Source organism: Artibeus jamaicensis, unplaced genomic scaffold (assembly GCF_021234435.1).
Source record: "Artibeus jamaicensis isolate MK-2021 breed Jamaican fruit bat unplaced genomic scaffold, CSHL_Jam_final contig_465, whole genome shotgun sequence".
Lineage (NCBI taxonomy): Eukaryota > Metazoa > Chordata > Mammalia > Chiroptera > Phyllostomidae > Artibeus > Artibeus jamaicensis.
In genome coordinates this window covers 3,295,058-3,361,203 of record NW_026521843.1, presented here as the reverse complement: position 1 = coordinate 3,361,203, position 66,146 = coordinate 3,295,058, and the positions used below count along the sequence as shown (strand labels likewise).

Sequence of the window (66,146 nt, the reverse complement as noted above, 5' to 3'; positions counted from 1 at the left end):
CTTAGAGAGCAACCTGGGTGCTTTAAATGAGGCCGAGCCAGGGCTAGGGCTTCCTAATGGCAACATCTGCCTTGCGAGGCAGCATTTGATTGCCCTCTGATGCTCAAACGCGGAGAAGCGGGCTCTCCGTGGTCTGGCGTCCCTGTGCATGTGCTCCGTTTTCACGTGTCTTTAGTGGACTCGCTGTGAACGAGCCCATTGGTGGAGGCTTCGTCCCTTCCCCACCGTGCTGGCCTGCCCCACCCGGGGGTCCGCGGTCTCAGGTGAGGCTTGAAGAGCATCTGGGATGCAATCCGGGCGGTCCCTGGTTTTGAATGGAGGCAGAAGCAGCAATGTCAAGGTGGGTGGCACCCTCTGGCTGGCTCACATTCTTTTCCTGTGGCCTCACTGTAGATCCATCATTCAGTGAAGGCTCCACAGTTGCAACATGGCTGCCAGAAAGCCCGTGGCCCCGCGCACTGGCCTTAACCTCCAGTAAACTCCCATCGCCTGTGGCCCGCGGAGCAGGGTGGAGCCAGGACGTCCTTTCAACAAAACACCCCAGACCTGGGAGCTGGGGAGCCAGGGCTCTGCTCGCATGTTTTCCTCTTTGAAGAAAACGTTACTAGTGGTGAAATGTCCTCATTGTAAAATAATGTCCATTTAAAATCGCTGAGTTGTTATCCTCACTTTACAGAGAAAACCAGCGAAGAGGGATTTAAATCATTCGCCCCAAGTTGACGTTTCATTGTGGCAATCCTTCCCCAGCAGAGAGTTTCCTTTTCCTGGAATTCGAGTATTTTTTGACTCACCTTTGGATTTGTTTTGAGTTCCTCCTGTTGGTGATAATTGGAAAGGGAAAAGCTGGTGGTTGGAGGAGAGGAAGGGACAGATCAGGAGAACTTTGTGACAGCACCAGGGCAGAAAAGAAGTGGAAGTAGCTTTTCACGAGGGCGGGGGACAGCTGTGAGCTAGGTCCGAGGCGAGCATGGGCTGCACATCAGCTGTACTCCTTCCGTCGGGGTCGGAGGTGGACGCGGACTGCCCACTCAGGTATCCTTCAGCCTTTTACAGAAGCTCCTTGAGGTGCACCCAGAACTCCAGTGACTCTGCTCTGAGGCCGCCCTGTGGGGATGGGCAGGGGCAGATGCTGAGACTGGAAATCAGAGGACTTTTAACATGTGGATAGAGGACCGGGCAAAGCACACACACACACACACACACACACACACACACACACACACAAGTGCTCGTTAGTAAGTCTCTGATCCATCACAAAGCAGAAGGGACGTACAGGCAGCCCCCTGAAAAGGCCCAGGAGAGAGGTCTGAGACGTTTCTGACCAGCCATGCACGCGGGGAGTTTAACACACCTCATTACTGCAGATTAGACGTGTACGGGGCCATAGATACATGTCCCCTTTGGCATGTTGCCTGTTGTGAATTCTGTTTTTCAAATATGGTCTCATGCTTCTGAACCTCAAAATCTAGCCCCCCAGCCTCTGTGTGTGCACACCCATGGCTGAACCATGGCCTGGTGTGCAAGCGCTGGCCCTGGAGGCTGTGCACAGCAGCACCCTTGCCGTCGGACCCTGGAGGAGCTGGGGGGGTCGGGGTCAAAGTGAGGAAGGAGAGGAAACCCAGGGTCGCAGAGGGAGAATATGCGATCTCTTGAGAAGAGGGAGGGCATTTCTGACTGAGCCTACCACATGGGCAAAGGCCCTGCGGTTGAGATGTCCTGGCTCAATTGGGAGCCCCCCGCCTGAGACTGAGGGAACAGGGGTACAGGAAGCGACCTCCCAGGCCGAGCCCTTGGCTGTTGTCGGTGGCAGAAGGATTTTGAGCCTCACGGTGCTATTAGCTCTGTTTGTGGAAAATCCCTGGCAGGACACATGCCTGGGAAGGAGAGAGCTCTTGCCACCCACCAGGAGGGAGGTGACAAGGGCCTGAGCTGGGCTGTGACGATGCCTACGGAGGACTGGAGACCTGCCAAAGAAGCACCTGGTGGTGGAACTGTCAGGGTGAGTGACGGATGAGACGTTGGGGGTGACAGCTAGAGAGGGCCTGGGATTTACAGCTTGGGTGATTAGGCAAATGGTGCTGTAATGAGGGGTGTAGAGGACAAACAGGTTTGGGGTGGAGGTTTGGGGGTGTGGTGAGGGTGCACTGCAGTCATAAAGGCTAAGGTTTTCTTCTTCCTCAAAGGTTCAGGCCTTCAAGAGGCTGCAAGCTGGTGAAGACCACTGATGCCGGGGGACTAGATCGCCTGGGATCAGAGGGGCTTGGTGTCTATTTATAAAGTGACACATTGCGGGGCCATTCAGAGGATTACAAGAGGCGATTTGTGTCCAGGGCTTGGAGGGGCGCCCGGCACACTGTGTAGGTACCTGGGGAGGCGACAGGTACACCAGGGGCGAACATCATGCCCATTTCCCCCTCTGCTTTAAAAGCTCTCCGATGTGATCATCACAGCAACATTTGGAAGGCAGACGAATGAGTTCATTCATTAAATAGCGATCATCACCCTGCAGTAACTGATAGGAAAAGTAGGGAGGTTTTTGTCATTTTCCCCTTTTTATCGCCACTGCCGTCATCAAAGACAGCTTTGAACACCTGCTGGATGTAGGGCTCTACACGGGGGCCATGGGAAGCAGCCCAGCCCCCGAGGCTTGCTGCAAGTTAGGACAACAGGACACAGACAGAGGCCGTCCACGGGAAACACGAAACTGGGGCGGGCGTGAACGCCGGGGAATTGACAGACTGCAGGGGAAGCTGGGCGCCCCACCCTCCGTGCGTGCGGGTGGGTGTGGGGGGTGCCCTGCGGTAAAGGGCATGCTCTGAGGCCGCCCCGCCCACTCAGATCCCCAAGCCTTGGTGGGGAGGGGCGGCCAGGGGAGTCCCTGTGCAGTGTTGAGGAGCATTGCCCTGGTCCTGGTGCTGACGAGGCAGGTCCCTGGAGAAAGTCTGTGACAGACAGAGGGGAGTAGGACGGGGGGGGGGGGGGGACACATGCAAACAGTGTTTCAGCAGGACTGACGGCACCGTGGGGAGTGGAGAGGAGGCCCCGGCCCTTGCCCCGGGCCCTGCGAGGGAGGCTGCCCGAGGACAAGGGGGCCCCACGCACAGGACACCTTCCCAGGGAGACTTTTATTCTGGTGTGAATTTCTAAGGAAAGTTAAAAATAAGTGAACATATTTCATAGTGTTTTTTTAACTTCTACTATGGTTCAGAACACATTTTTCCTCTTGTTCACCTTGGGAGTTTTAAAACTCAGAGACCACCTTTTTCATTGTAGGTAATGTTTAACCGGATCACCTGATCTGAATTAACGTGGAGGACAATGGTGATAAAAGGCAATTACACCGAAGTGATATTTTTTTTTAACTTAAAATTCCTTTGGGAATACCTGTGAGTCACCCAGTTCAGTGCAAATATCCATAAAACCCGCACTAATTGTTCCAGAAGGAAATAAGTGTCGCAGAAGGGCTCGAGGCCAAGGGAGCTGAAATACCAGGTTCTTAATTCACAAAGTCAATAAAAGGGCTCTTTTGTGAGCTCTTCTCAAGCCCTAGCGAATTACCAGGTAACTCTGGCACCGAAATCACTTTACACTTAAATACTCTGCAAGGACCCCAAACACGGGGAACACCAACCACGAGGGTCTTGAAAGCATTTTGTGAGAGGCTTCATCCGGTGTGAACTTACTCAGTTTTCAAGGTGCAGAGGCATTTTAAATGCAAAATGTCACCTGGCTACCTACTCGAGGTAAAAATACACACTTTTCGCTCTTGGCGGAACACGAGGGTTCGCCCAGTGTTTACAGCCGCATTTTGCAAATTCTATTCGAGGTTTTCCTTAAGACTCTGACAGAATGCTCCTTCACTCCTTCAAGCAGTATGTTTCTCCCTGTAACTATGCATGGGGTTGAATTAATACTGATCCCCCCCCCCCCCCGCCCTGGCTTTGTGCTGCTGGAAGAAAACAAACAAACAAACAAACAAACAAGCAAACAGACAAACAGACAACAAAGAACTATAGGCACACTCCCAGCCCTGGGCTCGCCTCCCTTCTTTGGGTGTGAAAAGGCTCCAGTTCTGAGAAGCAAGGACAAGCCTGCACCCCCTCCCCCCACCCCTACAGGGAGATAAGGCACCTATGCCTCTTCGCCTACTAACTCACCAGCGCTACATCCCATAATCGCGCTGCCTGGCCTGATGGGAAAGGGGCCAGGGCTGGTAGGTAGAGGATACTCCCTTTGCTTTTAAATCTAACACAGAATCCCAAACTGCCTTAAAAAAAAGCTGCATTTTTTTAAAGGATATAGAGAAAGGGGGAAAAAAAACCAATCAACAAAACTACGTTTAAAATGTATGAGCTATCCCTGTAGATTAATGAAGCATTTGGCCAATGTTCTGTATTGTGGGAAAAGACTCTCGTTCATTTACTAATTTGTTTTAATTTAAAAAATGTTAAAGCTCATGTTTTAACCCTACTGTGACTCAACTTTGGGTGGCTACAGTTGTAGAGTTTATCTGGCTATATCAAATGAGAACGCCCATACAACGCTCTGTACAAGATAGGGGCGCAATAAACGCTTCACAGCTGTGTTTCGTACGTTTGGATGATCCAAATTTGATACTGAGACCACTGACACCGTGCTATTCAACTCAAATTTCTACACAGACACACTACATTTTCACGACTATGTGCTTAGACTAATCGCTGAAAGACAATTTAAGGACTTTTTTTTTTCTTCCCCAGAAGTATCAGACCCTCTGCCCCTAGGTATGATTTCGCACTGTTACAATAGTTACTTGGTCTGGGACCGCGTGAACTCTCACTCGGTTTTATTTCCCTTTAGGGTGGTCTCCTAAATGGTGAAATTATGTTTCTGTGCGGTAGTGCGGTATTTAATTTAAAAAAAAATTAAATGTTCCTAAAGTAGGTTCCACCCAAATCGACACATACCACAAGTTATTCTAGTGGAAAATAATGTATGATCTCACCCGAAAGGAAATGACATTTGTGACCCCCGCCCGCCACCTTGACGCCTCTTAGGGACCTGGCTGCCGGGAGCCGCGTGCCCGCCGGCGGTGTCTGGCCCTTCCGCCTGCGGCCTGCGCGTATGTGCGGCACTCAGCCGCTCGGCTCCTATCGGGATTGGGTGCGACTCTAGCTCCCCCGAGGCTTCAACCGTCTTTATCGCCAGTTTAGAGTCCCAGTGGCGTCCACCCCCATGTCAGACCGCGTCCCTACCGACTGAAGTAGCGCCCGGGGCGGGATAGTCTGCTGCCACCCCTGTCTGCGCCCGAGCACTGGCGCCGCAGCGCGACCCCGCGGGCACCCGCGCAGCCCAGCCTCCGCCAAGGCTGCCGCTCCACCCTGGCGGTCTGTTCGTGTCGCATGTTTTAAGTTTCCAATGGCTTGGAAAGGTCACCACAAGGCCGCCCCATCGCGTACCCCTTACTTTTCTGATTTTTCGTTGCACTTCGTTCCAAGCACTTCGTATTTGATTCCGGTGGGTCCCCGCCCGATCACGGGATCCTCAGAGGCAGGGGTCTAGTTCACGGCCTATCTCCGGCGCGTCTGCGGTGTCGGATCGGGTCGGAACGCAGACGCGGATCAGTTAGCGTGTGCTGCGTGAGTAGGCCAACGGAAGGAAAATGCCTGCTTTCCTAATAGCCCCTGCGGGCATTATAAGCCTCCAAAATCTTTGCCGGTCAGGCACGTGGGACGTCATGGCTCTTTCGGTCTGCGTTTCTTTAATTTGGGTGAGATGGAGTCTCTTAAGTTTTTTTTTGCTTGGGCTTTGTATTTCCTCTTTTCCAAAAGCTATCTTTTCCTATCTCTTGCTCAGCCTGTGATTTTCCTATCGCTTTTAAAGAGCTACTGATCCATCATGGAAATTATTCCTTCGTCCACCAAATGATACATGTCCTTTTCCAGTTTCTCATCTACCTTTGACTTCGTAGTCACAGTATCAATCTTTTCCTTTTGGCTTTGGGTTTTCAGGAATGCCTAAGAAGTCCCTCTCTGCTGTAAGATCATCAAAGCGTTCATACCTGCTCTCTTGTGATACTTGTGAAAGATTATAGTGTTTTGATCTTTGAGTCATCTGGGACTTACTTTGGGGCATAAAGAGCAAGAAGTGATCTAGTTTAAAAAGAAAACTTAGGTCTACATTACAATGAGCACAGATTACAATGAACACAAATTTAGATAAATTTACCACTTATATAACACTGTTGTTTTAATTTTCTCAAAGAATATTTATAATTTAAAAAATGCATTCAAAGCTCGTTTGTTTTCCAATATACATTTTATAAGCACAATCTCCATATGTAATATATGTTGCATGTCTCTCTACACATGGGTATATATGCAAAAAATTCTATTTTCCATAATTCTCTGGAATGCTGTATTACAATTTGACAGTACTGTTACTAATAAAATATTTTCCCAAGAAAGTTTCTATTTTATTTTTCTCATTTTCTCACTTTCCTGGATCTTGAAGATTTCTTTTTTGCTTTACTGTATTTTGTTTTAAAAAGTCTCTTTTCAATTAAGCTCACTTCTTCATGGAGGAAGTAGGCATTTATTCTTAGCAGGAAGGAGAAGAGATTTAGTATAAACTGATAACTCAGAGAAAAGTTTGATTCTTCATAGGTTGTCACGTGTTTACAATAGCTGGAAGGGAAGAAAAAAAAGGAAGATGTTAGGTTTAAGTGGCCCCCTAGAAGAGTATGGTCTCTCCTTTGAACAGCTCTCAAATAACTGGACAAGTACACATATTTAGGCTAAACATAGTAATCTGAGCTGAAAGGAAACTTAGAATAATTTGGTAAAAATCCCTAATTTTACAAAGGAGAAAGCTTTAGCCTGGCCCCTGGTCACCACGCAGGAGACAGACACAAAGGCGGTACTGGAGCCGGGTCTCACAGCCCCCGGCCCGGAGGCCCCGCCCCGGGCCCGGAGGCCCCGCCCCTCGGGCGAACCCCACCTCTCGCCATGACGCAGGCAAACAGAGGCACACCGGCAGAGCTTCTGGACCTATTTTTAAAGCCAACAAAAGAAAACAAATACTCCCCAACCCTCACCCAAAATAAGACACCCGATTTGACCCTGTATCACATTCCAATCCTATATATACTATAGGAAGAAGAGTTTAGAAAGCAGTTTCATTTCTCGTAAAGCAGAACCTGAATCTAATCAAATCTCTATCACCAAATCCCTACTTCTAATTGTCAGTCTGTGACTGACTCTAACTACACCGAGTAGAGGCAATCCACTGGATAGAGGAACTTTAAACGGTTTACGGCCCTGTGATATCAAACTGGAGGGTTTGGGAGATTGTATAGAACACAAGGCCTGGGTGACTCAACAAGTAAATTGCAAGTGGAAAAAAGGAGATAAAGGAGGAATTTATGAACTCAGCCCCAGACAATGTATGGATCTCATTTGGATTCCGAGTTATTTTAAAGAATATACAACAATCAGGAAAACCTAAAAAGTGACTGCATGTTAGGTAATATTAAGGAATTCTTATTAGGATCTTTTTGTGTGTCTAACTAATGGCATTATGGTTTGGCTTTAAAAATATTTTGCTGTTGGGAATTCACTTCCAAACAGTCCGGGGGTGGGGGGGGGGGCCTGGGGCGTGGGCCTGAGTCCGGCCACTGGTGCGGGAAGCCCAGCCTGGCTGACGATCGCTGGGGCTGAGTGACAGGAGCCTCCTGTTCCCTCTACTTTGGAATAAACTTGACATTTCCCATAGTAAAAAGTTAAAAAAACAAGCAGGCAACAGACAGAGAACACAGACTTTTAGATATGATTTCTGTAACAATGTGGCCCTGAATTCCTGAATTTTTCTATTTGCTCTATAAAACCCTGCTGCCCCTCGGTTCTGAGGACGGCTAACCCCTTGTCTGCAAAGCAGGAAGGGGGGGGGGAGTGTGATGGGTAAGAGGGACTTCACACAGCACACAGCAAGGCTCCGAAATGCACACCTCCCTTACACTCCTTTAAAACTGACTTTTGGTTTTCACTTTCAGTCCTGAAGCGACTTTTATAACACACAACCAGGCCAATGCCCTACTATGTTCAGCAGCAGGAAACCGAAAAGCCTCGGTGGTCTGTCCAAGGACCGACCTAACAGAGATGACACACAAGCTACTGAGCCGGGAACCCCACAAACACGGTGGTCTCTTGCTTTTCTTCTCTTCTAATTTCAGCAATTTTAAGAGAGTTCCTTGCACAGCAAGGGTAGCAGTGCTGCCCCTCTGCCTGGAGACCACATGGGAAGCCCTGCTGCCACAGCACAAAGGTGAGGAGAGGTTCACAAACTGTCCACCGCAGTGGGCCTTCCATTTCGGGGCCGCGTCACTCATGACACCGTGTGAAGATTACGCTGTTCACCATAAGCTCAGAAAGCTACTCCTGAGTTATGGGGAGGTTTCTACCACCTACTACTCTGCCAGGAGTAGAGCGTGGGCCAAGCGACCTTCCTTGACCGAAGGATGCGCTGTGAATGTGTTTGGCCAACGCCGCAGGTGGGATGCGGCGTGAATACTGCAGGTAGCAGGGTAAGCGCAGGCCTGCGATTCAGGCGGGGGCGGTGCCGGGCACAACTGTCCTCAGGAGAAGGCCGATGCGTGCGAAGGGAACCGTCCAAAGTCCGCACCACATGCAAATAAACAGCCCCGGGGACACAGGTGAGTGTTCGGTGGTCTCGAGTGTGTTCCAATTGGGCGCCCAACATATTTGAGTATTGTTTATTGTTTTTTTACTATAGTTTAAAACATCAGTTAAGTATAAATCCTCAAATTTTCAAATCGCCTTTCTGTGGGCCACCCCAAGCCCCCCCCCTCCCATGAAGAAAACCTGGAAGACCCTGCTGAGTCCCATCCTGTGGGAGGACAGGTGCTCGGCCTCCCCTCTCAGGGGCTTGAGGCTGGACTCCCCATCAGCCAGAGCCCACGGCAGGCCTCTGGACCTAACTGTCAGTAACTGGCCTGCGTACAGATGGGGGTAAGGTAGTTACGTTTACGAAGATCATTAGCTCTGCCCCAGATCTGAAGCCTCCTACAGGCTTTCGCTCAGCGCCATGTGAAAGGCACACGGGGGTGAGGTCCTGCTACCTCACAGGGCCGACCATGGACCCAGATGGGGCAGAGACCAGCAGCACAGTCTTGTGCATACTCCACACTGGCCAGGACTACCACGAGGCCTTACAACCCGGGAAAGCTGTGACATGGACCCCCGCAAAGGAACGGGGCCCTCCACCACGGCGCCCGCTTTGGGCTGGGACCTGGCCTTTGGTCGCTGCTGCTGTTGAGTCAGCCCCACTCCTTAACCCGTCCAGACTCGGCTCAGCTCTGCTGAGCAGTTCATCTTAGCACAGGTGCTTCGCTTTATCATCTGCATCTCATTACCTTGATGCACACTCAGGCAGTAAAATGATGTTACAATACAAACTTAGTTCTGATTAAAGTAATCATAACGATCATGGTTATCATTTGCTGAGTATTTACTAGGTGACAGACACCAAATATCTCCTTTAACTCTCATAGGAAACCCATGGTGCGGCTTCCAGTTTTCATTCATTCATTCAACAAATACTTGGTGAGCAGCCGGGCCCTGTTCCAGCCTCTGGGATTTTTCAGTAAGTAAGACTGAGTCCCGGCTAAAGGACCTTAGGTTCCAGTGTGAGAAGGCAAAGATGCAAAATAAATATGAGATACTGTAACACATTCAATAGTGACAAAAGCTATAAGAAACAAGAAAATCGGCAAGGCAGGTAGAGAGTGACGAGGTGCGTTGGGCAGGAGGGGGGATGTTACGAAAGGCCCCTTGGAGGAAGTGAAACTTGAGCGAAACCCGACAGAAGCGAGCCCGTGTGGGTACACAGGGGAGGCACAGCACACGCAAAGGCCCGCATGGGGCGTGCGCACGGCAAACTCAAGGAACCGCTAGGAGGCCGACGCGGACGGGGCAGCGGCACAGGGAGGCCTGGTTGTCAAGGCCAGAGAATCGCAGGGGCTGGTGGGCTCTCCTCCGAAAGAGACGGGAGCCCCTGGAGGCGGGGAGAGGGAGAAAGGGCAGCACGACACCCCGTTTTACAGCGAGCGCGGCGGAGTGGCAGAGCCGGCAAATGCCTTGCCTGCAACCAGCAAGCGGCGGAGCTGGGATCTGAACAGCCGGGAACGTCCATGCACCCTCCGACCTGCCACAGCAAAGGGCTCCCAGACGAGTGTGGTGTCAGCATGGGAACGAGATCAGTGAAGAGAGACTTCTCACAACAAGGAGAGTCTTGGTACTCTAACACCTCCCCCGGCTTTCCTGGGATGTTGTCGACACACAGGTTTTCCGTGTACAGTGTGACGAATCGATGCGTTCACAGACTGTGAAATGTTTATCACAACGAGACGTCTCCATCCCTAAAGCTCCTAAACGAGACTCGATATATAATTCCGATTTTCTTGACTATAAGCCCACATTCTCCCATTCCCAACAACCTGGCTGGTTCTCGCTGTAGCCAACTCCTTTAAATTATGCGTGAGTTTTTTTTAATTAGAAAAGACCACTACTGAGGGGCACCCCGGGGCGTCGGCCCCGTTTCCCGCCCTCCGACGTCCGCCCGTGGCGTGTACCTTTTACAGAACTTCTGTGTGCTCAGCCAGTACAGGGCGTTCCTGGTCGTCAGCGACTGTGACCGGCCCCTCTTCTCCAGGGCCCCCTGGAGGCTGTGTCCGTGGAAACAAGGCCCATCCGCGTCTCCCGTCCAGTTGAACTGAAAACTCGAAGGGCTTTTTTTGGCGACAGTTGGTGTCGAGTCAGCCAATGCACTAAACTGCTTTTGCAGACTGACCACCATTTCTGGAAACGGAGGCGGCAGGGAGGCATGAAATAAAACCTGATGCTAAACTCTGACAGCTAGCTAAACGAGAGAAAACGCAACTCACCCCTTCTTTTAAACGCCACCGATCTGTCGATGGAGGAGTGGTAGAGCGGCTTCTCGCTTTTCCACACGTACCTGTAGGAGGCAGAAACACAGTTGGAGCAGGCTGAGAAGAAACTGACCTCAGAGAGAATCTCGGAGAAGTTTCCCTGAAGGGCTGAAACCGCCGAAACACAGGGTGAGAGTTCCGGCTCAGAGCGGCCTGGTGACGCGCCCAGGGAGCGTCCGCCCTGGTGCTGCGCCTGCAGCACCGAAGCAGAGAACAAGCCGGTGGGGCCCTGTGTCCTCCGAGAGCCTCCCGATGCCACGAGTCCCTGAAGAGGCTGGTAACTGCACAGAGAACGTAGCACAGGCTCCCCAGGAAGCTCTCCTGCTGCCTGTTCTCACCGAGTGCAGCCACCGACGAACAGCAGTTTGCCGTGGCCCTTGCCCAGCCTCCCTTTGGCTGAGACGTTAGGTTAGTGGTTCTTCTGATTCTGATAAGCAGACAGTGACCAGGGAGTGCCAGTCTCCTGTCACCAAATGAACACCTGGAAGTCAATTCTGTCACTGGTGGAAAGAGGAAAGACAGGGATTCCGGCATGACCCGGTCCTGACCTGGGGCAGCCCAGCCCGGGGGCCCCACCGCACCGTGGAGATGCTGCGCTGATCTGCGAACACCCCTCTGGAGCAAACCCCAAGAGTCACCTGGGGCTCCTCCCGACGGGGGCCACCAGCCTACAATCGGGCCAAAGGCGGACTGACAGGCGCTATTTCTAGTTCCAAACTACAACGAGAAACGCTGCCAAGAAGACTGCTGCTCTGGAGCCAAGGGCATGCTCAGCGATCATTTTCAGTCCCATTGTCATTAACTCTGAGTTCCCCAAAGCGGGGGATTTTCCGAACATATGGTAAAAAATAAGAACTGCCTCCTCCGTGACCCGAGGGCCCATTCTGATTTCGAGAGGCAGTGCAGCAGCCAAGCCAGAGGGCCTGGCCCTCCCGCCTCCAGTGGCCTGACCTTGCGTGGGTCATGAGTGACAGCCTCTGGGGCTGCTGCACGTCCCCAATGGGTCCACGGGCCCACATCGGAACGGGTCCCACTCTGTCAAACACGGGACTGGCCACATCACACATACTCTCTCTGCTGTCCTTCGTTTTGATTATTGCAGGGATCTTTGTTTTGGGAGAACATTCCCATTAAGTAAAAAAGTTACTTAGAATACAGAGGCTAATATTTCTAGAATAAAGTGTCACAATGCTGAGGAGTTTGTACTGATGAGACCTCAGCCTTCACATGCAGAGTAACGGACTCGGAGATGAGTTGGCGAACCGAACACTGAAAGAGGTGACGTACTTTGCCCTGGCTTCCTGCCATTTTTGCTTTTTCTCATCAAAAGATTTCTTCATGACTTGGTACCATTTTCTGAAATCAAACCATGGCTTATCTGAAAAAAAAAAAAAGAAAGAAAGAAAACTCACAATCATTGGCCAAATTGGTCACATGATAATAATGTACACTGTTCATGAGAACCCTCGTTCACCAACGCAACTGAACGTTTACGTAACAGGTCCCGGAAATTATGGAAGGGCTGTCGCCGGCCTCTGATATGACTCCTGAGAAATCGGTCACTCCCCCCTCCGAGTATCCACTGATACCACGGCCCTAGGCAGGTCCCACCGAAACTGCCTTTGTGTGCGTGTCTCTCCAAGGCCGATTACCTCCTTGGGATAGGAGACACGTGCTGTCTGTCACAACACAGTCGGGCCTCTGCCTCCCAGCCTGCGCCTGGCCTGGAACCCGGCTCACATGCTCCCACATGTCGACGTGTGGGACAGCATGAAGGAAGGAACAAATGATTAAGAAATGTTGCCCTGGCTGGTGTGGCTCAGTGGATTGAGCACAGGCTGGGAACCAAAGGGTCACCAGTTCGATTCCCAGTCGGGGCACACGCCTGGGCTGCAGGCCACACCCCCAGTAGGGGGCATGTGAGAGGCAACCACACATGGATGTTTCTCTCCCTCTCTTTCTCCTTCCCTTCCCTTCTCTCTAAAAATAAATAAATAAAAACTTTTAAAAATTAAAAAAACAAAAGAAACGTGGGAAGCGGCACCACAGTAGCTGAGTCCAGACTTCCAGTTCGGTCAGCTCCTGCTCCTGGTCTTCCCAGCCCTAATCCAAGCCCAGAGCTCCTAGCGGTAGGTGAGCGAGTGCGTTGATGGGACAGGGGTGGGGGTGGGGGGTTCCAGAAGTCCAGGCGAGAGACCGCGGAGTGGCACGCGGTCCGGCAGTCCCGACTCCCTCTCCACGGGAGGCGGAAGAGTGGGGAGAGGACAAGGGAATGAAAGGGAGAGCGGGAAGGAGGCCCAGAGTGAGCAGGCAGAGGGAAGGAGGGCTGCGGGAGGACGGCGGGACGGCTAACTGCCCGTCTCTTCTCTTCCGCGCACCCCCCAGACGCTGGCTCTCCAGCAGAGACGTCCACTGGCCGCAACTCCACGTGCCACACCGTCTACTAGACAACGGGACAGGGGGGCTGTGGCAGGAGCGATCAGTCCTGATCCGGAAGAAGGGGGTTGGGCGTCGGTGTGACGCCAAGGTGTTCCTGTTGCATCGTGAAGCATGAAGACGGATCTGCCAGGACTGGAGAGTGGGGGGCAGGAAGGAAGGAGGACTTCAGGTGGCAGAGCCAGTGTGCCAAAGGTCGGAGGCCTGACAGCCGACGGCAGAGCCGCGAGACCGCCCGCTAAGTGCGTGGTCTAGTGTGGTGAGCGGGTAGGCGCCAGGAGTAACAAAGCAGGCTGGCCCCACGCACAGTGGGGGTCACCGAAGTTTTTCAGTAGCCTGGAAACGCCATTGGGTAAGTGCATGAAAAAATAATCCTGGTACAAGGTATAATTTATATACATGTACGTGTATATGTGTATGTGTATATTTTCAAAGTTTCTTCCCTACATTTATGGCCCCCTTTAATACATTCATTATCTTTACATTTGACTGATAAAAATTTAGGTACCTTCCTTGTTCTCTTCATTATATTTCTCAGCAGCGGCAGACAAAGACCTGGAGATACCGATAAACAAGTCAATGCACTTAGAAGTCACCTACTTGAAGACAGTAAAATTGTGAATTCTTCTCAAAGAGGCATATGTAACACTCCTTGAGACTGGTGGGCTCTTCAACAGAGAAGCGACCGCTGAGACAGGAAGGAGACACCGTAAGTACTGGTGCTCTCTGTTGGTATTTGGGGCGGGTAATAGTTTAAAATTCCTTTATTTTCCAAAATATTCTTCGGGACACACAGTGCCAGGAGCCTAGAGGCACACAGAAAGTGCTAATTCTTTAGGGTTTGTGGGTAACTGAAAACTCAGGAATCAATGGAACGATGAGAAACGTGTATCTACTCAACAAACAGAAATAAAACATGATACAAACCACTGACTGAGGTAGAATGAACTCTGCCAACTAGCTGAGTCAAAAGATTACGTAAGAAGTAATCACTGCTGCCAGTCAGTGTTCTGAGCGTCTCCGCTCTCTACTGAGAAAACACACGGACTCCCTCACTCTGAACAATTAGGTAAAGACGGAACAATTTTTTCCTCATAAAACTGATACACACTTACCATTCTAAATTGTCATCCAATAAAAAGAGCAGTTTCAACACTATTACAATGACAGCCATGGCTTGAATATCATATTTAACGGTGTTTTTCTTTTTAGCTATAGGATCAAATGTCAGAAAATCCACTTCTCCTATTCCAGCCATTTTTACCACCTGGCAGGTGAAGTTGTACATTTCATCTGTTGAAGAAGAAGTGAAACAGTAAAACATGAAAGAAACTCGTTGGCTAACTGGAGTGTACATCCCTAAGACAGTCTGCAGCTGGAAGCACCTACCACGCTAGAACCCAGAGACACGCGTGGTTTTCTACCGCACACCAAAGAACACGGGTGCCGGGACCTTGACAAGGCTGGAGGTACAGCTTTTCCGAGGAATCATGTGCTTGGCAGAGGCTGGGTCTGTGGACGTGCAATCTAAATACTGTGGACTCGGAACCAGAAAACTCAGGGCCGCTACTTAGGGTTCACAATCCCGATTTTTGTGATTCTGGATTAGAGTCACTTAACCTCAGCTTCTTCATTTGTCAAATGAGTTACAGTTGAGGAAATAAGGGTAAATAAGATTCAATAGGATATTATGAGAGAATATACATTGAAAACTCCAATTCCTACACAAATTTCTTTACTCACTAATCTAAGTACTGAACATTCATTCATTTCGAGTAGAAGAGCTATGACTCTGGGTGCAACATCAACTGTACCGTATTCGACTGAATCTCCTGCACGCACCTGGTCACCTCGCTCCGCACACTGCTCCCTCAGTGCACACAGCACAGGGGTTAGAGGGGACCAGGGAGCCAAGTCCCAGACCAGCCCTGAGCCCCGTGTGGGCTGCTCGCCCCATCCGGGCTGCAGCTTTCTTCACCTGAATGGAGCAGGAACCACAGCGGTGCCTACCCACCATGGAGACTCGAGGAATGTCTGCACCTGGAGTGTGCAGATCCGGGCCTTGCCACCTGGGAGCTATTCTGCCGACGGAGCTCCCATCCACCCATGGGTGATACAACTGTCTCACCGCGTGGCTCTTGCCGACCCATGCGGACTTAGCCTGCAGCCTGAACAGACCCCTGCCGGTCCCCTAGCAAGCCCCGTGCTGACCAGCCTCTCCGCTGCACACAGCCACTTCGCCCCGCTGCCCAGAAGACGATTTATTTCCCCGTCGCTCATCCCAAGCTTGGTTGGGTGGCTTCTCAATGGGGACAGAACTCGGCGCAGGAGGCACTGCTTTCCAGGGCAGCCGCCCCGCACAGAAGGCCGGCAGGCTTCCCTGCTCAGCCCCCTTCCCATCGTGGGCGGGCACAGCTCTCTGGCACCCACCCCCGCCACCCAGCTAGGGGTCCGCCTCTCTGTCTCCCTCTTCGACTTGAGGGAGACTTGGTCTTGTTTGTCTTCCTGACTGCAGCGACCTACCTATTTATGGTGAAGAATGAGTAAAATACAAAACAAGTGTCTTCTATATGTTTAAGTAAAAAATTCCACTGATTAAAAAATGCTTTGTTTCCACAGGGATAAAACATATATAACAATTCAAAATAGGCACCAAAGTATTTTTATACATCTACTGAGTTTTAATAACTTAAGTTTTGACTCGGCCTTTACACTTTCCAAAAATGCGTAACGAGTAACTACTGTGTTCTGGGTACGGGGGGAAAAGACACAGCCCCCGCCCTCCAGGGGCTCCCCCTTCATAACATTTAAATAACCAGGTCAGTTCGGTCAGGACTGGGTCGAAGACTGGCTGGCGCTCTGGGGGCTGCCAACAGCCCGCACAGGCTCTGGGGCCGGCTGTGGAGCGGTGGGCACGCCCCCTCATGAGAGGCTGGGGGGGCAGAGGGCTGGGACTTATTATTGTTAGGATTATTTCAACTTCCAGATTCATCGGAATATTCATGGGCTTCATTCAAGTGCAAAACGATCAGGAGATACATTAAGCTCAATTCAACAGCACTTCCGGAGCACAGGTGCCCACTGCGCAGACAGCACCGCTGCGGAGGAGGGAAGGGAAAAGGGCAACGAGGCAGAGCTCCTGCTTCCGACACACGCACACCCGTGAGACACGGACAAGGTTCACTGTGGGACACACGCTGGGGTTTCGTGGATTTCGTACTGGGGCACAGAAGCCAGTCTCTTCGCGGAGCAGGAAAAATGGAAACCACGGTATGGCTGTCATAAATAATGAATGGCATGTCTTGAAAACTGTCTCCTCTATTTCTTTTAAATTAACATCTTGAACTGCTTCTCTTACACAAAAGTATGGAGTAATAAGAAAAAAGCAAGTGGAAGGAATCATGAGAAAGGAAGAGGAGACGGCAGACTGCGGGGTGTGGGGTGCGGGGTGTGGGGTGCGGGGTGGGGGTGCGGGCTCTGGGATGTGAGGGCTGGGCTGCAGCCTGCGCTCCGCCACCGGCCAGTGAGGTGTCGCTGGGCCTTGCTGTGTCTCCTCTGTGCACGGGGGGACACACATGGGAGCACTGTGGGAAGCTCAAGTTCCCCACGAGTGACGCCCGTGCACGACCGTGAAAGCCGCCAGAACCTCTCTGGCGGGCTCACCGGTCCCGGGACGAGCAGAGTAGCAAACGCAGCCGGGGCTCCTTCGAAGCCTTCGAGGGGTCACTGCTTGCTCAGAGGGGCGTGGGTGCCACGCTGGGTGACGCCTTCCCAGCTCCAAAGGCCACATGGACACACAGAGGCTCTGGGGAGGGGCGTGTGTTGCCACAGCGTGTTTACAACTACTCTCAGCTTTCTGGGGACCCTGGGGAGGCTGTGAAAGTGCCAGGGACACTGCAGACAGCGGGGTCTGCACACGCGAAAACACTGACGCCCTGGGGGCGGCCCCGTGATCTCGTGGGTGGTGTGCCAACCAACGTCACATTTCAGAATCGAAATCGAAGGTGCAGGGATGTGCAGAGCTATTGTGTCTGCTGTCCCCCCACTATTAACACCACCTCAGTACAGGACGCGCACAAGACACAGAGGGAGAAGGAAGGAAGGAATGCACTACCACAACTCAGAAGAGCCACTTTAACATTCCGGTGGACCTCCTTTTGTTTTTATGAGCATTCCCATCTGTGTAGCTGCGGTTCTGTTACGTATTTTTGCAATCGGGCTTACTTCACTCTTTGTTGTGACAAACATCTTCCGTGCTCTTCTGAACTCTTCACGAACGTGACTTTTAGAGCTAGGTCCTGTCTCACTGGATGTACCTACCAGCGTGTGCTTAACCGTTTCCTTTCTGTTAGATTTCTAAGTTGATTTTTAAGTTGTTTCTGATTTTTTAGTGTTATAAATTAGGTCAATAACATGTATATCTACATTGTTTTCTATTGATCTGTTTGTGAGAAGTAAAATTTCTGTCCCTCGACTCTTTATAACACTGTTTCCAAAGAGGCACTTACTAAACAGCAGATGAGAGTGATGTCGCTCAGCCTGCTGTGGCACCTCTGATGCTCCCTGTCACTCTCAGGGACAGGCAGGTGGGAGACAGTGCCAAACACCACCCGTGGGCCAGAGAACTCGGCCGCCGCCCTGCCCGCACGGCCCCAGGGCGGCCGCCGCCGCAGCCCAGCCGTTCGGGGTGCACGCTGGAGTCCCTGCCGCGTCTCCCACTGCCTTTATGAGTTCGAGATTTGGGAGTACAGGGGAGAACACAGGAATTTTCTGTACTCGAAAGAACCATCAAGGAAGTACATTTAAAGAAGCAAAATCGAAAACAGCCATTCTGGTCTACGTAGCATGTCAAACGTCGAAACCTGCCTCCCCAAACTCTGGAATCTTAATCAGAGAGAGAGCGACTTCTGAAACATCTGGAGGGGACACACATTCCTTAGCTCAGTAAATACATTTTGAAAGTTTGAAATGTTTCTGTTCCTTAAATTACAGACTTCGTGTTTACATGTGTAAAACTACTACAAAACTACTACATACTTTACATGTAAAAATACTACATATTTGTATTTATTTTATAGTTAAAATTACACTGTACAGTTTTACGTACTGCTTTTCTCACGTGTCTCCTTTTCTATTAAAAATACATTCAATCACATTTTTTATATTGCTTAAGCAATAGTAAAGTCACACAATGTTTGTATTTTCTCTTAAAAATGAAAGTCCTGAACTTCTTACACTTCTAGTTTGGCAAGAAATTCAAGAGCGGCTTCCGCCGGCAGGTGGCCCGGTGGCCCGTGCCCAGCACACGGGGAGCGCGGGCTTCGGGGCTCCCGCCTCGTTCCCCTTCGCCACCTTCTGGGTTCACGTGACCCCACCAGACTGTGACCTCCATCGTGTTGGGGGCTGGGAATAGCATCATGTTTCCCAACAATAAAAATGTTGCCATAAATTAGCTTCTGGGATTTTAAAAAGCTAGAACTCACTGCATAACAATCGCGATTCGTGTGAATGAGGAAGCGCTGCTTTGGGGGTGCATTGCACCGGGGCCGCTGACGCCACACCGGACGTCTGTTCCCTGCTCTCAGCCAACGCAGTGCAAGAACCAAACGCAGGCCCTCACGCACGGCCCTGCCCCCGACACAGAGCCCCTGGATTCCGACCAGCGCCCCCGTTGCTGTGACTGGTCTGAGATGCCCAAGGAAGCTGCACGACTGGGCCCCGCGGCCCCACGGCCTCGCCAGGTGGCCCTGCCAGACCGTGACCTGGGAGGGCTCCACGTTCGGCTCAGTGGGACCAGAGTCGGTAAAAGCTTCCTCAAGACCAACCCCACTCGCTTACCAGGGAGATTGGCTTCCATCAGGTATTTCACACACAGCACGTTTGGGTGGAGATAACAGTCTTCGGTGATGTCTGGGAAACGGGGCAGATCTAAAAACACGGCCACTTCAACCATGTGTTTATAGATATCCTCATACGTAGGCCACGACTGAAATAAAAGAGAGATTCAAGGTAGCAATTTTTTCAACTTAAGTTAGGTTTTAAAATATTTTCTGATTGTAAAGTAATACGTGCTCACTGAATGGAGCGGAAATGTGGAGAAAAGCATGAAAGGGGAAAACACTATCAAGCACCATTACCCCAACTTAGCAGTTTTAAATAGTAATAACACCAAATTAAAAAGCCACTAAAACTCTATTTGGCTCATAAAACTCTTACTGGCCTTACCCACGATACAGTGAAATTGTAACTTCTTGCCAGTCACAGAGGAATCTGGGGAACAGGAAGCTGCGACCCACTCAGAGTCACGATGGCACCCTGACCGCTCCACCGAGGGGCCCCTCGCTCATCTCGAATCACAGCTAACAAACCAAGCTCCTGTTCCACAACAGCCACGTGGGTCTGTGTGACACAGAAGGGCACTTGTGCACCGATGCTCACCGCGGCACCATTCCCAGTAGCCGTGAGGTGACATCTCTCCGCGGGTGCGCAGAGGAGCGAATGCGGTCGGTCCACACGAGTGTTATTCAGCCTCAGAAAGGAAGCAGCTCTGCCAGGCTGCAGGGGCACAGGCCTCGCACCGGGGCGAGGACTCGGTCCGTGGACGGTGGTGGAGGCGGAGGCACCGTGCACGTGTATCGGTCCCACTGAACCGCACGTCTGAATGCGGTGTGGGTGGTAAATGTGAATGTGTTTTATGTTGTGTATAATTTTACCACCACTTAAAAAATTATGGACAGGAACCTAAAAATTACCTAAAGGAGGAAACCTAAATATATTAGAAATGTCATACTTAGAATAATAAAGCTGAAGGCTTAAAAAATTCGACATAAGGCAACCAATCGAAAGGGAAAAGGTATTTGCAAACAATAGCTCCAACAACAAAGGGTTAATATCCAATGCATAAAGAACTGCTACAAATCCACACCAAACAAACAATCCAACGAAATGGGGAGAGGACCTGAACAGACGCTTCTCCCAAGCAGACGTACAAACAGCCAACAGGTACGTGAAAAGATGCTCGACTTCAGTCTGTTAGGGAAACGCAAATCTAAACCACAGCGAGACCCCACCTCGCACCTGTCAGAACGGCCATTACCAGTAAGACAGGGAACAACAGCAAGTGTCTGACAGGCTGCGGAGGAAAAGGAGCCTCACTCGCTGCTCGTGGGGGCGCAGGCTGGTGCGGACGCTGTTCCTCAAAACAGTAAGCAGGTTCCTCAAAATGCGGGGACAGAGTTCCCATGGGACACAGCAGCCCCTCTTCTGGGCATCTGCTCCAGAACACGTCTTCGCAGACACACGCACTGTGCACTGCGGCATCAGTCATGGTGGCCGACACACGGAGGCGGCACGGTGCCCGTGCGTGGAGGGCGGGGCCAAGGTGATGCGGAGCGTCAAGTGCGCGGCAGAGCACCACTCAGCCATCAGAAAGGACGCAGCGTGCTCGGCGAAGTAAGTCGGAGGGAGCTGAGAACCATACGATCTCACTCACGTGTGGGTACAAAACTGAAACTCACAGACACAGACAACAGTGTGACGGTCGCCTGAGGGAGGGGCAGGGAGTGAAGGGAAAGGAGCCGAATCTGGAGACGGAAGAGGATGTGACTGTGGGCGGTGGGCACCCAGTGCAATGTACAGATCATGTGTCATGGAAACGAACACTGGAAACCCATAGGACCTCATCGACCACCGCCACCCCCATAAATTTAATTTAAAAAATGAAAAAACAAAGGAAAATGAAAATTTCAGGATATATAAACTCTACAGACACTTAAAACCTATAATACTGAATAATACCTATCTTACACAAAATATCTTAGCACATTTGGGGGGGGGAACTATTAAACTGTAACTATTAAACATGTAGCACCAGGACGCACTGCCTTCCCCAGAAGACAAGCTACGCCAGAAGAAAGCGTTGCTGCCTGCCGAGTCTCAGAGACACGGATGACAGCTGCCCAACGGTCCTCCTGTAAAACCCAAGGTGTCCCGGTGCCTCGGGTGAGCTGAGGGAGTCTCCGCTGCCCATTTCTGCCCCAGGGGCATCGTCACACAGCTCAGGATGCCACCTCCTCCCTCCGGCATCACTGGAAGCGCTGGCCCAATTGTCCCTCCACTGCTTGGCTGTGGACTAAGCTCCCCACACAGCTGCTCCCACCCCAACCGAGCCGGCTTGGCCCTGTAGCCAACCCCTGGCAGATGGCGAGGGGACAACCTGGTTTCTGAGGCGAAGCCCCCAGGGGAGCGGGGCACTTCGGTCCCACTGCCCTCTGCCCTCAGCCCAGAGAAGGGGGTCAGGCTCTAACCCTGATAGGATTCCAAAACGTGGGTAACTGCCAAACGATCACGACAGGAAACATTTAATCACTGCTCGACGTTCAGAAGCTGCCTTCACGCAGAGAACGACGCCAAGGAAGGGCCTCCCAGCGAATGCTAGGCATGTGCACCACAGCGTCGCCGGGCGTGTAACACCTCTGCTGTGTGGAGTGGAAGGAGGGGCCACCAGGACCGCGTGTCAAACTTCAGCTGCTTAGTAAGGCACGACAGCATCTGCTTAAAACTGGACTTTGGTGATGTGCTCGTGAGTCTAACTCTACTGCCAACGTTTTGTGGAACAAGCCGCAGCGACGGCAGGGAGGAACGGCACCGGGATGAGACAGGCCTGCGCCGCTGACGGTGCCGTCTGGGTCCAAGCCAGTGGCGAGATGCTTGTTCCAAACACATGCTCCGTCCATCTCGGCCGCTGGGTCTAAGCCTGCAGCTGAAACAAGCTCTCTGGGACAGTCTTGTGCAAAAACAAAATAAAATGAAATGAAACGAAAGTAAAATGTGGTGGCTTCCCACCCTTGTTTTCCGTGCGGCTGGAGGAGAGGTACGTTCCTGCCACCAGGCAGCAGTGGTTGCAGGAGGGCGGGGGTGGGACGGGGGGTAGGGGGCACCGAGGGCACCTGCCCTCACCCCCCAGGCAGACCTCAAACGTCAGGTCATTCTTGCTCTGACGGAGGTGGCACAAACAGGCCCAGGGCTCCGTGTGGCCTGCAGAGTAAGAGCAGAGTTTGAAGGCTGGGAGTGGACTGAAACTCGACCCAGCGAGACGTCACCTGAGGTGCTTGGGGAGTGACTGATGGCTCCCAAGGAGGCTTTTCCTTCCCCGAGACAGGGCCTGGTTTCCCAGAAGGTGTACGACTGCCCCAGGTGCAATGATGAGTCACGGAGGCAGAGGGCCAAAGGGCCCCCAGGTGGGCCGGGCCGGTCCAGCCTCGAACCTTCTCTTTTCTCTCGTTGGGAGAGCAGAGCAGAAGGCGGCCTCGGAAAGGCTGTCCAGTTCCTCTACGTCCCTCCTGCTGAGGCTGGGGACGGGGGACAAAATGACTCCTTCTTGAGAGGGTTTGGAAACACTGCTGAGGACCATGGGAGAGTGATGGGTGTGTTACCAGTGATCTGTGTAGAAACTGGTCCGTGGGTTGAGAACACAGAAATAAAGCAAATCAAGGCTGAGAAGACAGAGGTAGCAGAAATCAGCAGAACACATGTATCCCGAACAGAGACGAGCGTGCCCAGGCTCGACGCCGGTTCAAGTGGCAAAGGATCATCCGTACTCTGTGTGGGCTTGGTGTCCCCGAGAGAGACCAGATGCTCAGTTTGTTCTGCCAGGTGAACCACCAGGTTTTAGCCAGAAGAAAACAATGCTCTGAATGTGTACCATACTCCAGAAGCTTGAGTCAAAAATAAAAAAGGAGGCCAAGGCAGATGAAGAAGGTTATTTTTGAATTAAGTTAAAAAAAGAAAAGAAAGGCCATCTGCCTGCAGCTGGGACTCACAACTTGGAAAAGCACTAAAACTTGCGCACCTATCTCCTCCCCCGAGCTTTGCTCTTGGGGCGGGGGGCCTGCCTGGAAGAGCCCGTCGGTCCCTCTGTCTCCCGTGTTCCACGCCCGCTGTTTCAAGGGAGCTGGGTCAGCCTTGCTGTTATAGGCCACTGAAACCCTAACAGACCAACCGAATGGGAAGCAGCCCCCCCCCCCCACCCCGGGGTAAAGGTTCCAGGATCTTTAAAGTGCACGCTCTCCCTCTCTTTGGTTTGTTTTGTAAGCTGTGCTCAACTTTCTGGAGCAACGAAAACCAAATCAGACTAGCACAGAAGAAACACAGTGCCCGCGGCCCACACAGCCAGCCCCCCGGCAGCGTCGCTGCGCCACCTCCCAGAACAATCGCACCTTTTGTCATTTCTCGCGGAGGCAGAGCTGCTGAAGAAGCCAAGCCTCGGCGGGGACAGGTAAGACGTGGACGGAGGGAGGAAAATGCACCCTTTGTTCATGAAAAGCCGTTTCCATTGAAAAGTTTCAACACACTATGGCAGAGTGAATGCACTTTTGTGAGCAAAGGCAAAGCACGCAGTGAAGAAAAGCTGCCTGTCAACTAGACAAACAGTCACCTGAAGACGTCGACACCCTCCCCCTTCTTCTTGAGAAGACCTGGGACGGGCGGGAGGGGATGTGGACTCACAGGCGGGGGAGCTGTGGCTGCAGACCTGTCTACCAGGTACAGTAAGCAGGACACATGGGGGGGACGCACGGGCGGTTTGGTCCCGGCGTTTTTAGAAGATGACGGGGCCATAACAAGTCGTCCAGCGCCCTGAAGACGGAGTGCTCGGGAGAGCATTCCACTGAACTCCACAGACGCTTCCCAGTCTGTCTTCCTCCGTGAGGCAAGGCCTTAAGACAGGCAAGGACAAGCTCCAGTTTCTGTTACACAACAGTAGTGCTGTGATGAACCTGATTACAATGCCCCGTCCCAGGCGGCTCCCTGCCCAGCCACTGAAAGGCCGGGCGCCTCACCCGCACACCTCCTGCTGCTCCGAGGCACGGGCTCCGCTGAGCCGTGGCCGAGGCTCCTTGCACCTGCTGATCCAAACTTGAAATGAGACTTTCCACCACGAAGAACAATTACTGAGGGACAAAAGCAACGTCAGAAGCAATGACGCAGCACCGTACTGTGGTCTTTGTGGAGTCTGCAGGGTATGTGGGGATAAAATGAATTCCACACTCATGAAGCAGTGCCCCTTGCATTTCAGCCCACCAGAATTACCTTCATGGTCGGGAAGCTACCAGGGAGTAACAAAAAACTACCTTTTTACGGTCGGAGTCCACTGGGAGCCTGTGGCACACATGTTACTTTCTGTGAAGTACAGCCTCGGATCGGTCCTGGGGGCAGGACGTTGCCTGAACTCGGTCCGCAGACAGACAGACAGACAGACAGACCTTAGGAATAAACACGGACACGGGCACTGCCGACCAACGCAGACTCGCCCACGGCCCAGGGGACAGTGGTTTGTTTTGGCCCCAGGACGGGAGCTGGGGAAACCCACTGAGTCCCTCAGAGGCCTCTGTTCTCCAAAGTCTGCTGATTGTTGCCAAGCTCTGTTCAAAGGCCACATATCTTTACTGAAGGAGATTCGAAGCTGGTGTCCAGAGGAGCAGATAACCCCCAAGTAGCTTCTCGTTGGGGTCCGAAGGGTTGCACAGCCGTTCTTGCAGCAGATGCACCTTTGCCGTGACTATGACCCGGTTTTCTCTAGAGGAGCCTCCAGCCTGGGTCCCCCTCTCTCCTCCCAGATGCGCAGGTGAAAGGGGACGGGCTGAGTGTGCCGGCAGCCAGGCGGGGCTGGCCTGGGACCAGACTCAATCCCAGACGATCCGAGTTAAGTCGCTGGTTTCGCTCAGCAAATACGAGCTATGATTCTCCTAAGTAAAAGTATCATCAGTCGAACCTCAAAGGTTTTCTGACCAAAGCAATTCAGTACATTGGTAAAGAGTACAAATCAGCTGATGAGATTATCTCACACGCTGGTTTTCATGAGTGATACTAACACACCCATAGTTTGCATTTTTAAATATTCTTGCTCATAAGCAGAAAATACATCTCTCACATACTGACCACTAGAATTTTGATGGAATGCCTGCCTCTTTGTTTTGTTGGCCAGATGCCACCCCTGGCTGGCCTCCTGGCACACTGTGGAATAAACACATCAGAAGCAGCTGGAAGTTCCCTGCTTAGGTGGGAAAACTCCCCAACAGATCAATCTGAGATCTAAAAATACATTTAAACATCTTTTTTTTTTTTGCTATTTCAAATAATTTTAACAATAAACACAGACCGAGTCCTTACCGTGCATAGAGAATTGCACTGGGCTTTATGGATAACAAGGTCCCTTACTTTAACACGGTCCCTACTCCCAAAGAGTAACTGGGGACGCAAGACATTTACAAAGACGTCCATGCACATTAACTGTTACTCCTCTGTGTTAGAGATTCTATTTAGACAGACATCCTCTAGCTGCCTTTACACTCTTGAGAGACACCGAGAGAACACAGGCAGCATTTCTGCAAGCTGCGAGCCACGGCAGTAAACGGGTACCAAGCAACCAACCTGATGTACTCGCAGGAACGTCACCGGCCCCGCTGCGCCTCCCGGGCACGCCTTCTCTACCCCCCCTCAGCACTCCCTCCAGAGCTGACCAGTGTTCCTAATTTTGCTCATCACAAGCTTACTTTTTAAAAGACACTTTCATCATACACATAACTCAGTTCCACTGGTTCCCCGAGGGAAACTGAACAAATATAAAGACACACACCTAGAACTACAGAACCAAACGTCTTTCTCTTTCAGCAGAACATTTAAACAAGGCTCAGATGACTAGTCATAAACATCTCAGCAGCTAAATTTAAAATGACTACTTAATGAATTATATAGATTTAAAAACCAATTATTTTAAGAAACACTTCGATGGGACAGCGTTGGGCAGCGTCAGGAGCGCCTGGACTTCCTGTCTCGTGGGGCATGCGATGCGTTTGGAAACAGGGGAAGGCGGTCACCCTGGAGCCCAGGCCGCTCTGAAGCCAAGAGCTGGGTCAGTCCTCCCCCAGACGAGCGTGGGCTCCCTGGGGGGGGGTGCTCCCCTCCCCACTCCCACCACATCGCCGACGCGGTGGCTGGGGCCCGGAGCGCTGCCTGGAAAAGCAGGTGTGTCCTGTGTCTCTGGCCCTTTTCTTTTTCTTTTTTAAGATTTTATTTATTTATTTTTAGAGAGAGGGGAAGGAAGGGAGAAGGAGAAGAAGAGAAACATTGATGTGTAAGAGAGATATATCGATCAGTTCCCTCTCATGTGTCCCCAGCTGGGGACCTGGGGACCCGGCCCATAACCCAGGCACGTGCCCTGACTGGGAATCAAATGGGTGACCTTTCGGTCCGCAGGCCAGTGCTCAGTCCACTGAGCCACACCAGCCAGGGCCCTGGTTTTAAATCAACGGTCGCTGAGCAACAGGCTAACCTGCGCTCCCGTGACGGCCACCCCTGGGGAAGGCTGCTCGGCCTGCTGCCTGCACCCCAGGCCACACACGTGCACTCGCCGCCCCTGTGCTGCTCCCCAGATCGCTCCCCAGGGGTCCCCTGCTGCATGCTTCCGGGTCCCGGTCACCATCTTTGCCACAGGGCCACCCGCCCCTTGGCTTCGTTTGGAAGCCCCTTTATTGCCTCCACAGCTGCTCCCTGCCCTGCCCCTCGCCCCCTCTTCATTGCTGGGTATGGTCCCTCATATATATTTTTGGTCTCCTTCCAAACTGAGGCCGTGTGGCCATGTGGACCACGTGCGGAGTGGGAACACCAGGCACGTTGCCCAACGGCTCTGTCTCAGCTTCCTCGTCTGTAAAACCAGGGAGACGAGACCACTGTGAACTTCGTGGGGTTGGTATAGACAAAGGAGCTTACGCAGCCTCTGAAATGCCGCCTGACACACACCAAACACTCCCACTGCTGCTGCTTCTTGTTTTCTCCAGGTCAAGTGGGGGCTGCAGCTGTCCGCTCCGTCCTCGCGCTGGCCACGGGTGGGCATGGGCAAGCGCGCTTGGAACCTGTCTGGTCTCTCCGGGACACGAACGCACGGCAACTGTAAGGAAGCCGCACTGGGCACCCACGCCCCACCTAGCTCTGCACTCTGAGTCTGCGAGACCTGCGTCAGCACGAGCAGTTCTGGGGGCGGAGCCACTGCTGGTCTGAAAGTCTAACGGTCTCTACATTGTTCACAGTGACCAGCGTTCTAATTCAATGCAAGATGCTGCTAATATTAACCACTTCAGGTGTAAAATGTTATGGCATGTTGCTTATTTATCTGTGTTCCCAGTCACCCATTGCCTTGTGGCTAATACTTCAAAATTAGCATGTTACATTGTTATATTTTTCTAAGCACCGACTGAAGTGTTTGGAGGAACCTGGGTGACGAGGTGGGACGACGAGCAGGTAGACAGAGCCAAAGACGATACCCCCTGAGCACGAGGCCCACAGTGCGACAGTCCTGAGGCCGGGCCCCAACGGCGTGCCCGTGGCACGCGGTTCTGCCTTTCCAAGGTGTTTGCTTGTACACAGAACTGGGGCAGAGTGAGCCAGAGTTATCGGGCACGGTTAGCAACGACCACAAATTAAACCGCCAACAGTGTAAAGGTTGTGAGCATCAGGAAGGCCTGTGAAAGTAACTTAAGTGGGAAATGGAAGACAATGCTTGACATTCACACAGAGTGAACTGAAAACCCCCTGGTGATGAAAAAGGGAAGATGGGCTCTGAGCACCATGGACAGTGACAGAGCCCCGGGCGGAAGGGACAGGAGCCCCTCTGCAGGGGACATCGGACAGCAGATCTAGACGGAGAAAACGCTGCCAGCGAAGGACTGAAAACAGGGCCTCCTGAAACAAGCTGGGAACTTCCTTCTAGTTTTGCCCAAGCAATACAGTGTACACATATCAGCAACAAGTATTTTTAGAACACTTGAAATTATTTAAAGTCTCTAGATACAACTTTCAAAGTTTAGTCTCAACAATGTACCCCGTGCAAGGCACACACCAGACACTGAGCTGTATTTCCGGGCTAACCTCAAGGGTTAAAAGAAGCCACATAAGGAGAACAAAAAACAGTAACTCTATTGTCCATGAAATTGTGACTAGCAGTCCACATTTGGCCAGAACACAAAGTAGATGCCGTGCTGTGAACTCTGACACCAGGTCCGAAGTCAGACCCGGGCGTCCCCACCCCCCACCCAGGGCTCCTTGGCGGGGGCGGACTGACCTCCACCGCGAAGATCCCCTTGTCGCGCCCGTACAGCTTCATCTCCTCTGGGAAGCGCTGGAACGCGGTCATGTACGGCACGTGGCCCTCCTCTACGAGCCTGCGGGGTGGAAAGAAAGGGCTGCAGTAGGAGGTACGGACCGATTCAGAAAAGTCACGGAAAGAGCTGAACGTGCCGTGTTTCAAAGGGAAGGTGGGACTCCACTGAGTGTCATGGTCCCATTTTTTTTAAAGATTTTTATACATTCATTTTTAGAGAGAGGGGAAGGGAGGGGGACAGAGGAGGAGAGAAACATCACTGTGTGGTTGCCTCTCACATACTCCGCGCCGGGGCCCTGGCCTGCAACCCAGGCCTGTGCCCTGGCCGGGAATCTAACCGGTGACCTTCTGGTCCGCAGGCCAGCACTCAGTCCGCTGAGCCACACCAGCCAGGGCCGGTCACATTTCTAAGGGTGATCCTATCACTCTGTATTGTGTGCAGAGAAACGGCCTCCCTCGTCAGCCATCTGCAGACCTCTCGTTTCCGACTCACTTGTCAGATGGCCCGCTTCTGAGAGGCGTGCGTCCCCGCTGTCAGGGCTCCTCGGGGCTTGCAGGCAGGCCTTGCCTGTCCCCCCGCCACCCCCTCACACGGTGAGCTCTGACTCATCTCCCAGATCACCGCTTCAGGGAGCCCTCCTCTGACCCCTGCTCTCCTTGTGAGGACACTTCCCTGGTCTGCCCTTCCGCCTGCCGCACCTGCATGGTGGATGACCGTCACTAGAACAATTAAGGGGGGGGGGAACCTTGCCCACTGGCTTATCACTCCCTCCCAATGTCTGCTACATGGTAGCTGATGCAATGTTTTTAAGTAAATTATTGTATTTGAAGAAAATAGTACATACATAAAAACAAATATGCATATGTATTTATTCACAATTAACTCATTAATTCGACAAAGTTTACTGAGTACCATGCACCCAGCACTACTCCAGGCTGTGGAGACAGAGTAGTGAACAAGACGGGAGAATGTTCTTGCTCCTGAGTCTACAGTCCAGTGGAAGGAGAAAGATGGCCAACAACGCGAATGTGTTATTGCCGCACACACACACACACTCAGACACCTGCGCTCCCACCAGGACCCACAAAGGCCAGACGGGCGGTGTACGGTGGGGCGGTGTGGGGGCAGAGCAGCATGGGCACACGGCGTGGCGGGGGCGGGCGAAGGCACGAGGAACCTGCCGGGCAGAGGGACGTCTGCACAGCAGGGCTTAGGCACCTGGGGTTTCGACAGTTCTCACCACGGCTGCTCTTCCTCTCTTTTCAGAGTAATTTTTCCTTCTTGAATTTCCTTTTAGAGAAGGCACGTGCGTTCCAGTCACAGTCCTGAACGACCTGTTTCCTGTGGTCAGGACTCTCAGGTGGGGCCTCGCATCCACCACGGAGCTGGCAGAGGGGGGCCCCGGACGAAGGGCCCCCCAACCAACAGACCGCTGCCCCAGCCCTGTCCTCTGGAAACGCTGTCTGTCTTTATAATTTTATTGTATTTTTCAGTTTCAATCTGTGGCAGACTGGAGATTTAACGAGTTGGTTCTCCGAGCAGATAATGTAAGAAGCGCTGCATCAGCATTAAGTCATGTCTCCTTGCAGACACATCCTGAACCCACTCACCTGGTTCCACTGCTGTGCCCAACCCCCAGCCCCAGCCACTGTCTGGGACAGCAGAGACCACCCCGTCTCCCTGACTCCGCCCTGCCGTCCGAGACTGCATTTTCCCACGGTGGCCTGAAGGAAAGATGTCTCTCTGGCTGACCCTTCCCGGGGCTTGCTGTCCCCCAGCCCCCAGAGAGCACGGGTGTCCGCTTGGAGCGACGACTATGTCGTGGAGACAGATACAGATGGTCGCCTGACCTTGTAAATACACTGAAAACCACCGAATTGCATTTTAAAGGGTGAATTTTGTTGTATGCGAATTTCATCTCAATTGAAGAAGCCCAGATGCTGACCTGGCTTGCAAAGACCTATACCTGGCCCCTGCTTCCTCTGCCACATTCGCCCCCACAACCGCCCCTCCCCCCTTGACCACACACAGTCTGCTCTTGCTTCAGGGCAGCAACTGGGACCTCCCGTCCCTGGAAGGCCAACACTTCTGACCCTGGAAGGCCAACACTTCTGACTCGGGGCTGGCTCTGTTCCCATTCAAAGTGCAGCTCAAACTGCTCTCGGGAAGGCCTGCCCCCGGGACCGGTCCAAAGCAGCCGTCCGACTCCAACCTTCCGCACAGTGCCTCACTGTCCGATGGGTTTCTACTGAGCTGTGTATTTGCTCATCAGTTTCCTCCTCTGGTTCTGAACGTCATGAGAGCAGGGGCTTGATCTATGTGGTTCACAACTGTATCTCTAGAATGACAGCTGCGTCGTCCATATTCAATAAAAAGGCGTGGGGCGACCGCGTGCTGGCTGTGCGCTTGTTACTGCCTTTGCAGGGAGGCAGTTTTCAGGGTTAGGAAGAGTTTATCCCGCTGCTGCTGCTGCTCTAGGCCTGGAGCAGGGGAGTGGCGGGCGGGGCCAGGATGAGGTGCTGTGTGGCCGGCTAATCACGGATTATCTGCCATCAACATTCTTTACATAGTTTTCAAAGTTGGGCCGTGGTTCTCAATTTAGCATCTATAGGAACCTCTTGGAGAGCTTTTAAAACAGAGATTACCAGGCCACCACCAGGGCTCGCATTCAGAAGGTTGAAATGGGCCCGAGGACTTGCCCTTCCTGCAAGTCCCCTGGCAGCACCGCTGTCAGGGGTCAGCACTTTGAGAACTGGACCCTGAGCCTCTCCTCTGAGAGACGCAGACAGAGAAAGGGGACGCTCTCTGCTGTTACTCCCAGCAGTTAAGCCTGGTCCCCAACTCCGTGTGCGCACAGAGTGAAACAAGCCCTCCCGCTCACCAGATCCAATCCCCTTGAAGGCCCTAAAGAATTCCCCTCGGAGGGAGGGGAAGGAGGGGGAGAGAAAGCAGCAGAGGTGCAGGATCCTACCCCGACCCTCCAACCACACAGAACATCCTCCCCGGAAGAACTGCAGGTGAACGTTTTTCCCGCATCCTGTTGGATTCCTAGGAGAGCTCTCACATGCTCTCACAGACTGCCCGGTAGGCACTTTATCCGGCACCAAGGGCAGGCTGAGACTGCCGTTCCTGTACGCCCCCTCTGGTTATGGAGAAGAGCGGGCAGAGCAGCACAAGACTGCGGGCCTCGGGCTGGCCTGAGTGGCTGTGGAGTGATCGGGGTGAGGGAGAGACGGAGGGAATGGGGAGGAACCAAAGGGGTTTCGAGAGCAACTTTGTGCGCACGACGGGCACTGGCTGCAGGTGCAGAGGGGGAGGAGCCAAGTGACCCTGAGGTTTCTAAATAGGGCGCAGCCGAGTGCACGGCACTTAAGAAGGACACGCTGGAGAAGGGGTGGGGCCGAGGCGAGAGGGACGATAAGCCCCTTCTAGTCCTGCTGACCTGGACAGGCGTGAAACGCTCGGGGCGTCCAGCGGGCAGCTGCACGGCACACAGGACTGCGTGGGTCTGGCCCCGGGACAAGTCTGGGCTGGAGGCGGTGACCCGGAGCCGTCCCCGTGGAGGCCGTAATTACAGCCTTGGCAGAGGGTGACGTCACTGGGGGGGGCATGCGGAGCGAGACCGGGTTTCTAACTTGACAGTAAAACTCACTGAATCATGGACTATCTGCACAGAGTTAATCACATCTGAGAAAAGCCTTGTTATTTGGTTGATGTGGCCAAATTCAAAGACACTATCATCATTTACTGGAGGCATTCTATTTAATCAAAGGGCCCAGTGCCAGTAATGAGGATGCTGGTGAAGGGGGCGGCGGAGGAGAGGGGACAAAAGGAAGGAAGGAGGAGGAAGACAGTGACGAAAACAACAACCAGGACTGGCACCGGCTTCTGCTCCAAGTGCTTCTCGAGTGGTGATGACTGAAAGCAGTTGCAACCCCACAAGGTGGGTACTGCCACCCCCACTTTACCAGTGAGAACACAGAGGCAGCGAGAAATTTAAGTTAAAACTTACTCGAGGTCGCATAACATCCTAACAGCAGAGACAGGATTCGAACCCGGGAATGTGGCTCTAAATATACGTTCTTTAATTACTCTACACACTGATTAAACCCAAATGTTATTGATTAGAATACATAAAACAAGGGAAAATGAACACATTAATGATTTCCACGCAGGTATTTAATGAGAAATTCTTACGCACAAAGCCATAACTTGCTCAATAACTATAAAACCCTGTAGATTATCTTGAAAAGTGCCAAGTACCCACACAACAGATTCTCCCAATACTTGTGTCTTCAGCTTTATCTTATGGGTGGAGACGGCCTGGCCTGCAGTTCAGCTCTCACCCACAGCAGCGCACGCTCATGTGACCGCGTGAGCGCCATTTGCCGATAGAAAGGTCGTCCGCACACCTTCTCCTTTGGGAATAAAAACACTAATGCTGCTACCTGGACGTCACTTTCCATCTCCAAAACATTTTACTGACAGATGATCGATTCCCCAACACTTGATGTGAGGCCACTACTACTATTTCCACTGTGTAAGTAAGGAAACCAAGGAGGTGAGTTACTTGCCCAGGGAGGACTGCCTTTCAGAATTTGAACGCAGGCTACCCAGTCTTTCCAGTCCCTTCCTCCACTGAAGCCTCTCTGTAGAATTCAAAATATCCAAAATATCCCCAGTTTGCACCGAAAACCAGCAGACACACCCCGAGAGGCACGGCTCACCTCAGGAGCTCCGAGAGGGTGACCGCCTCTCTCTGCCACAGCAACGACAGGGAACAGAGGGCGAGCGTCCCCGGCAGGGACATCTTCACGGTCCCCTTCGCCTTCCGCAGCGAGTACTCGACGCCGTCAAGAGACCCGGAGCAGACGGATGACATATCTTAGGGACAAATGGAGATTTTTAACAGTGCAAGTGATTAGTGTGGACAACAAGAGAAGAAAAAACATAAAATCCCAAGAGACACATTAAACATGTTAAAATCGGGGCGTGATTGAGAAAATCTTACAAAGAGCAATCTGGCCATAAAGCCATGATAGTTTAAGAGGAAACTGGCCAAAAAGGTCATTGTCAGTTGCTTGTGGGAATTGGATGGACTTGGATACTAAAAAGGAATTTGACCTGTTGAAGTTTTGTATAGTGAACACGAACACTTGGTCAAATGGTACAAGGACACACAAGCACAAAGCAGGGCACAGCGTGCGACTCTGTCCCAGGCCCCCTGTCACCTGTCCCCTCTGAGAGGCTCTGCAGACACGAGCCCGGCCACACTGCCTCCCAGGCCCTTCCTCCTCTTTCAACCCTTACGTGTCTCATTCTCCGTGCCCCTGTTCTGGGTCTGGGGGGGGGGTGCGACACTGAAGAGTGTCTCACCTCTCGGACCCGGCATTTGAGTGAGAGCAGTCAGTAAGCCAAAAAATGTACAACTGACAGATGGCGGTGAGTGCTACCCAGAAACAGAGCAGCGTGGGGCAGGCGGGCGGGCAGGCGACGGGAAGGGAAGAGGCAGGCGGCTCTGCACACTCAGAGAGGCCGCTCGGACGGTGAGGCCCGAGCAGCCCGAAGGGTGCAGAGCAAAGTCCCAAGGGGCTTGGGAAGAGCCCCATGTGCATCGGCAGGCGTGACCTTGAAGGGAAGCAAGGAAGCCGGCGGGGTGAGCGCATCTCGGGGCAGGAAAGTGGTCGGCACAGTAGGGGAGGGAGAAGGCAGTGTGCAAGGCTCCGCAGGCCCCGAGGCGGGCTGTGGGTTTCATTCTGGGCCAGTGTGAGGAGAAGGTTCTGGAGACCTTTCAACAGAGGGCACCAGCGCCCATTTCGGGTTCCATGAAGTCCCGTGGCTGCTGGGGGCAGGGTGGCGTCCTGGAGGGTAGAACGAGCACAAGACAGCAGCACCAGGGGAGGGAGCAAGGGCGCCCCGGCCGCAGAGGCCCGGCCGCGAAGGATGGGAGACAGTGAAGGAAGACAAGTGCGCGTCTGCGGTTCGGGCCTGAGGAATGAGCGGAGATGCCGTTCACTGAGATGGGTTGGGCGACGTAAGTCAAGGTATCGGAAGTGTACACGGTGAGTGTAACATGCTGTTAAACACACAAGCAGAAACGCTGAGTAGGCAACTAACTGAGTGTCGAAATCTGTAGTGCAGAGGAAAGGCTGGGCTGGAGAGGGACCGGGAGTGACCCAAGGGACTTTGAGCTTTCTCAGACAAAAACCCTCCAAGTTCAGTGACTCCTCAAGTGCCGTTTCTGAACCCCACAAGCATCTGTCGGTCGCCAAACTGCCCTTGTTCACGAGAGCCCTTGCTGTCCGGCTCCGCCCACCACGCCCCCAGCGCCTTGAAGGCAGGCAGCCTTGCTCGCTAGTGTGTCCTGTGCCCAGAACAGGCCCCAGCGCAGAGCGGGGACCCAATAAATGGTGACAAACAGATCTTGCAGTTGTACTTCTAAGATTTTCATCCGAGTTAAGTGATTTTTAAAGCATGCAAAGATTCAGGGTCGAGGCATGTTGTGACAGCCCTGCTGATAATTTGGAAAAAATTAAACCTAAGTGACAGGGTTAGGAACCTACTATCTCCATAGCATGGAGTGCCACGTAACAGTGTCCACGAGGCTCTGCAGAAATCAGCGGTTCTCAAAGCCTCGTCCCCGGACCAGCTACCTGTGCCAGGTTCCCCGGGGACTGATGCGAGCTGGGCCCGACTGGGTTCTTTTAAAAAATTTTTTTTTAGATAAAGGAGAAGAGAGGGAAAAAGAGAGAGAGAGAAACATCAATGTGCGGTTGCCTCTTGAGTGTCCCCAACTAGGGGCCTGTGCCACAACCCAGGCATGTGCCCTGACCAGGAATCGAACCAGAGATTCTTTGGTTCACAGCCTCAGTCCATTGAGCCACACCAGCCAGAGCGCACCTGTGTTCTAACAGGCCCCACAGGTGATCTGATGGACGCTAAAGTTTGAGGATGACTATTTTCAAAGATATATACAAACACATATTTCCATAAAAATATATAAATATTATGCTGAAATATCTATCAAACCACACACACACACACACACACACACACACACAGCACGAGGACCTCCTGGCCAGGACAGCAGGGCGAGGACACCCAGTGCCCTCTGCTCTGTTTCACTACCACAACTACAAAGGCGATTTTAAAAGATAAAGAGCCAAGAACGAATAATGGAAAAGGAGACAGGAGTGATAAAAGCTGACTATGCCCTGCGCCCTCTAACGAAGGCCCCGGAGCTGGTCAGCCGTGGCTGCCGGGGAACCAGGTGGGGGGGGGGCGAACCGCAGGGGCTGCCTAAGTCTGCTGGGAAGCAGGAGACACTCGGACCCCTCCCTGTCTCCTCTGCGAGAGTCAAAAGGAGGGGTCTCTGGCTCTGGCTGAACAGCTCAGTTGTTTGGCATTGTCTGGTGGGCTGAGGCTGCTGGTAGACCCCCAGTCAGGGCACATACAAGAATCAACCAACGGCCCTGGCGGGTGCAGTTTGGTGGACTGAGCAGCAGCCTGTGAACCAAAGGGTCACGCACTTGATTCCCGGTCAGGGCCTGGGTTGCCGCTGGTCCCCTGCTGGGTCCCCTGGTAGGGACACCCGAGAGCCAACCACACACTGATGTTTCTCTCCCTCTCTTCCCCCCTGTCTAAAAATAAAATATTTTTTAAAAAAGAGTCAACCAGTGAATCCATAATTAAGCACAACAATGAATAGATGTGTTTCTCTCTCTCTTCCCTCCTCCTCTCTCACTAAAATCAATCAATCAACTTTTTAAGTTAGGGTCCCTGGAGTAGGGGTCCTGGGCACAGAACTGCTGTGAGCAGGTGGGCCTTGCGGAAAGCAGGAGTGAGTCTGACCGCGAGTGTTGCGTCCACGCCCACTCCCCTGGGGCCCACTTCTCCCCACCCACTTCCCAGAACAGCAGCTTTGCCCTCCAACCCGAAGACTCCGAGAGAGTTCTCTGGAAAGTCGGATCAGCCCGGGGAGGAGAGCTCAAGGTGGTGATGCTGGAGTTCACAGAGGAAAGAGCCCAGAGAGCCCGCTCTCCTGCAGAGCGGGGCTGACAAGACTCCGCAACGTCTGAATCAACGTTTCAGTCTTGTTCTGAAACCGGGCCAGCCACCTGAGGCTCACTGAACATCTGAAGAAAGTCTCCAATACAGTCACACGTCACTTAAGAAGGACGAGTTCCGAGAAACACATCTTCATGTGACCATCACAGAGTGCGCTGACACGAGCCCAGATGGTAGTCAGCCCACTACACACCTAGTTGTGCCCGGCAGTGGGGGGGGCGGTGAGAAGGAGGCGCCCGCGGAGGGGGAGGAGATGTTGGGAGGAGGGAGAGGGGAGAGAAAGGGAAAGCAAAGATCAAGAGACCCAGAGAGGTTAAGGCTTGAGATGAGAAATAATGAAAGGGAGAGAGAGCAAGAGAAATGCGGGGAAGGGGAGGGAGGGCAGTCCGCGGACAGACTGCGGCACACGTGGGGGCGGGGGGCGCACGTGGGCCTCCCCTCCTCCCGGCCCATCCTCACTTCCACTCCTGGTGTCGGCCTCTGTGGGTGCCGGGCAAGTGAAGAGGGAGCCGGGCCTCCTGCACCGAGACCAGAGCTGGACGCAGAGTCGGTGTCGCAGCTGGGCCCGGCGTTTCTCGTCAACACCACAGACCTTCTGCTTGAGATCCGTTATAATTTTATGGGGCCACCGTGCACGCATGGCCCCCAGTCGCCCAAGTGACCATATTAAAAGCACAGGTCAAAACAAGCACACCAGGAGGGAAGATGTCATTAATATCCTCAGCAAAATGAGAAGATGCTCCAAAACGTGAGGAAGTCAACCAGCAAAGAAGATGAAATGGGATCAGTAACACAAGGAATTTAACAGGAGAGATGACAGAACGGTGGAGAGAGACGGCACAGACAGCCCCAGACCGCTGGGTCACAGGTCCAGGGGTCCCGGTCTAGGCGGTGCAGGCGGGAGGGGCAGGAAGCCTTCTTCCCGAGGAGGAAGCTACGGAACATGGAGGGCTCGGAGAGGGTGTTTCAGACTGAGAGGAAGTGCGGAGACACATGAGTGACTCGTGAGAGTGTAGTAACAAATGAACAGAAAACTAAGAAAACGATTCCCTGCGCTAGATAAACCACAGGGTACACAAAAAGTATAACACAGTAAGGGCTGTGGCTCAGTCCTTATGATAATGTAGGCACTAAATGCTGACCTAGTAAAAATTATAACTATACTGGGAAGCTAGAGGAAGAGAAATGCGAAATCTCATTTTGCATTTCATAAGGACTCAGTGCGGGTCACTAGTGGGAGGGGGCACGTGTGCAGGAGCTGGGACTCCATCATCCACAGAGGGAATTTACTGGCTGACGGCCCAAACCAGGAATCAGGCAAGACACAGAGGGACGGCGGCCATGGGACAGTGACAGGGCATGCCTTGGGGGGACAGGCCATTTAGGGGAAACGGCAGACTGTAATTTTTTGAATTTTTACAACTTTTTATAACAAGCCTTATGAATACACAATATAACACACCTTATAAATATCGTATTTGAATTACATGCATGCAGAATTTTCATTTAAAAATATAAAGAATGAAGAAGTGGTTCACTCTTTAGCAAAAAACAATAATAAAACTCTCTTCCGCCCTGGCTGGTGTAGCTCAGTGGATTGAGCACAGGCCTGCGAACCAAAGGATCACAGTTCGATTCCCAGTCAAGGCACATGCCTGGGTTGCAGGCCAGTTCCCAGCAGGGGACACACGAGAGGCAACCACACATTGATATTTCCCTCCCTCTCTCCTTCCCTTCCCCTCTAAAGATAGAGAAATAAAATCTTTAAAACCAACAAACAGACAAAAAAACTTGCTTCCTTTCTATTGATGCAGCAAAAACTTTCTGGAGTGACCTCCTGCTGATCGCGTTTTCTTCGTGACTCTCTGGATCTTACAGCTTTGTATCAGGAGTTACAGTCATTGTGACTTCTCACGTAAAAACTAAAGTAAAAAGGTTCACAACTTGCTACAGAACAAGCACAGAAACTAAGCCTGGGCAGCCCAGCCACCGATCGTGACGCATTAACAGGGCCTGACGGTTTGCGGGTCACGCTCCCAGGAGCGCGTGGGACCGGGCTTGCCGGCGAGCACGGGGAGGACACTCCGGAGACTCACAGTGCACAGTGACTGTGAGCCCAACTTCTTCACTTCCTTGGACAGAAAAGTAACGTAGCTGTTCTGTGTCACAGTGTGGTCTAGCAAGAAATGCAGCTATGCTGTTCAAAGGAATTTTTATTTTATTTATTTATTTTTAGACAGGGGGAGGGAGGGAGAGGAACATCAATGTGCGGTTGCCTCTCACGTGCCCCCTACCCCCCCAACCAGGGACCTGGCCCACAACTCAGGCACATGTCCTGAACTGGGAATCCAACCGGCGACCCTCTGATTCTCAGGCCGGTGCTCAACCCACTGAGCCACACCAGGCAGGATTTTTAACCTTTGAAGGGCAAGGGGCTTGCAAAGGAGTCCATACAAGAAATGTTTGGTTGAACATTTTCTATAACCACACTGGAGCCAGAGTTTAACAGTCTCTAACCCCAGAGGGCTTGGAAGCCGTCTCCCGAGACTCCATCAGCATGGCCTCCGATGCTGGTGTCCATCGTAAAAGACGCATCTGGCCTTTGAGGTCCGTTTGCCACCATGGTTTTCGGTTTTTAACTGTAGTCTGGGAACAACTGACATCATGAATAAATGCTGTGGGCAGGTCTACACCTCCAACCTTCAGCAGATTCCTTGTCTATTTCAAATCGTGGAATTAAATCAGAAAGTAAGATCACGTACACACGGGTACTACGGTTTTACTGAACTTGCTCTAGCCTGTGCTTAGGAGCCATGCGGACCACCTCTGACTCCCGCCCACCTCACCGTGTGGCTCCAGTCTGTCATTTCTCTGCGGCAACGTCTCCTGGGAAACTCTGGGCCCACACATATGGTGTGTGTGGTCTTCACTGAGTCGGCCTCCTCCCTTCTGGACCCACTTATGGGTCCGCTCCCTTCAAACACCACACAAAAATACTCGTGTGGAGGCAACGTGCCTCCTTAGAAACCACTCCAAGACCTCATTTAATTTACCTCTCCCTTGGCCATATCACTTTGTAAGGCTTTCCTTTCCTTGGAATCTGAGGAGGCTGGACCACATTATTTCTAAGATGCACTGCCAGCTTCCAAACTCTGGGTGGTTTGAGATCCTTTTTACCTGACTGTGATGCTCTGCTGGTGGGCAAAGGCCTCCAGGTGGGGCCATCGGGCTGAGACTCTGCTCCGCTGTCAAAAATGGAAGGGCCGCTGAAGTCGCTCAGCAGCTCAGGCTCACTGTCCCAGCCTGAGTGACTCGGAGTGTCTTCTGAGACCTGTTTGCAAAATGGTATGAACAAAGTCACGGCAGAGGAATTTGAAACTGCAACTCGCTTCCATGAACTTGAACATTCCTCACCAACAGCACCCGGAAACCACTCCAGACGACTGCCATGTCTGCTGGGCCCCTCAGACCCAGAGACCTGCACTCGGGTTGCAGGCTCCAGGAAGGCCCCCCAGCGCTGCCTGGGGGAGGGCTGTGATGGGGGGGGGCCCGGAAACCCAGGCTTCCTTCTCCCTGGAACGACCCCCTCTCTCGCTGGTCTAATACCGAAACACCCACGTCAGTGACGATCCCACGCACACCGCCTGCCCCTCCTCGCCGTGTCTGCCGAGGCCCTTTGCTATGGACCTTTGCTAACCCACGTCTCCTGCCTGGACAGTCCTTCCTGCTCCTCCTGTCCAACTCTCCAGGGGCACTGTCCCCCACCTTCCGACGGCTCTTCTTCAGAGGCGCCCATGCCCTGGCACTCCTGGGGTACTCAGTGCTTAAACACTTGACAAGGGTGTACAATCTCGTACCTTCGTTTAGTTTTTCACACGTGTACTTGGGGTACCAAAAGAAAACAGAATCTATTTATAAAAATGATATATTTATTCTTACATGTTTAAACTTGTACTTTCCATCTGATACAATATACCTATCGAGATATATTTATCACTGCTCAAAACAGTTTTTGAACTCATTAATTTTGATGCCTTTTAGTGTTTCTGTTGTTTTTTGTTTCACCTCTTCCACATTGGCAAAAAGTCCCCTTTGAGGACATTTTTCAACCCAGGGAAATAAAAAAAAGTTGCTCGCAGGAGAGATTGAGTGAATAGGGAGGGTGGGGGATGGGGGTCATGCTGTTTTGGGTCAAAAACTGCTGAACACTCAGTGCACCACTCATAAATGAAACAGGTAAACAAGTTGAAAGAGTCTTCCAAAAAAATTCACTGAAGCCGAACACAGCCTCTCACAACGACGCCAGTTGGTACACGAATACAGCCGGGTTCCTAGAACACTCACCTAGCGGGGGAATCCTGTACTACAAGGAGTTGCCTTCCAGAAGATAATGCTGTCTTTTGGGGGTCCCGCCCCGTATTGTTGAAATGCTGATTAAAGTGTCCCTAAGAAAGGTTGCCTGGTGGCTTCCCTGAAGGCCTTACTAGTTGACATGAACCTGGGAGGACTTGATCACAGAAAAGCAGCTGTGCTCTCAGACATGCAGGCCATGAACCTGGATCTTGGTGAGCAGAGACAAGACTCAGGGTAAGAAGATTCGCCAGAGGCCTGGCTGGTGTGGCTCAGTGAGCAGAGCATCAGCCTGCAAACCAAGAGGTTACCACCTCGATTCCCACTCAAGGCCCAGGCCTGGGTCACAGGCCAGGTTCCCAGTTGCGGGTGTGCAAGAGGCAGCAGATCAGTGTTTCTCTCCCTCTCCTTCTCCTTCCCCTCTCCCTAAATAATAAACAAACTCACAAGAAAATAAACCAGGGTGGAGAGACCACTGTCACGCACACCCCCCCTTTACAGGCAGGCACCTGAGACACAAGGTGCACAGCACAGCGGCAGGAGAACGGACTGGCTGGGAAGAGCAATGCGGGCAGGAGGGAACACCCGCGGGCTGGTGCGGGCACCTGCCGGCACCTGACCACATCCTCCCCGGTGACTCCCCCAGGGGACACCCACGCTCTCGTCTGCAGCCAGTCTCTTCCTCTGTGCCAGCAACGTCCCCCAGGTTATCGCTCACGTGTGCTCTGTCCTATTGTTCCTATCGGCACAGGCATGGCCACGTCCACCACGTGCAAACTACCCTGGACTCCAGCTTGGCTGCGATTTCTTGGTGCAGCCAGAGCTGTGCTTTGCTTTCACCAGCAAAAGGCGACAAGCGCTGTTGTTTGCTGGTCTAGAGCCCACACACAGCAGCTCAGGGTGGGCCTGCCCTTCCTTGTGGCAGAGCGCCCAGGCGGGGGTGTGCAGAGCTGCTGTCCCCACCGCCTCCCCCCGATCTGCCTTACAGACCCACTGCAGCAAGTCTGGGTCCCTCTGTTCCATTCACTGATTTTCACTCTCTTCTTCCTGACCAGGCGGCAGCATTTCTCAAGCCCATCACCCCCCTCTTCTTGAAGCGCTCAGTTCCTTAGTTTCCAGAAGACCCCTGGCTCTCCTACCTGCCTCCTCTTCACCAGCTGCTCCTGACTTCCCTGTCGGTTCCTCTCCTGCCAGGGCCAGGTCTTGGTCTTCCTCTCTGCCTTCACTTCTCCGTCCTGTCACCTGCTCCTGTGGTTGTCAACACCACCCACTGCACTGCTTCCGATTCTACAGGAATGGTGCGTCTCACAAACGACGGCATCACGGGTGGGAAAGCTGCACCGACTCCCGACAGCCTCCGAACGTATACCGGGCCCTGCTCCTGAACTGAAGGCTCGTACGTCCAGAGAGCACGTGAGGTCTCCTCTTGGATTCTAATGGCCTCTTACGCTTCACAGTCCCAAACCGAACCGCTGACCCTCCTGCCCCACCTGACACTTTGGTGAGGGTAACTCCTTCCTCCCAGCTGCTCAGGCCCAAATCCCTAAGAGTCACTGTCGAGGACTCCGCTCTGTCTCTCACACCCTCTGTCCCACCCGTCAGGAAATTCTGGTGGCTCTATGCAGAGGTGATCTAGAATCCTACCCTTCTCACCTCCATGCCAACCACCTGGGCCCAGCGACCGTCACTTCCTGTCTGGAGCTGTGCGTCTCGCACCTGAGTGCACACAGGAAGCCCCTGCAAGCCGGGCTGAAATTTGGACGCTGGCCCGGTACCTCTGGGTCCAGCCCGAAACTCCACACGCCTGTCCGAGGGGCTCTCCTGGCTTCCTTCCTCACTTCCCTGAGACCCCGCACCAGGGTCGCCCTCCCCGCCCACTCACGTCAAACAGCACCCTTTGCTGCCTCGCCATTTTCTACCTTCTTACCCTGATGCACACACTTGCTTATTTGTTTGCTTATTATGTAAGTTTTAAGTAATTTATTTTACCCCAAATCACACAAAAGTAATGGATGGAGTCAGGCCCTGGCCAGGTGGCTCGGATGGTCGGGAGGAACATCACCCCACACACCAAAGTTACGGGTCCGGTCCCTCGGTGGTGCAGGCACGGGAGCCACCGGCCGGTGTTTCTCTCTCCCTGCCCCTCTCTCTAAAATCAATAAACACATCCTCAGGTGGGGATTAACATTTCTTTCTTTTAAAGTACTGCAGCCAGGTTTCAGAAGCAGGTCTCTTACAATTCTTAAAACAGTTGTACCCAAAGCAAGAAAATATTACTGAATATTTGAGAAGACTAAGCTTCTAATTTAAAAGTCCTTGTTCCTTTTCCTTCTAGAGTATAGCTGTACTTTTTGATAGAAATTATATTACCAATTACATATCAGCTTAAAATTTTGATTACTGCTTATTCACCAACAAGATTTCAATGTGATGCTAATATTATTTTACATGGGCATTTACTTACATCAACAAAAGCCTTTTTTAATATCTTAAGTGAACTTACAAATATTGAAGCCTCAGAGAAAACCCCAGGTTCTGACTCAGATTCTCCGCACGCCAGGCAGAGCCCCAGGGCACACCCGTAACCAACACACACTCAGCCACTTCGTTGTCAACGTCAGGTTCCTAACGGGTGGGACGCCTCTGTCTTCCCGTTTTGAAGGCCACCTCAGCACCCCATCGCGCAGCCTGCCCTTGTCGGAGGCGCCTGCCTCCTGACGCTGGCTTTCCCATGAATCCCAGCTGCTTCTCTGAGCTGCCGGGAACTCACTGTCCCACACTTGAAGGGTGTTCCTCCACTAACCCTCCGGTCCCTCACACTTCTGTCGCTGCACCTCTCAGGACTTCCCGTTCTCAAGACTGGCTCCCCTCCCCGAGACCTGGCTTTCTCGGTCCCAGGTCAGGGACCTCTGAGGCCCCAGCCCAACACGGAAACACAGGACCAGGCTTCCTCGCTCTCAGCACGGAGTGTCTGGTAGATTCGGCGTCTCTCATCAGCCCTGGAGAGTAAGCCCCATGCATCAGACACATCGGCATTTACCAAACCTGCCAGGCTCAGTGGCGGGACCCCCCCCCCCAAACAGAAGTACCATGGCACATTTAGAAAGCAGTTAAAAGCAAACCACTAAAAATACAGCTGCTGGGGGGGGGTATGAGGCACCCAGACTTGTTTTTCTCCATGTGTAGGCCTGAGAAGAGATGGTGACTGAGCTGGATCCTGAAATGTCAGGTAAAGCAGGTACTCCAAGCAAAAGGGAGAACATGTAAGAATGCTTTAATAGTACAGTTACAGAAATTCCTTAAGCCTCCATTTAGGACTTAACCATGTATTTCTTTGTGTTTCAACTAGTTACGAATTCCAGCGTCCAGATCGGGGCCCGTGTGCCACCGGACTATGACAGAAACCTCTCCACTGGCAACTGGGGCAGGCCTTCCGGCCGGGCGAGGCCAGCCCAGCCTCCTCCCCGACGGGACTCACCTCGGCTGCCCTTCTGCTGGCGTAAACCGGGTTCCTGCAGTACGCCAGCTTGCTCTTCTGAAGGTAGCGCCTCCAGAGATTATGCAGAACTGGACTCTGTGGGGGAAGGGCAAGAGAGGAGGTTCAGGCTGTGAGGACAAGCACGTGGCACATCTCGGCCACAGGACCCCTGGTGCCGCACACAGTGCCCCCCATCTGCGCGCACTTGCACCCTCCTTCCTTAGTGGGAAGCTCTGAATGCTCTAGCACGCGTCTGCCTCTGGTGGGCATGTTTCGAGTTTTCAATCCCTATGTACTATACCGCACCACGCCCAGCACTGGCTTCAGCCACGCCCGGGTCTAGAGGTCACCCTGCTTCAGCTTGGCCAGCAAAGGCTCCTCCGCACATCTTTCCTTGGGGACGTCAGGCCACACTGACCCTTCCCCCCGTCTCTTTTGCCCCTATGTCACTTCTAAACACGCCATTCCAGACTTTGCATTTTGCATGCCCAGTGCCTAAAGCCTTCTCTCCGCCTAGGCTGGGTCTCTTAGCACTGGGTTCCAGTGATGGGCGTGAAGCAAGGGCACGACCATCGCCACTGCCAAACAGCTGCCCTTCACCGGGTTCCTGAGGTGACTTCGACCAGAGGAGGGAGTAAGGAACTCAAATAATAGCAGGGACACTCCTGAGGGGCACGGAATCCAAGTGTGGACCAGCAGGAGGAGGGTCACCTGGGAACCTGCCGGACGTGCAAATCCTTGGGCCCCACTCCAGGCCCACGGAACCAGAACTCTGGGACAGGGCCCAGCCCGCCGGGCTTTCACAGCCCGGCATGTGATTCTGATGCAAAGTCAAGTGTGAGAACCACCATTCTAATGTATCGCTCCCCAAATCACATTCTGGAACTCAAGTCCCAGAGCTGCTGCACCCACTGAAGGGCTCCCTCCCCCAGTCATGACTCCACACATGGGCCCCGTGGAAACTAAGCACACGCCTCACACGGAGAGGGCCCAGCAAGGCGCCACGTGGCTCGTTTTACTTTGTTTCAGCCGATGTCTCATGCACATCTGATGACTAGGACGCTTTTTATTTTCTCTTACATACGCTGCTTACTTACATCCTGTAGAATGCACTTCGGGACTAGCTGGTCTAATGAAAGGATTAAAGCAAAAGCATCAGAGACGTGATTCTTCCAGCAGCCCTAGTGTTACTGCGGATGCCTCTACCCTTCTCCTCCGTTTCAATCCTGCTGTTCTCCGAACAACAAGGCATAAGGCTGACACCTAGACACAAGCGGGCTCACCTTTAACTCTGGGCTCACTCCAAGCATTTGTAAGGCCTCCGCTTGTTGGCAAAGGATGTGCTGGAAGCCTTCGCACACATACCAGTCCCAGCCTCTCTCTAGAGGAGGAAGAACACGCGTCAGCCCTCGCACTCCTGCCCTTCCCGCTGCACGCTGCTGAGCAGCAACAGGCGTGCCTTCCACATCGCAGCTGCGATTTTTCCTATCTCTGAACAGGATTCCCTTTTTTACATTCTCGTGCTTCCAATGTGGCAAATCTGTACACAAATGCTAAAGACAAACATTATCCTGGCTGGTGTAGCTCGGTGGATTGGGCGCGGGCCTGTGAACCAGAAGATTGTGGTTCGATTCCTAGTCAGGGCACATGCCTAGGTTACAGGCCAGTTCCCAGCAGGGGACTCATGAGAGGCAACCACACATTGATGTTTCTCTCCCTCTCTCCCTCCCTTCCCCTCTAAAAATAAATAAATAAAATCTTTTTTAAAAAGAGAAACATTTTTATAATTAATCAGATTTCATATTTTAAATTACCTATAATTTTTCTAAATTGTTAATGTAAAAGACAGGAAAATGAACGGTCACCACGTTTAAAAAAGGAAATGTTTCGAGAACGCGCCCCATAGTTACATGTGCGAGGCGCATAAACAGGCCGTGTCGGTCAATCCTCAGAACTAAATGCGCAGGAGACTGGGAAGGAACCTGCCACTACGACAGACAGGAGCTCAAGATTTCAACACAACCGCCTGTTGAGGAACATGCTAGAATCTGTGAGGACCCTTCTGTCTCCCCCCTCTCTGCAGGACCAAGGCTGTGCTCTTTGGAGAGGTTACAGCCTTCTCACACACAGCTTCGCAAGTGTTTCTGTGTCCCCGAGGCGCCCCTTCCCCGCGGAGCGTCCCAGGCCTCCTCTCTGGCCGACGAAGCCAGTGTTCGGACAGCGCCTTAGGCTGCCCGTGACGCGCAGAGGAGGGCAGAGGAAGCCTGTGATTGTGATGTGCCCCTCAAGGTGAAGTTGAGGGAGTTTCACCTTTTGTCTCTGTGTGTGTGTGTGTGTGTGTGTGTGTGTGTGTGTGTGTGTACACACGCGCGCGCACTCTCTCCCTCCTGCACTGTTCTTCCTATGCTAACTTCAGAGTCTGGGTTCCTATTTCACAGAACAAATGGGATCACCGTGTTCGCTTTACCAATGAAGACACTAAGGGCAAAGAGGTCAAATGTAAGACACGTGGAGTCTCGTAGGAAGCACCTAAATTTCCTGCAGCAATTTACATTTCAGCTATACATTTTAATTATTCACATGGGTCAAGTCCAGGTTAAGCAGGCCCTACCCTGATGAAATTTAATTAAAATTAATCGACTTTCAGTCTAATAAAAATAGTTGCTGTGAAAGGTTAAAAAGGAACAGAAGTTAGCATTCAGGCGTTCTCTCTGTCTTTCACCCGAGTGTGTCAGTGTGGGTCACACAGACGGTTCGTTAGCATCTGTGCACATTTATTTCGGGTGTGTGTGTCTTTAAAGCCCCTTGTGCAGAAGCAGCCAATACCACCAGCCCTGTTTCAACCTGGGGATCTGGTCCTAGGTAATAAGTCACAGAAATAAAGGGCATCAGAGAGACCTGACCTCAGATTCTTCTCAGGGATGGTGAGCTGCCTGTACGCACCTGTGAAAGCACACCCACACTGAAGCTATTTTAAGGGGAAATAATCACCCCTGTTTTAAAAGGGTGTGTTCACAGTTCATGGTGAGAAACAGGTCTCTCAAAGTGGAATGTCAGGTTTAACTTGCCTAACCTGACAATTCCAGCTGAATCATTTCAGAAAATAAGCATTTTCCTTTAAGGGACAGAAAATCATATTCATAATAGACGATAAATATAGAACAGAAAAATACATGCCAACGGATGAAAAGAGATATGCTCCTTTTGTTATCATTATTTTTTTGCGTAATGGTTGTCCCACCGGAAAAGCAACTTGAAAATATGCACAGTAAAAAGGACAAGCTTTAAGACATTTGCTTCCAATTTTACAATCAATAATTACCCGCTTTAATTCCACTTCATATTACCTGGTTAAAATTCTGGCAACTTCTATAGAATCTGTTTAATATTTCATCCACACCCTCAGATCAGGAAGGTGAAAACCACGACTGAGGAATGCTAAGCGCGCACGGAGAAAGAGCTCACCCGGTTTCTTTTTCCTTTTAAGGCCCCGGTTGATGGCTTGTATCTTGGTGTTGGGAATGGCCTCAGTGCTTAAAACTTCCTTAGATCTCTGTGGGGACCAGAAACATGTCACTGAAAAGACAGCTTTCCATCTCCCTGGAGACATTTCCGAGCCTGTTCTGCAAGTTTAGTGAATCAAATTGTGAGTACCAGGGCCAATAATGGTAACATTTGGGGGAAATTATATAAATCTTTGTTATTTTCTCATTTAAAATTACTGAGTACCTAAAGCAGTACCCAGAATATAGTAAACACTAAATAAATGTCTGTCAAATGAATAAACTTTCATTTCAAATCACTTTTTAGTTGTTTCAGATAAAACTTAGTCAAATTATAGTCACTTTTTTCTGTACTCAAAACGCACTTTGGATTAAGATAATTTCTGTATTTTTTATAATCAGCAATGCCTAAACTAGACATTCTACTTTTTTGTATTTGAATAATACGCTAAACACTTTTATTTATGAAATTATAAAACTACTATTTTTTACTTATAATTACATTTATAGAATTTTGGAAAGACTAAATGGTGAATAAAATTCACCCCAAAGTCTTCAATTCCAAGTGCTCTCAGGAGCTGGTGCCTAAGATTCTGGTGTCCCAGACACACACACACACACACAAAGTCTTTTAAAAAAATTTTATAGCCCTGCTTTAGCTCAGTGGATTGAGTACAGGTTGCGAATCAAAGGGTCACCAGTTTGATTCCCAGTCAAGGCACACACCTGGGTTCCAGGCCAGGTCCCTAGTAGGGGACACATGAAAGGCAACCACACATTGATATTTCTCTCCCTCTCTTTCTCACTCCCTTCTCCTCTCTCTAAAAATAAATAAATAAAATCTTTTAAAAAATTTTATGAATGTCTTTGACTGCATATATACTTCCCCTTATTGTTATACCAATAATATTTACAGAGGAGTCATAGTTCATAAATAAGAACACAAAGGCAAAACACACTGGAATTTAGATTTTCTAACATCTGGTTTGGTGACCTTCCCACTTTTTTACTAATATTGAAGTAAAAATTTAGGCATTACTATATAATTATATGACCCTAATAATTTGTAATTTATTCTAAAGTCTGTCCTAAAAATTGAGCTTCTTTATACTCTTAACATGCTCGTAAATGATGTAAAAACACAGAAACACAACTAAGTATATATTTTTCTTTAAATATATTTTGCACTTCAGTAGTACTTGCAGGTGAAGTTATTTTCTTCCAAGTAATCACTACTTCACACCTTTGTTTAGTACCTTTAAATATGTTGGCATTTAATTGTAGAAATGACTTTATGTGCAAATAATATATAGACAGTTACTCATAAATTTGACTTCCCAAAAGCAATTAGCTTTTTAAAAGAAAACCACACAAAAAAATTTAAAGGCATTGGATCCCTCTTCTAAACTGTGCAATGTCAAGCTAGAATCACCTCCCAAGTGGAGACTCAGAGCAGAGGGCCATTTCAGGAACAGCGTGCCCAGCTCTGACCCCACCGGCGTCCACCACCGCTTGTCTGAACAGTGAGCAGCTGAACATGGCCCGAGAGAACCAGGCTTCAAATATGAGGCCTTCCGTGCTTCCAAGGTGTTAATGAGCCAAGACAAAAAACACTGAAATCACATCAAAAGATATCAGTACCTGATGCGAATCTCATTCAGATTGTTGACTCCTTGTTGTGCCCCCCTTTCCATAATGTTAATAAGGGAATGTTTTTACTGCAAAGAAAACTGTATTTGATGTATCACTAGCCATGGAATCTTGTCATCAGTGATCACATACATGCTGCCCGGTGCCATCATCCAAGTGGCACGGCCCCCGCACACCCACGGTTCTCTTCTGTATTTACAGAATGTTCACAGTTTATGGGAGGTTCAACACAGAGGTGTGATCTCACAGCCATAATATCTGATGTTCTGCAAAGAGGAATGCAGAAGAGATGTCTTTTTAAAAACTTTTTCACTTGAATCACCCTATGTAAAAAATCAGTAATTCAGATGTTCTAAATCTCTAAAGGAGATTTAAAAAAAGATTTTATATGTTCCTTTTTAGAGAGGGGGAGAGGAGGGAGGAAGAGAGGGAGAGAAACCTGCCAGGGCTAAAGGAGACCCTACCGACGTTCTCACAGAGACGGTTACCGCCGGTCAGACCGGCAGAAGCCGGGCCCCCGTCCACGCTCCGCTGCGGTTTCTGTACCACTGTGTCTTCCGGCTGCTTTCCTTTGTATGCACTAGGGCCAGGATGAGGTGAAGGTCCTGCTCACCGTCTTTCACATCCTGAACTTTCTGTAGTTATGTACTTCCCTTCACCTTGTTCATTACAAATTTAGCTTGGAGTTTGTTTCACCCCTTCAACTCTCTTCACTGCAGCAACAGTTGATTCCACAGCCGACAGCTGGTGTCTGACGGGCTCGCTCCTCCACGTTTTCAAATTCAAATGAATTACCCACCTTAAGCCCTTTACCAGCTGTTTTGCGAACGCTCAATCCACTTGACCTCACAAGAACTGCACTTCTTTTTAATGTTTTTATGACCCTGGGTTTGCAGGATCTGAACTCCGCGCAGTCACTGCAGACGGACACCACCAGGGGACCCCACCGACAGGGGACATTTACGTATTTCTCTAAATTCAGAGATGCAGAATGAGTGGATCTTCGATGTTCATGAAGGATGAATGAACTGCCTCGAACAACTGGAGTTTTGAAACGTGCTCCCTCCAGTCGCAGACGCCACGCCTACAGCAGTTCCGACGGGCTGGGTGGGCCACGGTAAGAGCATGAAACGTGTTGGAATACACACCACAGCAGTGACCCGGCCGAGACAGGTCAAACTTCTAAAGAGTGGGCAGGGGGAAGGGCTTAAAATCTGGACTAGATAAAACTAAAAGGTATAAAAATAACTAAATGTTCAAACTGGAGTTATAATTAAATTACTGAATGGCTGGTTATATTGTGGACTATTATACAGTCAATTAAAATGCCCACAAATGTTCAGAAGGAACATCCTAATTTATTAAGACAGAAGATTCAATAACACTCACTGACATCCCCTTTCCCCTCTCATACATTAAAAAAAGGAGAGAGATACTAAATGGAAGCACCAAAAGGTTGTGGGTTGAGATTATTGGTGATTTTAGCTTTCATCTTCATAACTTCCAAATTTTATGCAATAAATTTGCTCTTATAAGAATCTATTAAACTCACAGTTCCAGCCTACACCCTTATTAAAAACGCACAGAACACTTGCAAGAATATCTGTTATACAAACTGGCCAGCTTTAAGGTCTGAAAACGTTTGTTTGTACAGAAGGCACGGTGAGAACCTTCTCAGGCCGGAAGCCATTCAGAAGGCCTTTCCCAGCGTGCGCAGCGTCTAGGGCTTGAGGATGAAATTCAGAGTCAAACAAGGGCAGTGAAAGGGACGGGAAGGCAGGGAAGCTGTACCAAGATGCCTGCTCTTTGTAGGGGTAAGGGCCTTCTCATCAGCTGCTGCCACCCCCTGGGTCCCCACTCCTCCCCTCCAGCACCACACTGTCACAGCATGCTCTCCGTGACACCGTGCCTGGACGGCCAGGAGAAACCACTGAAGGTGGACCGCACACACCTCGTCTACCGTGGGAGGCACTGAGTTGAGTTCTAGGCCTTATAAATACGTCGCTCTCTTTCGGTAATGCTACATTCCTGCCCTGGCCGGTGTGGCTCAGTTGGCTGGAACACTGTCCCACAAACTGGAAGTTTGCTGGTTTGATTCCCAGCCAGAGCACATGCCTGGGTTGCAGGTTCAATCCCCAGTTGGGGCATACACTGAAGGCAACCAATTGCTGTTTCTGTCTCACACTGATGTTTCTCTCTTTTTCGCCCTCCTTTCCCTCTCTTTCAAAATAAATAAAAATATCTTTTTTTTTTTAACACTTCACAAATTCGCCTGCCATCCTTGCTCAGGAGCCATGATAAAATCTCTGTATCGTTCCAATTTTAGCGTATGTGCTGCCGAAGCGAACACAATAAAAATATCTTTTTTAAAAAAAGGATGCTACATTTTTTTAAAGATTTTACTTACTTATCTTTAGAGGGGAAGGGAAGGAAAGAGAGAAATATCAGTGTATGGTTGCCTTTCATGTGTCCCCTGCTGGGAGCTGGCCTGCAACCCAGGAATGTGCCCTGACTGGGAATCGAACCACGATCCTTTGCTATGCAGGCCTGTGCTCAATCCACTGAGCTACGCCAGCCAGGGCTAGGATGCTACATTCTTGATAAGTTATTCCATTCAGGTTGATAATCTTTCACACGTGGAACTGGGAGTTATATTAAGATCTTTCAAGTTAAAAAAAGGCCGCTGGCTGGAGTGGCTCAGTGGATGGAGTGCCAGCCTGTGAACCAGGGGTCACTGGTCAGGGCACATGCCTGGGTTGCAGGCTGGACCCCTGCTGGGGGCGTTCAGGAGGCAACCAACTGATGTGTCTCTTGTGCATCGGTGTCTCCCTCCCTCCCCCTCTCCCTAAATGAATAAATAAAATCTTTTAAAAAAAATGACGATAGCAGATTTTATCGGACAGAAACACATGAAAATGTTATCAAAGACAGAAGTAGAAGAAGCAATTAGTTAATAGTTTAACTTCTATAAAAACAGCGTGCTGACTTCATCCGCTAATGGCAAACAGTCTGCGTAGACACTGGGCCCTTCTTCACTGTGTTCATGTCTGCGCTGCACGTGCAGGCGCAGCGGCGAGTGAACTGCAGGGGAGCAAACGACACGTGCCTGTGAAGTATGCCACTTGGGGGGTGTCCAAAACCATCATCGTAATCGAGATCATGAACTTTCCATCGCCCCAGCCAGCATCAGAGAAGCACTTATCTTTCAGATGCTCTGTGTGACTAAGGGAAGGAGACATAAGAACTTCCGCCAAGGGTGGAAGAACAAGGGCTGTCTCCGGGAAAGGTCTTGTGTGACTCTGCTGCAAGCTAAACTAACTCCTTTTTTCAGAGGAATTTTTTTTTAAGTTCATATATTTTTCCCAAGTTTTCCCTTGTTTAGGACAGGAGGGTAAATCTGGTTCCTCATCCTCCACTGTGGCCAGAAGCACAAGTTGATGCTACTTTTATCTGTCCCCAATGTGCCTTCCTCACGCCAACGTGGCGAAGGCAGTGTCTGTTCCTCCCCAGCTCTGCAGACTTGGAGCAATTCCTTTTGCAGGGAGAAGAGTCCGGCCTCTGCCAACCGTCCAGTAGCAGGCCGTCCGCCCTTGATTCGTTCGGTCATGCTGCCCTGCCCATGCGTAACCAGAGCAAGACCCAGCATTCCCAGAGCGAAGGGAGCCTCATTCGTCAAGGCCACCCAGGACACTATGACGATCTAGTTTAAAGGCAGGTGTGCTGGGGCGACATGAACACTGGCGTCGGAAAACTCAGGTTCAAGTCCTGACCCAATACTTTACACTGGTGTGTCTTTGGCAAACTGTCTCACCTGGAGGGCCCTGCGCACCCAATCTACAGATCGGCATAACAGCTTACTGCACAGCTTGTTGTGAGGAGAAAATCACACAACGACCAGAAAACATTTGGCAACTGTAAGGTATTGTGCAAAGATAAAATAACAATAAGGCATATTTCCAAACTTCCTAGCAGCCCTCAATCTTTCTAACGTTTCACCTTCCAAATCACGGAGCTACCACAACACATTAAAAACTCTTGAATATTAACTAATGAAATGAAATGCATCATCCTCTAAGCACAATTTTAATTATTTCCTCTTAAACTATACAGTCTGAATCAGGAAATCATTTGTATGTATGACCCAACATAATTTCAAGAGCTCATCCTCACTTTAATTTACAAATTCCTTCACCTCTTAAGCCCTCGAAGACCACTTACATTCTTGGAATTTGGGCATTGCAAGACTGATAAAAATACATCAATTCTTCACCACATATCTGGCTGAAAGCACCATGTTAAAGACATAAGCAAGTTCACAGATGAGACCTGTTACTTACTTCTGTAACATTGTGGCAAGAAGTACAGTAATATCTGCCTTCGTCGGTCAGACCCCAGGACACAGCAGCGCACTGAGTGCAGCGCTCTCGGAACTCTCTCTGCAGGAGAAGAGGGAAGCCAGTTAGTCCACTGTGCCTAAACCAGCCCTGCAGTTCCACTGACGGTCACCTGCAGTTTCACCCCATAAATGTGTTAAAAATCACAGAAAATAGAAAGTATATGAGATTATCTATAAATGGGGAGAATAGCAATTGAGTTTCTTGAGCAGTTTGAAATGAAATTAACCTATTAAACAAAAGTTTCTAAAATATGCAATGTGTGAGGGCAAATAATGAAACGGTGGTAGGGGTGAAATGGAAAAAAAGATGAGTAAATAAAACTCCTTGAAAAGGCTGTGATGAAAAGAGGTAAGATTTAAGTATGGAGAAGACTTAAAAAACAAAAATAGCATGCCATGGGAAACTTCCTCCCAGACACTAAAAACATGGACTCACCACAAAGAAGCCAAGTTTTTATTAGCGTTGTTTCAAGTTCTGATTTATTCATTCGGCAAAACAGAGTATCAACTATGTACTGGCATTTGACTAGGTGATGAGGATTCAATGGTGAGCAAAACAGGATTCCTACTCAGGGCAGGAACAGGCTAATGGGGAGTTACAATGGCCAATGTCACGGACGTTACCTGTGTATCACTCACCATCTATTGGGCATCTCCAATGAGTAAGCCTTCTCATTACCCAGCACTTTGCATATACACCTAGACTCACTAAGTTACTGGTGCCTGACTCTGGTGTTTGACATTACCGTTGATCTAATTACAGAATACTTTAATACCATCAAAGAGTGCGGCATTTTATGTGGTCTGTCAACAATGAACGCCAAATTTATTTTGGCAAGTTGGTCCAGTTTTCATCAACGCCATATAGATAGATAACTAGCATTACTTGGAGTGTCTCCAACCCCAGTTTGGACTCCCAGAAAGACCGGCAGGGGTTACTTGGGGACACTCTGGTTCCAAGCCCGGCCCTCCTTCGTCCACCCCAGCATCAAAGGGAACTGGGGGGTGCTCCCGTCCAGACAGGATGAGCCACATGCGTGCACACCCCCAAAAATCCACAACTCCACCCTCCTCCTAAAGCACACCCAGAGGGACTATCACCCCAGCTTCCCTTCACCCACAACCTCATCCGACCAGAAATTCCCTTCTCTTTCCCCAAAACGCCCGCTCACCGCCTCCTCTAAGTCCATTACGACGCTGCCTCCGTTGATGCCGCTGGGGCCCGTTACCCAGGCAGCGAGGGCAGCTTCCGGGAGCTCCGAGAGCAGCCTTCCGGGCGGAACCCGAGACCCTGACTTTGGATTCCGGGCGCGTGCGGCCGCCGGGGTACCTCCGCTCGCTCCGGCGGCGAAGCTCGCAAATCCTGCATCCCCCCCCCCCCCCGCCCCCCAGACAGCATCCCTTTCTAGGTCAAGGTAACTAGACACCGGTAAGGAGCTGGGCGGTGCCCAACTCGGAGCTGATCCAATCACGCTCTATTGTGACTGCCGTTAGTTCCCAGACCCGCTCTGGGATTCAGGCTGCGGGGAGCTCTCTACTCTGTACCGGTTTTTAATAACACACGGGGGCTCGAGTTTCCAGGGAAAGAATGCAGATTGCGGGGTTAAACCTGGTATTCTAATCACGGCCTTTCCCCTTCCTTGTGCCTTAGTTCCCTCTTCTGTAAAAGTTAGCTGTTACCGGGGAGCCCCTTTTCATTGAGCCTCACAGAAGTGCCCACAAATTTAGCTTTTCTTGTTCTTTCACTGGGCAGGTGCATTCTCTGATTTATTCCTTAAGTGGAGCTGTTTTAGCAGTGAACGAAGTAAACAAAAGTCCCTGAGTAAATAAAAAGTCTTTATTTATTCGTTAAGGAGGTTGTATTCTGGTGGGGAGAGATACAAATAAATAAGGAAACATATGGTGTAATAAAGGTGATTAGTGCCAAGCAGAAACACAGGAGAGGAGAAGGGGAGCTATAGAGTGGTCTCCATTTTTAATGGAGAGGAGTCAAGAAAAGTCTCACTAAGAAGGTGACCTTTGAGGCAAGAAAGCCAGAGTCATGTTGGGGACATCATTTCAGGCAGCAGGATCAGTAGGAACTAAGTTCCTGAGTCCTGAGCCTCATGCCATGTCATTTAAAGATCAGCAATGTCAGGGAATGGTGGGAACAGTGAACCGGAGGGAGAGCAGAAAACATGGTAGGGCACAGTATGTTTTATAGACTTTGACTTGGAGAAATCGGGGAGCCACTGGGAGAGTTACATCATCTGATGTATGTTTAACAGATGAGTCTGGCTGTTGTGGGGAGAAGAGACTGCCGGAGGCAAAGGCAGAATCTGGGAGACAAGTCAGGAGGCTCTCATAATAACACAAACCAGTTAGAATGGTAGCTTGAGTCCAGTAAAAGTAGTTGAGGCAGTGGTAAGTAGACAGAATCTGGAAGTACAGATTTTGAAGGTAAAGCCATAAGGATATTTTGAAGGACAAGAAATGGGCTGTAAGAGAAAGAAAGGAGTCGAGGATGACTTCAAGATTTCTGCCCTGGACCACTGGAAGGGTGAGGTTGCCACTGACTGAGCAGGGGCAGACTGCGGGTAGAGCGGTTTGGGAGTGGGGGAAAGGAGGAATCAAAAATTTGACTTTGAACGTATTACGTTAGGGGTATCTAGAGGACTGCCAGGTAGGATGAGAAGGCCATTGGATATGGGGGTCAGATTTGGGACTGGAGTTATGTCTGTCAAGATGGTATTTAAGGACATTAGATAAGATCACTAAGGGAGGGGCTCTGTATTCATTCATTCCCTATTCACTTATCAACCCATTAATTTCACAAAGCCATTAAACGCCCACTATATGCCAGGCAGTGTGCCCGCAAGTGGGAAGTGAGGGATAAACAGGGCAGAGCCCTGCCTTCGAGAGGCCCCAGTCCCACGGAGAAGCCAGCCTGACTATTCGGTCATGACACTGGATAAGTGCTTTTCATCACCTGGATCCCCAGTGTCTTTACCAGGCTCTGCGAGACAGCAGACTTTCCAGGAAGCCTCACCCACCTTCAAAGCACCAAGGACCGTCCTAGGAACGCTGACCACAAGCCTTTTGTTGTCTACCCCAGCCCTGATTTTAGCTGTTGAATCATTAGAGGGGGCAGCACTGAGCATCTGGCTAACTAGGAGTTTGTGCGTTGACCTAGAAGGGCCCCAGAACATCAGGGATTTTTGTCTTTTTTTTTAATTGCTATATACCCAGGACCCAGAACAGTGCTTAGCACCTAGGGTGTAATCAGTAACTATTTGTTGAATGGATAAGTGACTTTGTAAGATTTGTATGTATATGCAAAGCATTTTAAATTAAATAAGAGACATATCTTGATTTGAGACTTTGGACATGGGGTTACACAGAATTGAGTCAGATTTCTTCAGCCATTGAGCATCGAGAGCCAAGGCCGACTCCTTGGGAGACATGTCTTCTTAGCCTGTGAGACTCAGAGAGGTGTCCCAGCAAAGAGGCTTTCTGCTCTGCCCAGAGGCCATTTGGGGGCAGCTGACTCTGGTCCCCTGGAGTGATCAGTGCCAGGAGGGCTTGGTGAGTGGACTCGGTCTCCTGCTGCCGGGCAGAGGGGACATGGGGGTGTTTCTGGAAAGTGGTTCAGCCGTGTTCAGGTGATGTGAGGCAGACCCTAGGAGGAAAAACAGGGAAATACAATTCGAACAGAGTTAATAAATCTGGAAAGGGATTGAGAGGCTCTGGGCCAGGATTTAGCACCAAAGCCTGATTGAAGGCATTAACATATCTAAGGAAGACTGTGCATCAGAAAAAGGTTTGTTTAGCCCTCCAGGCCAAACAACAAGAGGGTCAGAGGGAGCGAGGACCCCAGCATTTCTTTTTTTTTTTTTTAAATATTAAATTTTATTTAGTTACTTTTCAAGTACATTTTTTTTTTAATCTATTTCTCCCATCCCACCCCCCCCCCGCCCGGTCTCCCCCCTCCCTCCCATCCCCCCCCCCAGTCCTCATCTCTGTGTCTTTCATACTTGTTCCTCAAAAATCCCTCCCCCTTTTTCCCCTTAAGTTCCCTTCCCTCTCCCCTCTGGTCGCTGCCCACTTGTTCTCTATTTCAGTGTCTTTGTTTTTATTCTGTTTGCTTGTTTGTTTTATTCTTTAGCTTCCTGTCAAAGGTGAGATCATATGGTATTTGTCCTTCAATACCTGGCCTATTTCACTCAGCATAATGCTTTCCAGAGAGGACCCCAGCATTTCTGAAGTGACAGGCGCAGCACTAACCACCACACACATTGCCAATAACGCCAGGCCGAAAAATTTGAAAATGTTGAAGAGGCAAATAAATTCCTAGGAAAACACAAGTTATCAAAAGGTATATAGGAAGAAATAGAACCTCTGAACAATCCTACCTCTATTTTAAATTTTTTAAATTTATTTTTATTTTTATACATAGGGGAAGGAAAGGAGAGAGGGCGAGAAATATCAATGTGTGGTTGTGTCTTGCACATCACCTACTGGGGACCTGCTCCCCAACCCGGGCCTGTGCCCTCACTGGCAATCAAACCAGCAACCCTTTGGTTTGCAGGCCTGAGCTCAATCCCCTGAGCTACACCAGCCAGGGCCCCCTATCTCTACTTAAGGAATCAACTCTATCAGGAAAAACCATCTCACGAAGAAAACCCCAGTCTCAAATGGCATAAAATTGATAAATTCTACCAAAGCGCATTTTCTCTCAAAAACATAGATGCAAAAGTTTCATACAAAATATCAGCAAACTGACTGCAACTCCTCTGGTGCATTCAGCAATACATTAATAGGATAATAAGTCAAAACCATGTTGGGTTTATTCTAGGAAGGCAAAGCTTGTTTACCATTAAATGGCAGCAAGAAGGCAGACAAACCCAGAGAGTGTGGTACAAAGACAGACCAAAAGATCAATGGAACTGAATAGAAAGTCCAGAAACTGACTTATAAATACATGTAAGTTAACCTGATTTACAACAAAGTTTCAACAAAAATTCAGTGGGGGAAAGGATTGTTTTACAAGAAGTGATTCTGGATCGTATGAATTGTACATTCATATGAAAAGAAAATATGATCAACCCAAACCTCACACCATACACAAAACTTACACGTGAAGGTACAGCCACAAAGCTTCTAGGGGAAAAAAAATAGGTAAATGTCTTTAAGACTCGGGATAGGATTAAAAGGTAATAAAGAAGCACTGTCTGTGGAATAAAAGATTTTTTCCATGGAACTTCATTAAAATGAAGAACTTTAGTTCATCAAAACACATTTGTTGCCCTGTCCTGTGTGGCTCCGTTGGTTGGAGTGTCATCCTGTAAACCAAAGGGTTGAGGGCTTGATTCCTGGTCAGGGCACACCCCTGAGTTGCGGGTCCGTTCCCCTGTTAGGGTGTGTACAGGTGGCAACTGATCGACTTTCTCTCCCTTTTTCTCCCTTCCTCCCCTCTCTCTAAAATCAGTGAGCATGTCCTCGGGTGAGGATTTAGAAAAACACATTGGGAAGGTAACCAAAAAACTGGAAGAAGATATTCTCAATACACATAGTCAATAAAAGATGTATTCATAAGAAACAAAGAATTTCCATGGTCTCTGTTGAACCTGCGCTGTGTGCCTTTCATTCCCAGCCCTGTAGCCACTCTTATCAAGGTCACTGACAACCCCATGTCCAGACCCTGTCAGCCCCCAGTCTCCACCTTGCTGCCATCCCCAGGACCCCAGGAGCGGAGCTCAGCTGAGCCAGGTCAATACCCAGGAATGTGGCCCAGAAGGTGCAGTGGTGGCTGCCCTGCTGTGACCTCCGGAGGGACTGGGCGCGACCTCGTTACATATGGCCCTTCACAGAGGATTCCCTTGATGGAGCCTGAAAGGCGTCAGCTGCGTGAGCACCTCAGATGATGCTGTAAGAAGCAGAGAATGTTTGCATACTGCCGCTCTTCATTCAAGCTAAGAGACCATTCATTACTCAAAGCAATATTGTTACCAAGAGAAAGGCTCTGTGTTGAGTCTACAAGTGGCTGCTGATTTGACAGGGTAGTTACTGGAACAGTTTGTTTTATTTCCTTCAGTCAGATCGTAGCTCCAAAAGCGCGTTATTTAACTAGTGAGATCATAGCAAACGAAGGATCACGCTAGTCATTTCTGAAAACCAACAAATGACTTAGGAATTCTTGGACAGGCTTGATGAATGCTCTCTGTGACAGCTCGCGTCATTTTATAAGCACTTTTATTCTGTAGATACATGAATATACTTTGGCTAATTTAGAAAATAGAAGGGGGTATATTTTAAATTTATTCAAATACATTTAAGTTTCAAGTATTCCTTCCAAGGCCACAATGAGGCACTTCCATTTATTAATAATTCTAAGTCTGTTGAGACGTCATTGCCAAATCTTGAACAGAGGAACAACTTGATTTAACTTATGCTTCGAAGTGTTTCTCAGGCCTCGGGGTGGGAAACAGACCACAGAGAACAAGGGCAGAGTCGGGATGACTAATGGGGGGCCCGGAAGCAGAGCCCTTGGACACGCCCACAGTGAGAAACAGATACTGGGCTGGCCAAAAGGTGCATTCGGTTTTTTCCTGTAGAACGGCTCTAGTAGTGATTAGTTGTCTTTACCCTTGTTCGAAACAATTTTGTTAGATGGTATGGTGACAGCTGTCCTATCATCGTGCATTTAAAAAAACTTATCAAAATCGGTGAATTTTTGTGTAGCCATTTAATAATATTGAAGATCGAAGAAAATACGCAACATTTTCAGCGTGTGATGCTTTATGATTTCGAGACAGGTAAAAACACAACCGAAACACACACAGAAAAAGATTTGTCCAGTGCGTGGAGAAGGTGCTGTGACTGATCGAACGTGTCAGAAGTGGTTTGCGAAGTTTCCTGCTGCAGATTTCTCGCTGGACGTGGTCCACAGTTGGGTGGGCCAGCTGAAGTCGATAGCGATCAAAGCAAGACATTAACTGAGAACAATCAATGTTCTACCATATGGGAGATGGCCGACACACTCAAAATGTCCGAGTCAATGAAATTATTGGTGAAAATGAAAACTGTGTCTTATTTTACGGAAAACACCACAGGCCGACCCGCTATGTCAAAGGCGGAGCCAACCCCGGGCGGGGTGTCATGGTGAGAAAAAGAGGGATGAAGGCTGACACGGTGCCGAGGGAAGTCCCCTGAGCTGGTGACGATCACGTCTGCAGTAGAAATCAGGACTGGGACATGTGAGGTTGGGTGCATGGATGTTAGAAACACAAGAGGAGATACTGGATAGGAAGTCAGACACAGGAGCCTGGAATTCAGAGACGTCTGGCTAGAGATGTGAATTTGGGGGCCACTGTGTAAAAATGGGGCTTAAAACCTTGGGAGTACATGAGGACACCTGAGGAGTGGGAGCAGGCAGGAGGGGAGAGGAGAGGAGAGGAGAGGAGAAGAGAGGAGAGGAGAGGAGAGGAGAGGAGAGGAGAGGGAGAGGAGAGGAGAGGAGAGGAGAGGAGAGGAGAGGAGAGGAGAGGAGAGGAGAGGAGAGGAGAGGAGAGGAGAGGAGGGGAGAGCGGGGAGCCCGAGGCCCACATGCTGGCCCTGGGACGTTCAGAAGTCAGGAGGTCAGAGGAATCTGGAAAAGGCAGCAGGGGAGGAGGGACCGTTGTGTGGTGACTAGGGCCACATGACAAAGGGTTCTAGAAAGAGGAAACAGCGAATGCCAGTAAGAGCTGGGTGAGCTGAGCATGTCTTAGCGAGATGCAGGTCATTGCTCAGGTGATTTGGTGAGGAGGTGAGGACGAGCGACCCGCTGGAGAGGGCTCAGGGCAGGACAGGGAGGAAGGACAGTGAGGAAGGACAGTGCCGTCAGGAGTTTCGATGAAAGGAAGAGCAGAGAACTAGGCAATAGTGAGATACAGAAAAGGTCAAAAATGTGAACTACCACAGCATCTGCGTATGCTAACGGGAATGCATACCAGTTCCGAAACAAGAGGGAGTGTTTCGGGAGAAAGTCCTGGAGTAGTGGGTCAGAGGGACAGATTCAGCCCAGGGGCTCCCTCCAGGGGCTGCATTATTCTTATGCGACCAGCCACAGGAATTCCAGGAATGTGGCCACCAGCCCTCCTGGCTACACCCTGGTCTGCGGGTGTGGCCACCTTCCAGGCCGTGTCCCACCTCCTCCTCCAGACCCTGAGACACCACCCACATCCCAGGGCTTGGAGCCCAGGACACTCAGCTAAACCTTTAGTTAAAGCGGTTCTACTAAGTGTGGAAGTAGCTGAATATTTTAAGGAGGCAACAGAACAGGCTCTGCCATAGGGAGAGTAGACGGAACTCTGGCCCTGAAACTTACCTGCTGGCTTTATGACCTGAACGGGTCTCTTCTCCAAGTCTCAGTTTTCTCATCCGTAGTCAGGAGAGAACAACGTCACCAAGACCCCTTCTGAGATTGTCAGGCACGCACGGGCTAAGGGCTGTGCAGAGGCTTGGTCAAAGCTGTGCGAACTGCGAAGTGAGACAGCGATGCTGCGGTTGCCATGCCCCTGAATTCATTACATCGTCCCCCCACTCATCACAGGAAACAGGCGGAGCCCGAGGAGGCGGCGCCACTCCGCCCCGGGCTTTGATTTTTACAGCTGGGCTCCTGAGTTTGTCGAAAGGGTAAGAGCGAGTCTCAACTCCTCGCCAGAGCCTCCGAATATCATCACAGAAGTAAGCCTATCGCTCCCAGATCATCACCCGAACGGGGGGAGAGAGACATAGTGTCTTCGGAGCTTTCTGGGAGCTTATTAAATGCTAATCACAAAGCACAGAGATGTTCCAGAAAAGCACGTACCGTCCTTGACCCCTGTCACGCACAAGGCTCCTTTCTCCCTGCGCTCCTGGGAGCACTTCTGCTGGGACTGAGAGCGAGCTGGGCACCCCACCCCAGGGGTGGTCCCCTGAGTGTCCCACGGTTGGCCTGCGGCCTGTCCATCTGTAACCGAAGCCCAAGGGCCCTGCGGTTTGCAGAGGCCTGGAGAGAAGGGTCACAGAACCGGTACTTGCTGGGTACATAGTGCGTGGGACACTGGGCCAGGCCCATTACCCAGGTCACCTGGCCATTGAGCTGGGAGGTCATCATTTTCTCCTCCTCACATAGGAAGGGAAACTGAGGCTCAGGAGGTCAAATCAGGTGATGTGACCAGCAAGAGGCAGAGGGGAGTCTCAGCTCGGTTCTGCCCGCTCCAAGGAGCCTGCTTTCTCTGCCAACAGAGTAAGTGCTTCTCGAGGTTTCCTAGTGAGTGAATCAGGGCCTCTGGACACAGAGCTGCCTTTGAAGGACGTTGCTGGCCAGCAGGCATGGCCCCAGTTAAACTGAGGCACATGGCCTCCTACAGTTCGTGTGAGGTACCCAGAATCTGGCTTGAACTCAGGAGTTTCTCAAATTTGCAAGCAATAAGATCTCAGGCGAAGCTGCAGGACCTGCTGAGGGCTGGTTTCCCTACCTCCAGTCTCGGTAAACCAGGCCTTGCTCCACTGGAGTGTGGCTTGGGCCACAGGCCTTCGCATCCTAGAAAGGTCAGTCCCAGCTGTGACCGTCCCCGTGGCCAGGACGGGCCACGTAATTCATGTTCTGTTTTTAAAATCCTTGCCTAATGCAAGATCACTAAGATTTTCTTCTCTATTTTTTTAAAGAAGGCTTATAGTTTTAGCCTATTGTACACTATTGTGCTTCTAGTCAACCAGTTATTCCAGCACATTTTGTTGAAGAAATTATCCTTCCTCCCATTTAATTGTCCTGGCACCTTGGCTAGGAAATCAGTGGGCCACGCGTATGTGTAGGTGTATTGGTGGACTTTCTGTGCGGTGCCGTCCATCTGTATGATGACCGTCACTAGAGTGTCATCCTGTCTTGGTTGCCGCTTGCTTTCTGGCAGGTCTTGTGAGTCCTCCAGCTCCACTCTTTTTCCTTCTCGTCTTGGCCGTCCTCTGTGCTTTGTATTTCCACGTAAATCTCAAAAGTTGCTCACTCAGTTTCTCAAAGTAACTCTGCTAATATTTTGAATGTCCTTATGTTTAATCTACAAATCAGGTGTGGAGGGCGAACTGGCATTTTAACAATATTGAATCGTCACGCCTTCGAGTGTGGTATAGCTCACCATATATACTTATCTTAATTTCTCTCAGTGGTTTTTAATAGTTTTTAGAGTACAGTTATTGCTCCTATTCATTAAATTGATCACTTTCATAATTTCGTGTGTGGCATATGTATGTATTTGAGGAAGACAGAGAGGGAGAGAAGGTGGGGCCAAGAAAGACGTTAATGGAATTATAATCTAATTAGAAAATAATCTGTGTTTTATGTCCCCATTTGAGGGGAAAAGAAGAAATATTTGTACAGAAAAATTTGGAAGATTATACATATATCAAAACAGTAACAGCAATCATATCTGGGCAGTTCGATCATGAATTATTTCTACGTGTTTGTTGTCATTTGTATTTTTCTAGATATGGGCAGTGCAATGTGTATTATTCTTTTAGGAGAACAGAGTAAGCTCCAGATCCCTTAGCCTGTCATTCCTGGCTCTCCACCACCTGCCAGTAAAGGTCGGTCTAGACCCCGAGATCCTCACAGAGGCACAGTCAGCCTCGGAGAACTATTCAGCATTTCCCCGTCCGCCCTGCATTTCCCCAGTTCTGTCCTTCATCCGGAACTCCCTTGTCACATACCCCCACTTCCTGCTGGAAGTTCAACCCATTCCAAGTGAATGTGATAAAATATAAGTTAAAGACAAAAAAATCAAAACTATATGGAGCAAGCGGTTTTAACTAGTTTGAGATAAATATCTGTATTTAATGTACCCAAGTGAGATCAGCTAAAAAGCAATCTCATTTTGATGATCACTTTTTAAGATACTAAATACTCAGAAAACGTGTTATAGAAATTTTCAAGCTTTTGAAAGTAGAAGGATATAGCACCTAATAAATTTGTCATCCAGCTTCAGCGATGACCAGTTCCTGGTCTGTCTTGTTTTTCTGTTCCTCCTCTAATTTCTTCACCTTCCAGATGATTTGGAACCAAATCCCAGACGTAGTGTTCATCTGTAAACATTTTGGCATGTATCTCTAAGAGATAAAGACTCTTTGGAAAAAAGATAAATCTAAGACCGTTATCACACATAGACAAAATTAAAAATAATTCTTCAATATTATTAAAAAACCAAGTCAGTGTTCACGCTTCCCTGATCGCCCTAAAATATTTTTTGCTGAAGTGTGTTTGTTGACTTGAGACCCAAATGAGGTCCATCCATTGAGAGGGCTATGTCTTCCATCTCCCTTCATCTGTGGGCACGGCCTCTGTTTTATTTGCCTTGTCATCTTTTTGGCTGAAGAAGCCAGATCTCGCCAAATTTCCCTGCCTCTGGATTGTGCTGATCGCATCCTGTGATGGTGGTTGGCATGTTCCCCTCTGCCCGGGACTTCCTGGACTGCATGTCACTGGTCAGCGCTGCAGGCTGGGGCAGACCCGGTTGTTCTGTCAGTTTGGGCGAGCGGACTTCCCACGTGGCACGCGAGGGGTACGTGGGTCTGCTCTCCCTTCTCTTTTGCGATGTTACCAGCCACCGACAGTCACTGCCCAGATCTGCACTTCATCAAGGGTCTCGTGTCCCTCTGCCAGACCGTGATGACAGAATGGCACCGAGCAACTTCTGATGGCCTTTCCTCTTCTCAAAGGGACACCAGCCCGTGGGGTTAGGGCCCCACCCTGGTGGCCTCATGTAACCCTGATTCCCTCCTGAAAGCCTCTCTCTGAATGTGGTCACACTGTGGGGGTGGGCCTACAATGCGGGGGTTTTGAGGGGACAAGTTCAGTCCACACAGTGACACTTGAACTTCACTCCTTCCTCCTTTGCTTGTTAGTTGGAATATACATAGAGATGTCTCTTCATCACCCGTTTGGTTTAACTCTGAGAGGCACAGGTACAATTCATATCAGAGAAGCAGGATGAATGCTTGATTCCTTTTCCTTATTCACCTGCTTTCGAGATAGTAAAGCAGTTTCCTAGTACTGCCTGGACATAATCAATATTTTTTGTTTACCTTTTTAGTAGTATCATTAACTCATGAATATATAACACATTTTATTGTT

At 50.4% G+C, this 66,146-nt stretch overlaps 1 protein-coding gene and 1 pseudogene across 2 annotated transcripts; both read right to left on the bottom strand.

The window, feature by feature from the left end:
* Nucleotides 1–6,202: 6,202 nt before the first annotated feature.
* Nucleotides 6,203–55,252, bottom strand: TAF1B (TATA-box binding protein associated factor, RNA polymerase I subunit B). 2 transcript variants are annotated; one of them, XM_037151845.2, is made up of 15 exons: nt 55,192–55,252; nt 53,961–54,059; nt 47,936–48,023; nt 45,754–45,851; nt 44,471–44,566; nt 39,820–39,973; nt 33,303–33,459; nt 28,536–28,635; nt 19,259–19,406; nt 14,536–14,713; nt 13,929–13,975; nt 12,272–12,362; nt 10,940–11,010; nt 10,628–10,853; nt 6,203–6,665 (listed from the first exon to the last, which is right to left on the bottom strand). In XM_037151845.2, exons 1-15 carry the CDS (start codon nt 55,207–55,209, stop codon nt 6,464–6,466), a joined length of 1,773 nt encoding a protein of 590 aa, XP_037007740.2. In that variant the 5' UTR covers nt 55,210–55,252; the 3' UTR covers nt 6,203–6,463. The 2 variants fall into 2 exon arrangements, with proteins under 2 accessions (XP_037007740.2, XP_037007739.2); XM_037151844.2 differs by lacking the exon at nt 55,192–55,252 and having other exon boundaries at nt 47,936–48,093; nt 53,961–54,049.
* Nucleotides 51,858–51,973, bottom strand: LOC119054040 (uncharacterized; annotated as a pseudogene).
* Nucleotides 55,253–66,146: the final 10,894 nt, after the last annotated feature.

Bases quoted from the DNA above. Each gene is read 5' to 3' on its own strand.
- TAF1B (XM_037151845.2), bottom strand. The intron at 48,024-53,960 runs GTAAGTAACAGG...TGGTCCCCACAG, and splicing joins CTTGCCACAATGTTACAGAA to AGATCTAAGGAAGTTTTAAG. The intron at 45,852-47,935 runs GTGAGCTCTTTC...TTCCTCCTCTAG, and splicing joins TAAAAGGAAAAAGAAACCGG to AGAGAGGCTGGGACTGGTAT.